A 59866-nucleotide genomic window follows, 5' to 3' on the forward strand; every position below is an offset into this window, starting at 1 on the left:
TTTTGTGTGAAGTTGTAGAAACCATGTACTGTTTTATAAGCCGTAACATTTGAGTGAAGTGGTAGATACCGTGTACTGGTTTTGTAAGCCATAACATTTGATTGAAGTGGTAGAAACCATGTACTGGTTTTACAAGCCGTTACATTTGAGTGAAGTGGTAGATACCATGTACTGGTTTTGTGTGAAGTGTTAGAAACCATGTACTGATCTTTATAAGTCGTAACATTTGAGTGAAGTGATAGAAACCATGTACTGGTTTTGTGTGAAGTGTTAGAAACCATGTACTGGTTTTGTGTGAAGTGTTAGAAAACATGTACTGGTTTTGTGTGAAGTGTTAGAAAACATGTACTGGTTTTTATAAGCCGTAACATTTGAGTGAAGTGGTAGAAACCATGTACTGGTTTTGTAAGCCGTAACATTTGAATAAAGTGGTAGAAACCATGTACTGGTTTTTATAAGCCGTAACATTTGAGTGAAGTGGTAGAAACCATGTACTGGTTTTTATAAGCCGTAACATTTGAGTGAAGTGGTAGAAACCATGAACTGGTTTTTATAAGCCGTAACATTTGAGTGAAGTGGTAGAAACCATGTACTGTTTTATAAGTTGTCACATTTGAATGAAGTGGTAGAAACCATGTACTGGTATTTATAAGTCGTAACATTTGAGTGAAGTTACAGAAAACATGTTCTATTTTTATAAGCCATCTTTTATCTAATGTTTTATTAAGATGGAAACACTAAATAAGTATGTAAACACGCCACCGAGATCTTTGACGTGCTGTTACCACCTGCTAACCTCTTTGATGATTAAGTCTTAAGCTTGACAGTGTTGACCAGTACGTATATTCCTAATCACGCTTGGTTCTACACACGCCTACAGATAGTGTGCTGAAGTAATGGACAATTGGCCACATCTCGGTGCCATATGGAGTTTTTCGATCCTAATCAATTCATAGAAGTGATTCCTAACACTAAAACGATCATACAACGAGCTACAAAGTGACAAAGAGGGACCCAGTTCGAAGTGATGCCTGAAATCTGAGGCACATTACGATCAGTCATCGATCTTTGAAACATCTAATGTTACACTGTCGGGTAACACACTTGGCGTTGCACTGATTACATGAATTAATGATCAATTACATAGATAAAACAGTGGGTATTGATTACGGGCCGCCTACATCACTACCGTGCCGTAACACGACACCAGCTCACTTGCCATATGCTGATTCAAGTACTATTTCTGCTTGACGTTGCTGTTTACGTCAAAATTTAAACCGTTGTTTACGAACAATCCACACTTCCCACTAAAACATTTGGCTGTGCTGTAACACGTTTGTTCATTGTACCATGATTCCTGTATTATCTCCCTTGTTTGTCCTTACCATTTATCATGATATACACATGTACCAAGACAAAGTAATAACTGAATGTATTACAGTCAATCATACCGACCCTATAGGACTAAGTAATAACTGAATGTATTACAGCCAATCATACCGACCCTATAGGACTAAGTAATAACTGAATGTATTACAGCCAATCATACCGACCCTATAGGACTAAGTAATAACTGGACTAAGTAATTACTGAATGTATTACAGCCAATCATACCGACCCTATAGGACTAAGTAATAACTGAATGTATTACAACTAATCATACCGACCCTATAGGACTAAGTAATAACTGAATGTATTACAACCAATCATACCAACTCTATAGGACTAAGTAATAACTGAATGTATTACAGCCAATCATACCGACCCTATAGGACTAAGTAATAACTGAATGTATTACAACTAATCATACCAACTCTATAGGACTAAGGGACACTAGAGATCTGTGTAGAAACGGTCTTAATTGTAACCAAGGACACCCAGATTTGATAGTCGACTTAATTTGAAAAAAAAAACGAACTTTGAAGAAAGAAAACCTTGAGAACGTTGTAACTTCCCGATCTGCTCGAGTACTTAAAAGTTGACTGAACTGGTCACGTGTCGTGGTGTTAACGTACTGGTCTGGTCAAGTGGCGCGTGATGTTAACGTACTTGCCTGGTCACATGGCGTGATGTAAACGTACTAATCTGGTCAAGTGGCGTGGTGTTAACGTACTTGCCTGGTCAAGTGGCGTTATGTTAACGTACTTGCCTGGTCAAGTGGCTTGATGTTAACGTACTTGCCTGGTCAAGTGGCGTGGTGTAAACGTACTTGCCTGGTCAAGTGGCGTTATGTTAACGTACTTGCCTGGTCAAGTGGCTTGATGTTAACGTACTTGCCTGGTCAAGTGGCGTGATGTTAACGTACTCGCCTTCCACTTAGACGCCCGCTGTTCGATTTGCTGAGTGGACGTGAAAAAGTGTCACCTGCCCGAACACCTTGGCTTACAAGAGAGATCCAAACAAGATAATGTCTTGTTTTACAATTGTCATAAAATAAATAACGGTTATATTAATGAGGAAAACGCCCCTTTTTATAAATAGTTCTTGAATATTATGAAATGGAGTTGATAAATGTATGTAAGTTTTACAATCTTTAGAATGTTTTGTAATTAAACAGCATTGTAAGACCTAACACCCAGCTGAAAAGTGATGCACTTCAATAAAGAAAACAGCAAAGCACAATGCTAAACCAAAGATAACACAGTTAGAACTAAAGACACACGTGAATAGCTCCTGTTAGTATTATTTAGAGTTAGACACTGTGGAGCCAAACAATGAACTTGTTGTTTCGTCCTTCAGAAACTCGTCAGTGATGTTACAGCCTAGAAGTTTTAAACAACATTCTAACCTAAAAGTATATGAAAATAATATATATTACAAAACCAGAAGTCTTGTGAACCGAAAGACACTGAAAAATGGACGAACCCGTAAGTTTGAATTCTTTAAACCCTTAACATAACTGAATCCGTCATGAAGCAGGTAAATTTACTGTTTGACTCTAAGATATCCTATCTTATTTTGTGTATAAAACGTGCTATTCACTTGTTTGTTGTTGAGAAATTATTTCTGAATTTAATATTGGCGATTGACAAGGATTATTTTTTTCTGAGGTTGATTTGAATTTGAATTTCACAAATAAAATAAATTCTAAAATTAAAATAAGATTAAATAAATTTCATAATTAAAATAATGCTATTTTAGTACGCTGTAGTTTTACGATAATTGAAATACATTTGCTGTTGCCATCATGTTTATCAATTCTCTTTTTCCTTTATATTACAATGCTATTCACATAAACGTATTGAACTGTTATCTATTTATAACAGAGACATGGCCATAATGCATTAGAATGTACATGATTCCATATCAAAGTCTTATCTGAGGTCACTGAACGTTTTACCACCCGTGATCACAGATGTTATATCTCATCATAGCATTTGTTACGATATTGCTTTTCTGTCGATAGTTCGCTCTATCATTTCTCTTTAATTGATATTAAATGATTGTCAATAGGCTTAATATAATTAACACTATTAACACGCACATTGAAGCGTTTTTCTGATTATTCAGTAAAATGTTTAAACACAGTTGGCGGATGTTTCATAAAGAAATAATGAAGAGACATTGCAGAGAAACACAAATATTTCACCATCCTGACAAAACATGGCTGATATCGTAGTGTCCATACTAAAGTGATGAATACTCGACCTTGCCAGCTAGTAGTAAATAACGTGCCATGCACGTGGTCGATAAAGTAAATATCTAACAGTGATCAATTTCACATTACCTTCGGGGACACATTTATAGATTTTGTTGTTCACGACTGATCAGTTGGGTATAAACACGATTTCTTAGAGCTATCAACTTGTTACTTAATTAACATGGCCTATAATCCTGTTTTCGAAGTTACGCCAACAGTCAATATTTCATAAAGATTTAACATTAAGGAAAAAATCCATATAATGCGGTAATGACAACTAACCCTTCTCATATCAGTTGCATTTGTCTAAAAACGAACAGGCATGAGTTAACGAAGAAAGGTATATGTTAAAGCTACATCTTTATCACACGTGGAGCATTATACTTATGAAAGTAAGTAATGACATACCCCAGCCACTGTGGTGGGTGACCCTCAGCCTGTTAGGTTTCTACCAATATTGATGTCTGCTTACGTTTGTACAAAAGACACACAAGTTAATTGTAAATTTTCAATCAATTTAGAGTTAGAATCAGCACCACTGACGAGTCCTTGAAGGACAGCTGTATGGTGCAGTTATTTGTTTCTAGTGTACATAATTGTACTTGTATGTTTTGTTTTTTGATTCTGAAAATCTTTAACATCTGACCTGTGATGGTCGTGATGTAACACATTAATAAGTCATATGTAAATTGACATTGTACATTTACAGAATTCTAATCTACCCAATAATATTTGAAAGTGTCAATAAACAAGTTGTCTTGTTGGTGACGACATGGTATACATTGACGTTGAAAAGAAGCTTGTGGAACCATACGGCCCTTCATTATAAACTTGTTATTATAATATATTAGGATATTTGATAAGATTTCCTCATGAAACTTTGTGTATATGAATTCCTCAGATATATTTAACTGTGTTTGACAATTTTTTAAAATTGTATTCTCGTAAAGGTCAGTACAAGCCAGGAGTTCAGGGCTTTATGGTTTCCAATGTGATCTCATTGAGAAATATTCTTTTTCTTTGTGCTTTATGTTGGTTCCTCTGTTGTATGCCTTGTTCTCGTTTGAGAACGTGACTTTGCGTTGACCAAAGTTTACATGGCGGTGTCATCAGAATACGCTCATTCTTCCGGAACACCTGGTCTTATTCTCCTTGTACTTTTTTGCAGGAGTCACCGTGTAAGTCTTTCTTTTGTACATATTTTGCCCTGGTTTTATGGAATTTGAGTTTGAATTGTGATGAGATTGACATGTTAGTATTTTCTTGATCTTTTCATTGATTCTTTATATGCCAATTACAGTCTAATTAAGATCGGAGTAGAACTTCATTCATTGAGATATATTTAGACCTTTCAGGATTAATGTCGATCAGCAAAAATATAAAGATTGCGTAATGTAGCAGAGGATATATTCGATAACACTGCGGATAATACGACGGTATGGGTACTGTATGGATTCCAGCAGAATTGTTCTTTTATGTTAGTCTATCCAAACATGAAATTGTGTGTTTTTTTTACATAGATAAGCTTGAAATTAACTAACCAAAAAAAGCTTTTAAACATTTTTTCTATGTAAAATGTTATTTTTAATTTTTCTGCTTTATTGCTGAGATACTTTCTATTACAGCGTTGATTTACCAAACTATATTTATATAATAAAATGTGTGGAGGAGTGAAGAAAACCGTACTGTAAGGAGTGTGTGATGAATTACCTGTTTGTATTCCCGAGGTTTGCCGTTACCTGCATGTCACGTTTTCATTCAATCAGTAGTGACAAAGTTCTGAATATACACTTGTATATGTTAAAAAATCAGATATATGGAAACGTGGAGATTGATTGAATCATGGGCCCGGTATACCTCTCCAATTAGTGTTTTTGTTTCTTTGGGTTTTTTTGTTTTGTTTTTTGTTTTTTGTTTTTTTTTTTTTTGTTTTTTTTTTTTTGTTTTTTTTTTTTTTTTTTGTTTTTTTTTTTTGTTTTTGTTTTTTTGTTTTGTTGTTGTTGTTTGTTTTGTTTTTACTTTTCTTTCGATCACTTTGATTTCATTAGCCTCTTACGTCTCAGAATTGAGGCCATTGTCATCACTGATGAGTCCTGGAAGAAGCGCTGTATGCAGTTCAATTCATTGTTTGTATCCACTGTGTTTAACCCTATCTCTAAAAAGTGTTATTCACATGTGTCTTTTGTACAAACTTTTGAAATAATTTGTTTTTAGTGAATTTTTTATCCATTTGTATTGATCCTATTTTTCTGGGCTGGAGAATTGTGTGGGATTAGTTTGACGTAATCGAATGATAAACATTAGGTGTGGGTTCAAGCATTATGCTAGTCGTACAAAGCTAAAAACAACAATAGCTTCTGTCACAATTTATCATCTGATAAGTCACTCCAAGTATTTGCGTTTTATTTACGTAGGATTAAGTCTATCTGGCTGGTGTGACCATGTGGAGTAGAAAGCGGTTGATTCATGAGCACGGGGACTCATTAAATCTTAACGTAAATGCATTACACGAGTTCGTCTGTCGATCGTTTTATGGAATGTCCATCGTGATAAATAAAGTGTTTTTTGTCGATTAAGCCGAGGTCGATGCAACGACAAAGAGATTTGTATTGATCAAGTTAAAAATTGTAAAACTGATATAATATTACTTCATATACTCATTTTGTTATTGAATACGCTATGAACTAAACCCCTCTTAATGAAAAACGTTAGTTTGCCTGTTGGTTCAGTTGTTGTATACCTTGTTCTTACTTGTGAAGGTGGCATTGTGTTCTTGAGTTGACCATTATGTACATGGTGGATGTCTTCGACGAAGCATAAGACGCTTACACTTAATTACGATTAAACCAGAGCAAAATATGAAAGATAGACTAACACCAGGTGTTCCGAAAGGGTAAACGTCTTCTGCTTATCGATCGACACTCGTCATTATAGAATTGTATTACAGGTATCTTACGTGTATGGTAAAATATTGCCGCTATACTTGATCTGATATTAACTAAACACTTAACGTAGAAAAGGAATGTCACGTTATATTGGTGATAAAAACCCGAAGATAATACCAACATGTCAACATAAACCAAGCTAGTGTTTCACTCATCATCATTAACCTTTTTCTATAACATTTCCAGTTACCAACCAGGCATTTCTATAATAAGAACACAGTTTATTTTACTTTCGTTCGTTTTTAATTAAAAGAGTAATTTACTAGAGAAATAATCACCAAAGTTATATGGTTAAGATACGTAATGAGTTGTTACGGAGGTTATAGAACTGTGAAAATATCCATAGAAACATGAGGCTGTTTATAGAAAGAGGAAGTCCAATTTAGTGGGCGGGTACTTTTATCTAAACTGAATGATAAGCACACCGTTGTACATGTTGTTGTAGAGCTAGAACCAGAAGTGTCTATTTACACTTGATTTTTCCATTTGTTCGCCTACATAACATATAACCATTAAACCATATATCAAAATTTAAGGTGTAGTTTAATATCGTACCTAGATCGTAGCTGTGATAAACCTGACTTTCGACATATACAGTTTTAATGGTTGTCCTGACTTCTGTAATAGACATGGACATCTGACCCGAACTGTCAAATCATGGTTAGGAAAACCAGTGATTAGTTATAACTTTCAAAAATGAATCAAGTAAACTCGGGAACATTTGATATGAATTAAGCTATGTCGGAAACATTATTTATCATTGCATAGCTGTAGCTTTGTTCACACAGGCGAAATGGATATTTTGGAGTTCAATTTTGCTGTTGAAAGTATTTGATTTTTTCCTTGGCAACAATCTGAGTATTTCATTTACCACTTGTTGTAACTAATTAAAGTTAGAGTAACTGGACTCTGAGGAAGAATCTTGGGTAACAGAAATACAATTTGTTAATGATTATTGGGACGTTTCTGGTCACCATCGTAATCTCACAGGGAATATTCTATGTCCGTCAGCGATATGGCATTAGACATGTTTGTTCAGGACTTATTATGCCTGGTTGTTGTATCGTTAAAAACATGATTCCCATTTGATGACGTGTAATTACTTTGACCTATATATTTCTACATTAAGTTTTATATGAAGAAGGAGACGCTCACTCTTCCGGATAGCCTGGTTTTATCTGAATGTAAATCGCTGTTTTGTTTATATTTTGACCTCGTCTTACCGAGTTTGAAATTGAACTATTATTATGATGTAGCTTCAGCATTATTGTCTGAGTAATATTTCAATATCATTGTGGTTGGTCTATGGCCATATTCCATATCACATCAAACACAACAGGTGAAAATACAACTATATAACCAAGGCTGAAATCCGACAAACCCTGAATTATTCATAATACACAAGGTAATCACGGGCTATCCTATAATCCTAACTCTAAAGCGGAAAATTAGTCATAAATATTACATCAAATCCCACTTCCGTTTTATTTATTTTTGTTTCATATTTATTCATGCATGATATTAACATAGAATGTATATTGCATGAGTATCCGGAGGATTTCCGTATCGTTTTTCTGCTTATTTCTAACATGTTATAGAACGATAAATAGGCTTTAAATACGGGTTTTTGTCAGCTTTAGTTAGTTATATTAATCCTGTAGGTCAGATATCTCTGTAAACAAGACTTATTATATGATTTAATAAACACTGAACGATAAGACAGCTCCTGTATTGAAGATATTGTCTGTATCGTACAGAGTGTCTCACTGCTTCTACTACAGTATACTGGAAATTTCTGGCCCCGTTTAATTTTGCCCTTTTCGTCCATGAACAGTGAGGGTGAATTGAAGATGGAGAAGTTCACTCTTATAACCCTTTTATACAGTGTTCAGAGAGCGGCATGAACAGGGGGCGAATTCGTGTACCACGGTACCAGGGTGAAAAAATCTGGGGGGAATTTATCTCGGATACAGTATGACAATATTGTAATGATTCTGAATTGTCCCTGAAAATGTATTTTATCGGTTTGTATGTATCAGTATATTCTACTTAGACAAATATAGAATTTTTAAATGATAGATTTTGATTCATGACAATTTTTATTTCCAAGCATTTTAGGGACTCGGATGTTATTGGACTATTCATCAATCAGTCAATCAATCAATACTATCCTATAATATATGAGAACACAGCGTAGAATGTATCAATAATACATATGTTCATTAAGGATTTTATTGTGTGACAATATCGCACATGAAGCAATATACCACTCATAATAAACCCGAGTAAAGTTGTTTTCCAAGACATGAATGGATTTGTCATGCATACACAATGAGAGTGAGATATTGAACCTAATGGGAATGACAGTACTCAGGACTGGTATTGACCATATATGGTAAGGGTGACATTAATTAGGTCTGATACTGACCAGTGTTAGGGTGATAAATATCAGGCCTGATACTGACCAGTGTTAGGGTGACAGTTATCAGGCCTGATACTGACCAGTGTTAGGGTGACAGATATCAGGCCTGATACTGACCAGTGTTAGGGTAAAAGAACTGATACTGAACAGTGTTAGGGTGATAGATATCAGGCCTGATACTGACCAGTGTAAGGGTGACAGTTATCAGGCCTGATACTGACCAGTATTAGGGTAACCGTTATCAGGCCTGATACTGACCAGTGATAGGATGACAGTTATCGGACCTGATACTGACCAGTGTTAGGGTGACAGTTATCGGACCTGATACTGACCAGTGTTAGGGTGACAGTTATCGCACCTGATACTGACCAGTGTTAGGATGACAGTTATCAGGCCTGATACTGACCAGTGTTAGGGTGACAGACCTGATACTGATCAGTGTTAGGATGTCAGTTATAGGACCTGATACTGACCAGTGTTAGGGTGACAGCTACCAGGCCTGATACTGACCAGTGTTAGGGTGACAGATATCAGGCCTGATACTGACCGGTGTTAGGGTGACAGCTATCAGGCCTGGTACCGACCGGTGTTAGGGTGACAGTTATCAGGCCTGATACTGACCAGTGTTAGGGTGACAGATATCAGGCCTGATACTGACCAGTGTTAGGGTGACAGATATCAGGCATGATACTGACCAGTGTTAGGATGATAGTTATCTGACCTGATACTGACCAGTGTTAGGATGATAGTTATCTGACCTGATACTGACCAGTGTTAGGATGACAGACCTGATACTGACCAGTGTTAGGTTGACAGACCTGATACTGACCAGTGTTAGGATGACAGCTATCGGACTTGATACTGACCAGTGTTAGAGTGACAGTTATCGGACCTGATACTAACCAGTGTTAGGGTGACAGACCTGATACTGACCAGTGTTAGGGTGACAGACCTGATACTGACCAGTGTTAGGATGACAGGTATCGGACCTGATACTGACCAGTGTTAGGGTGACAGATATCAGGTCTGATACTGACCAGTGTTAGGGTGACAGTTATCAGGCCTGATACTGACCAGTGTTAGGGTGACAGTTATCAGGCCTGATACTGACCAGTGTTAGGGTGACAGTTATCAGGCCTGATACTGACCAGTGTTAGGGTGACAGTTATCAGGCCTGATACTGACCAGTGTTAGGGTGACAGTTATCAGGCCTGATACTGACCAGTGTTAGGGTGACAGTTATCAGGCCTGATACTGACCAGTGTTAGGGTGACAGTTATCAGGCCTGATACTGACCAGTGTTAGGGTGACAGTTATCAGGCCTGATACTGACCAGTGTTAGGGTGACAGTTATCAGGCCTGATACTGACCAGTGTTAGGGTGACAGTTATCAGGCCTGATACTGACCAGTGTTAGGGTGACAGTTATCAGGCCTGATACTGACCAGTGTTAGGGTGACAGCTACCAGGCCTGATACTGACCAGTGTTAGGGTGACAGATATCAGGCCTGATACTGACCAGTTTTATGATGACAGATATCAGGCATGATACTGACCAGTGTTAGGGTAATAGTTATTAGGCCTGATACTGACAAGTGTTAGGGTGACAGTTATCAGGCCTGATACTGATACTGACCAGTGTTAGGATGACAGTTATACTTGATACTGACCAGTGTTACCTGATACTGACCAGTGTTAGGGTGACAGTTATCAGGCCTGATACTGACCAGTGTTAAGGTGACAGCTACCAGGCCTGATACTGACCAGTGTTAGGGTGACAGACCTGATACTGACCAGTGTTAGGATGACAGTTATCGGACCTGATACTGACCAGTGTTAGGGTGACAGATATCAGGCCTGATACTGACCAGTGTTAGGGTGACAGCTACCAGGCCTGATACTGACCAGTGTTAGGGTGACAGACCTGATACTGACCAGTGTTAGGGTAAGAGGCCTGATACTGACCAGTGTTAGGATGATAGTTATCTGACCTGATACTGACCAGTGTTAGGGTGACAGACCTGATACTGACCAGTGTTAGGTTGACAGACCTGATACTGACCAGTGTTAGGATGACAGTTATCAGGCCTGATACTGACCAGTGTTAGGGTGACAGTTATCAGGCCTGATACTGACCAGTGTTAGGGTGACAGTTATCAGGCCTGATACTGACCAGTGTTAGGGTGACAGTTATCGGACCTGATACTGACCAGTGTTAGGGTGACAGTTATCAGGCCTGATACTGACCAGTGTTAGGATGTCAGTTATCAGGCCTGATACTGACCAGTGTTAGGGTGACAGTTATCGCACCTAATACTGACCAGTGTTAGGATACTGACAGTGTTATCAGTTAGACCTGATACCTGATACTGACCGGTGTTAGGATGACAGCTATCGGACTTGATACTGTCCAGTGTTAGAGTGACAGTTATCGGAACTGATACTGACCAGTGTTAGGGTGACAGTTATCAGGCCTGATACTGACCGGTGTTAGGGTGACAGTTATCAGGCCTGTTACTGACCGGTGTTAGGGTGACAGTTATCAGGCCTGATACTGACCAGTGTTAGAGTGACAGTTATCAGGCCTGATACTGACCAGTGTTAGGGTGACAGTTATCAGGCCTGATACTGACCAGTGTTAGGGTGACAGTTATCAGGCCTGATACTGACCAGTGTTAGGGTGACAGATATCAGGCCTGATACTGACCAGTGTTAGGGTGACAGCTACCAGGCCTGATACTGACCAGTGTTAGGGTGACAGACCTGATACTGACCAGTGTTAGGGTGACAGTTATCGGACCTGATACTGACTAGTGTAAGGGTGACAGTTATCGCACCTGATACTGACCAGTGTTAGAGTGACAGTTATCGGACCTGATACTGACCAGTGTTAGGGTGACAGTTATCAGGCCTGATACTGACCAGTGTTAGGATGACAGTTATCGGACCTGATACTGACCAGTGTTAGGGTGACAGTTATCAGGCCTGATACTGACCAGTGTTAGGGTGACAGATATCGGACCTGATACTGACCAGTGTTAGGATGTCAGTTATCGGACCTGATACTGACCAGTGTTAGGATGACAGCTATCGGACTTGATACTGACCAGTGTTACTGACCAGTGTTAGGTGACAGTATCACCTGATGACAGATATCAGGCCTGATACTGACCGGTGGTAGAGTGCCAGTATCAGGCCTGATACTGACCAGTGTTAGGATGACAGTTATCCGACCTGATACTGACAAGTGTTAGGATGACAGTTATCAGGCCTGATACTGACCAGTGTTAGGATGACAGTTATCGGACCTGATACTGACCAGTGTTAGGGTGACAGTTATCGGACCTGATACTGACCAGTGTTAGGGTGACAGACCTGATACTGACCAGTGTTACCTGATACTGACCAGTGTTAGGGTGACAGTTATCAGGCCTGATACTGACCAGTGTTAGGATGACAGTTATCGGACCTGATACTGACCAGTGTTAGGGTGACAGTTATCAGGCCTGATACTGACCAGTGTTAGGGTGACAGCTACCAGGCCTGATACTGACCAGTGTTAGAGTGACAGTATCAGGCCTGATACTGATCAGTGTTAGGATGACAGATATCAGACCTGATACTGACCAGTGTTAGAGTGACAGTTATCAGGCCTGATACTGACCAGTGTTAGGATGACAGTTATCAGGCCTGATACTGACCAGTGTTAGGATTTCAGTTATCGGACCTGATACTGACCAGTGTTAGGGTGACAGTTATCAGGCCTGATACTGACCAGTGTTAGGATGACAGTTATCAGGCCTGATACTGACCAGTGTTAGGGTGATAGTTATCAGGCCTGATACTGACCAGTGTTAGGGTGACAGTTATCAGGCCTGATACTGACCAGTGTTAGGATTTCAGTTATCGGACCTGATACTGACCAGTGTTAGGATGACAGTTATCAGGCCTAATACTGAACCGTGTTAGGGTGACAGACCTGATACTGACCAGTGTTAGAGTGACAGTTATCAGGCCTGATACTGACCAGTGTTAGGGTGACAGTTATCGCACCTGATACTGACCAGTGTTAGGATGACAGTTATCGGACCTGATACTGACCAGTGTTAGGATGACAGTTATCAGGCCTGATACTGACCGTGTTAGGGTGACAGACCTTATACTGAGCAGTGTTATGATGACAGATATCAGGCATGATACTGACCAGTGTTAGGGTAATAGTTATTAGGCAAGATACTGACCAGTGTTAGGGTGACAGACCTGATACTGACCAGTGTTAGGGTGACAGTTATCAGGCCTGTTACTGACCAGTGTTAGGGTGACAGTTATCGGACCTGATACTGACCAGTGTTAGGGTGACAGTTATCGCACCTGATACTGACCAGTGTTAGAGTGCCAGTATCAGGCCTGATACTGACCAGTGTTAGGGTGACAGTTATCAGGCCTGATACTGACCAGTGTTAGGGTGACAGACCAGTGTTGACATCAGCCTGATACTGACCTGATACTGATACTGACCAGTGTTAGGGTGACAGTTATCGGACCTGATACTGACCAGTGTTAGGATGACAGTTATCAGGCCTGATACTGACCAGTGTTAGGGTGACAGTTATCAGGCCTGATACTGACCAGTGTTAGGGTGACAGACCTGACAGATTATCAGGCCTGATACTGACCAGTGTTAGTGTTAGGGATACTGACAGTGTTAGGGTGACGGACCTGATACTGACCAGTGTTAGGGCCTGACACCAGTGTTAGGATGACAGTTATCGGACCTGATATCAGGTGACAGTTATCAGGCCTGATACTGACCTGATACTGACCAGTGTTAGTGTTATCAGACCTGATACTGACCAGGGTGACAGTTATCGGATACTGATACTAGTGTTAGGGTGACAGTTATCAGGCCTGATACTGACCAGTGTTAGGGTGACAGTTATCGGACTTGATACTGACCAGTGTTAGGGTGACAGTTATCAGGCCTGATACTGACCGGTGTTAGGATGACAGCTATCGGACTTGATACTGTCCAGTGTTAGAGTGACAGTTATCAGGCCTGATACTGACCAGTGTTAGGGTGACAGTTATCAGGCCTGATACTGACCAGTGTTAAGGTGACAGCTACCAGGCCTGATACTGACCAGTGTTAGGGTGACAGACCTGATACTGACCAGTGTTAGGGTGACAGATATCAGGCCTGATACTGACCAGTGTTAGGGTAAAAGAACTGATACTGAACAGTGTTAGAGTGACAGTTATCAGGCCTGATACTGACCAGTGTTAGGGTGACAGCTATCAGGCCTGATACTGACCAGTGTTAGGGTGACAGTTATCAGGCCTAATACTGACCAGTGTTAGGATGACAGTTATCAGGCCTGATACTGACCAGTGTTAGGGTGACAGACCTGGTACTGACCAGTGTTAGGGTGACAGTTATCAGATCTGATACTGACCAGTGTTAGGGTGACAGCTACCAGGTCTGATACTGACCAGTGTTAGGGTGACAGCTACCAGGCCTGATACTGACCAGTGTTATGGTGACAGCTACAAGGCTTGGTATAGATCGTTTATAAGATGACACTTACCGATCTTAATTGACTTTGTCTGGTAGCGAGGTGTAAATTATTGATACATCGTTTAGTTTCTTTCCTATCATCTTCACATGTCTAATATTACAATACTGTGAAATAAACATAACTCACAGGACAAACTGATATTTAGGCGCGGTAATACACGCGACCTATTAGTCTGTAGTTTGCGTGTTTGTTGGACATTTATGTTAAGAGAGTTATTCTATGTTGCATGCATCAGACGACAACTCACTTCCCCTAGCAGTGTTTTTCATCATTACCGACAACACTATTAATGTGGACGTCCCTTACCACAAAGACTTCATCATCAAACATGTACGAGAAGTATTCACTTCTCCTAAGGTGGCATCAGTCATCATGATTTTCTGCCGAATCGTTTTAATCTCGATCTAAATCTATGCTATCCTAGAGGGACAATGTCTTCCCCATATCAACGTACCTCGAAAAACGGCGAATAAATCGAAAAACGGAGGATAGATACATCCTTCCTTACATAATATACGCTGTTAACACGGTATAAGCTGTTTACATGGTATACGTTGTTTACACGGTATACGTTGTTTACACGATATACGCTGTTTACGTGGTACATGCTGTTTACACGGTATATGTTGTTTACACGATATACGCTGTTTACGTGGTACATGCTGTTTACACGGTATATGTTGTTTACACGGTATATGTTGTTTACACTGTATACGCTGTTTACACGGTATATGTTGTTTACACGGTAAAAGCTGTTTACACGGTATACGTTGTTTACACGGTAAACGCTGTATACACGGTATACGCTGTTCACGCGGTATATGTTGTTTACACGGTAAACGCTGTTAACACGGTATACGCTGTTTACGCGGTACATGCTGTTTACACGGTATAAGCTGTTAAAACGGTATATGCTGTTAACACGGTATAAGCTGTTTACACGGTATATGTTGTTTATACGGTACATGCTGTTTACACGGTATAAGCTGTTAAAACGATATATGCTGTTTACACGGTATATGTGGTTTACACAATATACGCTGTTTACACGGTATATGTGGTTTACACAATATACGCTGTTTACACGGTACGTGCTGTTTACGCGGTATATGTTGTTTACACGGTAAACAGTGTTAACACGGTATACGCTGTTTACGCGGTACATGCTGTTTACACGGTATATGTTGTTTACACAATATACGCTGTTTACACGGTATATGTTGTTTACACGGTACATGCTGTTTACACGGTATATGTTGTTTACGCGGTACATGCTGTTTACACGGTATATGCTGTTTACACTGTATATGTTGTTTACGCGGTACATGCTGTTTACACGGTACATGCTGTTTACACGGTATATGTTGTTTACACGGTATATGTTGTTTACACGGTACATGCTGTTTACACTGTTGATTAGATAAGAGTTTTTTCTAGATATCATGACTTTGATGCAAAGTGACAGAGAAACTCACACAAGGTTTTGAGAGATGCTGGTTGATGATGGTTATGGTTATAATGTGCTTTTAAAGCCTCGTACATCGCTGTGTTGTATGAAGTGAGATGTGTGTGATGTCCGTTAGTTTGCCAGGTGATCCCGTTGTTGTTTACACGGTAAGTGTCATTTTGAGAACATGGCATCACTTACTTGAAATGACCAAGGTTTACCTGGCAGAGTCGTCGATGAAGCAGAGGACGCTTACTCTCCCAGAACATGTTTTCTCCTTGCAATTCTTTCAGGAGTCTCCATGGAAATAATTCTTTGTTCATAATTTGCCCAGTTTCATCGATTGAACTTGAGATTCTGTCGGCGTATCAAGATTCTAACATGTCTTTCGATCACTTAAGATTTTCCTAAGCCCTTTTCGAGGTTTCAAAAATTGTTTCGCTCAACTGAAATCCAAATTTTTATCAAAAGGTTCTATTCAAATGTCGTTTGTGCAACTTCTTAACTAATGTCAATAATAACATAATAAAAATCAAAGCAAAACGAGACACTTATTGCAGAAACAATTATACGTTAAAACAACATGAATATGATTAATTTTTATTTTGATGTTTGATAACGAATGTGATTTGATCGGGTATTTACATACGTGAGTCAGGTTCCTACCATTTAATCCTCACGAACAGGTAACATGAGAAAGCCTACAGGAGGAAGGATCGTAACGAGTCGGTTTTTAGTTCTTCCTCAACACGTCTGTAAATCGTAGATAGAAATGGTTTTATTTACAACATGTCATACCACGGGGAGATCATCTTTCAGAAATAAGCCATCGAAACTGAATCGGTTTTTCAGAGAGGCTCATTAATGGTATTTGTTCTTTCTCTTCCATTTAACTCACAATATTTTATCGAAAGATTTGGTTTTCTGTAGAAATCGAAATCGCTCTCCGGACATTGATACAGGAGATGTCGCCTTGTCAGAGTGCTCAGTACGTACAAAATTGTTTTTTCTCGTCTCGTGATACAACCAATACTTAATCACAGAAAACACTAAGAAAAAACTACATGTGGGAATTTAATCACCATCAAATTCCATAAACTGAGATAAACACGACGTGGATATTTGTCTGTGATGTGGTGTTGTTGATGACCTGGAACTTTCGAAATAGAACAGATGACACTATCAGGGTTTCAAATAGAGATATGTTTATAACAGCTGACATTATCAACCACGTCATTTGTCGTTGATTGACCACGTGATAGAAATAAAAAAAAAATAATATCGTCATGATGATATTGGTTGTTAGTAGTCTCCGGGAGTCTACTTGGTAAAACAGTATTTGTCGACATGCCTTTTATACATAGACCGCCAAACTGCTGCACAGTGACAAATTATTATTTGTTGAATTAAAACTGAACTAAACTGAAATTGAATAAATATAAGTTAAAAGATATTTCTAAACGTTACACTCACGGCAATCTTCTGGATTTACAATGGTGAATTCAGATTGATTTAAACATTATATTTATTGAAGCAACGCTATTTGGACATTAACTTTAGCATTTTTACATATCCAGTTTAGTGTAACAATATTTTAAACCTATGGTGTTTCCAAGTCACAGCTGATTCAAGATCGGGATCCCAATTTCACGATTTTCATACATGATGTCTGCAACTGACAAACTCACAAAACGGGTTTTTGAGAAATGTCCCCGAGTTAATATTTCCTATGTTCATATTTTGCCATAATTTCATTGAAGTTGTGTTTGAATTAATTCAATCAATTTTATCATGGGAAAGTTGTTGCCATTTTGTTTTCGAGTTTTTATTTTTTCCTTTCCATTTTCTAAGGTTTTGACTGATCCAAGATATACCTGAATAACTGCCCTGAATTAAGAAAACGGGATCTTTCTAGAGGGTTTCACGTCTGATCACTTGATAGGTAGCGTGATAATGCTGTAATTGTAGATTGACTCGGTTTTGTGTCGATTTTTAAAAACATTTTGCTTTGTTTTTGTTTTTTGTTTTGTTTTGTTTTTTTGTTTTTGTTTTTGTTTTTGTTTTTTTTTTTTGTCATTTTCCCGTCTATTTACGTTATTAACATTCGTATTGAAGAAAACAAAAACAAAAGGATATGATTTTCAGGTTTAGATTGCAAGCCTGTTTGACTGCAACTGGTATAATTTCACCGGCGTTAGGTTTCGACCGACACAAATTAGTAATACTGGTCCAACACCATTTAAAATTGCTATTTAAGAGAAAATTGAATGGCATATTGACAGTCTCATTGAACAGGAAACTCCAACTGCTGTATTGACCAGCCTACCGACTGATACAATCTATACAGGGAGCACATTGTTTTAACTTCCTTGTATCAAGGTCGTCTACAATTTGTGTTGTTGAATGATGTCCTGTAATGTATGTAATCTAGATTACGGGTACAAAGTTTTACAAAAATTCGGTTATTGTTCTTAGCACTATTCCGTTAAGTGGGGATTAACGTTATTGTGGTGAATGACTGTAGAGATTAGCTAAAACGTAGCCTAATTTTAAAATTGACCAGGTAATGTAATGAAGGTGAAAACAACACTCACATATGTATGTAGTTGTATTTACCCGATGACATTTTAACCATCCCCTATCTGCAGCCGCACCCCCACTCTGACGTCATACAATGTGGGACAAAGCCTAGATGATAGAATAGCCTGTAATTAGTAATAACGCTGTTTGACTTTACATCTCCCTCATTATCTATGCATCGTGATAACTATGTAACACTCCTTTAATCTATAATTCCTGACAGTTAGTATCTTGTTTGTCAGTATTGTTCTATCATTGTTCAGTAAGCTGATGACACTATATGTACTACTTTCCACGACATATTTTAATGCTCCACTGGTGATGACGTGTAACATTGTATCAATCATAGACTACAGGATGGACATGACTTGGCAGTGACGTAAAACACCAGAAACCGCTTGCTTAAAACTATCGTTAACGACCTCGTTAAACTGTGGATAACCAGCCTCTAATATTTTGCGCAATCATTAACTAGCAGATAATGAGAAGTTTGCGACTTAGAAAATTAACGATAGCGCTAATTTTTCAAACGTTTTGAGCCGGTTGTGATATCCAGGTATTCGGAACAACTGAGACAATCTAACCGTCTAAATATAAATACATGGTGCTGTAAATTAAACTAGAATCATACAACTTTAATCAGTGAAAATGCTGCTAGAGAATACCATCACTATCAACACTTGTTGTCTTTACTGAATCTAACAATCAGAAGCTTAGTTATAAATGTAACGAATGATAAACGTTACAAGTATATTACTCATATGCCCGAACTCTAAAACTGAACCTCATATTCACGTTTGTGTGATGGGCTATATGTTGATATTGTTCTTTATCTTATAACAAATAAAATATCTGTCGATAAGAAATCTATTTCATCCATCCCATTGAACTATTATAAGATAGACTGCTGTTGCTTCAAACATTTAAGAATAAATTAACAGTTCAACACTTCTTTGTATAAGAAGATGATTTAAAGTCCTATTCTAAGTGTACAAAAGTGTAAATTTATTTAGCTAGAAGTGAGTTTAATAGTTTTCTTGAAATCTCGTCATTATACATGTAGCTGTCATTATGTTTCTTGCTTCTCCACAGATATCAGTGAGCCATGGACCGGAAGTACTTTTTGCCTAAAGCTGCCGTCGTCGTTATGTTTTTGTCATGCGCACTGAGCTTTACGATACGAAAGCGGTCCTCACCAAGCCCATCAGACCTTAACAAGGCTTTCAAAATGTTGCAGCGTCAGAGGCGACGAGTAGATATGAGCGAATACCTTCGGAACAATCTCGATGATATGCAAGAAACATATGACCCTTACGAGGAGTATGGGGGATTAGATGGGCGGTACAGTCTAGAAGATATACTACCAGCTTATCAACAGTACCTTGATGAACTGGAAGAGGATGGGGAACAAGAAATGCCAAACAGAGCTCCATCGCTTGACGAATTAAAAAGCTTATTCGGGACGTCAGACAATGAGCATAATTCAGTTCTAGACGAGGCTATCAAAGTGAAAGGTGAAAGTCAATCCTCAAATAGGAAAATTACGAAATCACAAATGGAAAATCTCTTAAGCCAAGTAAAAGATGAAGAAACGCAAGACACACAGGAAATAGAAAAACCGGAAACATCTTCAATCATAGAAGAGACAGGCGACACAGATCAGGCAGAGGGTTCTTCAAAGCCGGAAGTTGTTACTAAAGAGGAACTGAAAGATATATTTGGGGGTGATGAATCATCAGAAGCAAAAGACGATACACCATCTGATAACAAAGATAGCGAGGAGGAGGACAGCAATTCAACAGGACAGGAAATGGTACCACAGATGAACTCATTCCCTAGTGAAAAGAAGAAAAAAGTTGCAAAGCGAGATAATGGGGAGACTTTGAGATCGGAGGAGGAGGATTTACATAATGAGATAGCTCTTCTTCATTTGATGGAAGGCATTGAGGATGAGGAAATCGATAACCTTGCCTCCGCCCTTAAAGAAGCAACCATGTCTCAAATGGAAGGAGCAGATTCTTATCTTCGACCTGAGTACAAGGACATTGAGAAGGCCATCAGGTAAGCACTTCTTATCTTATATCTATGTATCTATGTATAGTGATATCTGAATTGCTTGAAGGGATCAAACGTAAAAACAACACGATAAATGTGTATGTTCATTTCTGTTAGATTTAAACTCCCGAAATACATGCCATTAGATTTTGTCAACATATATTTGTTTGATGGGAGTCATCTTTTAGTTACAATTTACATCCAATGGTTACGAAAAACATTTGAAATATACACTAGACCATAAGTTAGGAACCACCCATATCTTGGACCATGCTCAATTTTGTTCGTTATATTTAAACAAACATTCAGTAGGATATATAGCATACTTTAGTCATCTTTAGAAACTTTACACAGTCGAAAGGAAAAGAAATTTACAGAACCGGAAGCGCTGCATCATTTTTAAAAGATCTGCTCAAAAGGCATTTCTAAAGTTTGGAAAAAAGTTTGACTTAAACTACCGTCTATTAAAAGAGAGACATCAGATCACAAAAACATGTTACTTGATTAAGAAGATTGACCAATCAATGAATTCGGTTTGAAAATATCAATATCGGGTTTAACCACCACACTTCTGTACAACTCTTGTACTCTTCGTCTATTACCATTGGCGAGACGTCGAAATTTGTTCTGCTGTAACCTCTGCCACTCATGAATCAATACAGCCCGTATTTCTCCAATTATTTTGCCTTTTGGATTCCATACGTTGACTTTTTGTCACAGAGAGTCCCACATGCTCAACTGGGTTCATGTCTGGTGACATGGCACTTGTTAAATATAATCTTGGCGGCCCCTGCGTGGAATGACTTTGTCATCCATTAGGATGGGTCGATCTATTAATGGATTGACATTGAAATGTCGCATAAAAAAGGTCGAAGGATCTGGTCATAGTACTTCTGCCATCAAGTTCCAATATCGTCATGCAAGTGAAGCGTTCAGTTTAGAGAAAAAAAACATTTAGTTTAGAGAGTAACACCGCCACCACCAAATTCATTGTGCCCAGAATGTTATTCCGATGGTATGCCATATTTATTGGTCTCCAAACGCGGACCCAGCAGTCTGTCTGATGAAGTAAAACGGCTTTCATCAGGCCACTGAGCTTTCCGTAAAGACCGAATATTCCCTGTGCGTTGCAAACTTGCTTGTTTGTGCCTTCAAACCAACAGAGGACTTTCTACTTGTCGGCGAGAACTGTCTTTCGAGCTTGTTGGCAGTAGTGAACGAGGCTCGCTCTCGTTGCCTCTCAGCACAGACGTCTGTCAGCATAGACGTCTATCTTGTCTATCTGTAGTCTTACCTGTTCTACCACACCTGAGATGATCATCAAACTCCCGGTTTGGTTCAGATGGTGTATTGACCAAAAAATAACAAAATGGAAGATATTAAAACGTGCAGCTACTTATCTGAATGCCATTCCACCTTGGACCATTCCAAATGCCTGCCAGCATGAACACGTGTATGATTTACTAGAAATACAGGCGGTGCACATGTTGCTTTAGGTCGCATTTCTGGTCGCCAACATAATATCGTCAGGAATGTCTATTTTCCTATAACATATGAAAAAATGCGTTTGTATAATTTATATGTATTTGTGGTCGGTTCTAATTTAGGTGCGATACCTGTTAGTCCGTATGGGCGCTCTTCATTTGCAGTTCCTTTTTAGTCTATGCCTTTTACAGGTATCAAGTTTATTTACAGTCCTCGGTCGCATAAGAAAAGTTTGTATTGGGCATATGCAAACGTTGCATATATGACCTGTTATTTTAGGTTTGTATTGGACTATAAACAAACAAATACCAACATAATCACAATCCCTACTCAAATTCTGAAACACTTTGGCAAAATATAAACAAAAGAAAAATTTACACGGAGACTCCTGAGAAGTACAAGGAGAATCAATCCAGGCGTCCCGGAATTGTACGTGTCTTCTGCTTCATCGACAATTGCCGCAATGAAAACTTTGTCAATCCAAGTAAGTAATGTCACATTCTCATATGACAAAAAGGTATACAACAACGGAACCAACAGGTAAACTAACGAACACCAAACAGGTCATCACACAAAGAAATATGATATTTACCAATAGAATCACTATGACAACCGTAAAATTTCCCTATAATTTCCCTCAGCCTACATGTGTTGAAACCCTATGCTATGTCCCAAGCAAAATATGAAGGTGATTTAAATGGAAATAATGAAAGGAACTGAACTAGTACGAACGAGACTGTTACTCAGTCTATCGCGGCACCAAGAACTACATCAATTACTACCCGACTTGATTGTACAGTTATAAACTTTCATGTTTGACCAGTACTTCGGGAATCATCATACTGTATGTTGTTTATGTGAAACTAGTCTTTGTAATTTAATGTCGTCTTCCAGAGATGAAGAAATTCTACAGGAGCTGAAATCAAACCCATCTATGGCACTACAAATGGCGTCCTTGGCGCATCTAGCTCGAGACAACGGGCTGAATGTAGAGGAGGAGGACGATGAAGAGGAGGACGATGACAGTGACGATATCATTGATAAAAGAGGCGATGTAAACGACGACGAGAAACCAACCTATGAGGACGGAATGGGAAGATGGTACGAAAATCCGCTACCAGATGACGATGAGGAAATTGATAATAAAGGTTTGTGCATGATTCTTTTGTGATATTTATTCAATATTTACCCTAATTTCGTGACTTGTAAAGCTTCGTGATGCTGATCATTTGGAAACTACTATCAGAAATGTACTTCTATCAATGTATTAGTTTTTATACAATGTGACCCATGACACTGGATAATAGACTAAGTATGTTACTCCTGAAAAAGGTCATGTTTGATCGACGTTACAGAATACCTGCTCGAAGAAGGTGAGAGGAAGAACGTTATTGGGTCAGAAGGTTTCTAGAAAACGTCTACAAACATGTATTTCGTATTTCTTGGTCATTTTGACTGAAAGTTTGTGTATGTTTATTGTTATCTTTGAAAAGTTAAATTCTGTTTTAGATGCTCAAGTTGTCCTAGAAAGATTCGTTAAACAGTATCTACAAAGTGGAGACGCAAATGAAAATGAAATCGGTGAGTTTTAACGAATGGTTGTATTTTACCAAACATCATGCAAAATTACAGTACAATATAGATAGCAAAACCACATCTAATTTAATCGCAGTAAAGAATCACTTGTCAACCACCGTTATATTCATTTTAAATTCCAACCAGACACGACTATTTCAGATGATGTTCCTGAATTACAAAGGACAAATGGTGACACGGCTAATGACGAGGCTGTGAGACTGGCACTTTCCGAGTACCTCGCATCACAAGGAGACCCCAATCAAGAGACGCCAATGGGTGTGACAGAAGGTTGGTCAATACAGCACGTCTTAATCCCATGGACCAATAGAAATTTGTTCCCTTCAACCCACTGAATAAAATACGTTCGTCACAAGGAGTTGTCCATAATTGTCGTCCTCAACTAGCAAGCAAAATACAAGATATAACGTCAAATTTTTCTGGTCATTTACAAAGCCATATCTAAACTAAAGGTAGACATTTGTTATGCATTTTTACGGAGATGTTAATAGTCCTGTCACATGCCGTCTTCCCATTAAGACAATATAACCTTTATCATATGTATGTATAGTAATGTTATGTACATAAGTAGTTGCGTGGAGCAGTGATTAACGCATTCGCCTAGCCGACCGGGGTTCGATTCCTGGAACGGACGTAAAAAGATAGGGGTCACCTCTCAGATCTTATGGGTTTCCCTCTGGTACTCCACTTTCCTCCTAACTAAGACTCTTCACGACCAGGTCAACAGGAGTTATCAAGTTGCTTTAACTTGTTTTCAAAGTGTTGTAAAATAAATAAAGTTTATATCTAAAACTAGGTGATGATCATAACGTATTAACATATTTAGGTCAAAATCAGCATCCTGTCATAGCTAGCATTCTGGTGAGAGATATAAAAATGTGACGTATTCAAAGCTCGTATGTTGGACTTAGATTTAACTCTTTTTGCAATTTGCTTGTCAACGAGTTTTATTGGTTGTTCAATACTGGTTACCATAGAGACACAATGTAGCAAGAATTTTGAATTACATAACCTGTCATCTCAGCAATTTTACTATGAATCCTAATGAGTTTAAAAAATCAAGTAAATTATACAGTGTTATATCCATTAAAATGTGCGTTATCTCTGATAACATAAATAAAACCTATGACAGATGCAATCAATTTCGTAAATTGAAGAACATGTCATGTTAATACTTGTCGATCGGAGAATTTGATTAATTAACGAAAAGATTCGTACCATAATATGTATCTTCAATCTTTCTGATAAGAACATATTAACAAATGGCGTTATTTCAATTATTCAATGTTTTATTACATCGCACTTCAAAGAAAATACTATAAACACTGTGAATTAATGTGTATAAGATAAAATTCGTCAATTACGCAATATGGAAATCAGGTGTGACTTGTTTAGGAGTAGCCTGTATATAATAACGTTGACTGTATCGTATTTGTATCATATCGCAGATGAAATACACTTTTAAAAATTGGATGAATCAGTGAAAGAAATAAAAGCTTCAAATCTCATGAAGACAAAAAATACCTAGATCCATATGTTATGGCCACATTTAACGATTTGCATAATAAATGTGTGATTGTGCAGCAGGTAAGGCATGTTTCCCCTCCTCGTTTGTATTGGATTCCAACATTTTATGAGAATTAATATCTATATTTCATATATGTTCAACTAAAACGTTATCCAAGACTCCTACTCCCATTCTAAGGACTGCCAAACCATAATACTGTGTACTCAAAAGTGGAACTTACAGAATGCGGATTTTAAAATAATCAACAAACTTTTATACCAAAATTGAACTTCAACAATTTATTTGTCGATTGTACACACTACCTCTTAACTGTATCAGAATTTCTGTTTAAATATACCTTTCTTGATTGTGGTAAGATCTACCAACTGATAACTCGACAAAGCTTACTCTTCAGGAACACATGGTCTTATTTTCGGAGTACTTTTCAAAATTCTCCGTAATCAATTCTTTTTATACAATTTTGTCCTAATTTTATGGAGTTGGAGTTATGATAATGATGGGGACATGTTGGTTTTTCTTCTTTTTTTTTGAGACCTCCATAGAAAAACTCTCCTGGCCCCTCTCTTGGCCCCTCTTTCGGCCCCTCTTTTGGCTTACTTCTTTTTTCATGTAAGACTGAATTTATCGAAGACCTGCATGTTTTGTCATTTATTGATCATGCCCAATGTAAATATCCACTTGAATTGGAAATTAAACGCTTGTCTCGATCCTTTCTACAACTAGACAAACAGCTTTCCAACATGTTCTAAGTTAATCGGGATGACTTCGATTTCCTTACGTGAATTTACTACTTCTAGACATAAGTAAATCTGGTTCCGGTACAAATGAGGTTTGCATGTCGCAGTTGATTCAATATTGATATTCTTTAGCTTGTTTCCAAGGTTTCCCTGGAACATATCGATAGTTGACAAACGTATTATATATGGTTATACAAGGTTATAGTTGATGGAGATTGTGGGGCAGTTTGATGGTCATCACTTTTATGTCATTGGTAAGGGTTATGTTTCATTGTGCTTTATGTTGTGAGACGGTTTTAATGATCGTTTCTATGATTCGTGTTTACATTTTACTAATATTAGAACATGACACTATTCACTCGGTTGACCGAAATGGATTTAGCGGGATGCGGTTGAGCAGAAGACTAATACCCCTCCGTAACCCATTGTTATAATATTTCTTCAAATTGCTTCTCGTAAATCTTTCTTTTGGTTAAGATTTGCCCCCATTTACTTGAACATGAGTTTGACTTTTGATTCTGTTGTTTATTCATGTTATTTCAGTGCAGTCGTTATAAAGTAAACAATTAGTCACTGACCTCTTACAGAAAAGAACGATCCCTGGAGCGTTTGACATCGTTTCTGTTTAATAAGAAATAAAGATGTCCATCTCACCGTGTTGTAATAACCCGGATGTAGAAAGAAGGTTCATTTCCGCATTTACAAATCAGATGACAAGCAATCACCGAATTATTCCAGCTAATACCCGAAAGGAAACTTGTTTTCTATTTGAATTAAGTTACCAATTAACGAGACTGATTTATTCTACTACATATAGGTGCTTTTAGGTTACAAGGATAACGTGATATCGGGAACTTTCTTTGCGAGTTGATTTAAGATTACATACTTACTATTGAAAAAATAGAACGTGAAAATGCAAATATAATAAAACAAAGAAAATACCGACATATCAACAGAAGTTTATTTGAAGTCAAATTCGATGAAACTAAGGCAAAATATAAACAACAGAAATATTTTCATGGAGAACCGTCAAAAGTTACAATTAGATTAAGACCAGAACCCACATGTATGAAACCATACTCATTGTCAAATGGACATTTTATGCACAAGCTTAAACACTTTCGGTTATAAATATGATATTTGAACAAAAATATATAAGTAATTTGAAGGAACTTCGAAAAGAAGTTTAGTTAAATATTGTTTTCACTGTTAAGCTTTTTTTCTTTTTAACTTAAATTTTATGATTTAAGTAAACTTAAAATTGGAATGAACACCGATTTTATGCTTTAGCATTTGAATGTCAAAGTGTTGTGGACATGTAATCGTCTTTATACGATGTAAATACATAACGAATCTGAACTGTTAGAATATTGAAATAATTGTACTTGTGGTAGCCATCTTGTCAGTTATAAAATCGATGAAACACGTGAAACAGGTGTCATTATATGATGGCCATGACAGCGCGGCAGTACGTGTGAGGGCAACCATTATTATCACTGTCTACCTGTCTGAGGTGTTCGCTCTTTATCGCTGGTTAATGGATTGCAGTACGTATATAGAAAGCCGATAATGATCCCTCTTGCAGCTAAATAGAGTGCGTTATGGAGGACATTACATGCAATTTGTTCTGTTAAATGCAGACACTATCTGTCTGCTTCTACAATAGAAACATATAGATTTACGGCTTGACCATTTGTTAAAAAGAGATCTTCTAGAAATTTTCAAACAAATTTCTATATATGGTTAAAGGTACATGGCCCAGCGGAAGTTTTAGTGTCGAATACATTTTTTTTTAGATATTCTTGGATTATCAGAGTGTGTGGACTACCAGACCCCAAGGAGCGTCTAATTTCCTGATTATTGGGATGGGCGGTGAGCTGGGAATTACGTATGAATTTGTAGATGACAAATGTAGGCTTTACCATCATCCATAACATAGCTTCAGTGTGACCAGGGGATTCCATTCCACTTCGAATTTGTCATTTCTCAGACTGAGGACAGAAACTACGTCTACTTGTTTTAAATCACTTGGCAGTTATATATTACTGATGAGCATAAATACTATAAATACTTATCAACACAATATGACATCCTTTTCAAACCTAACACTGCAACTAACACACTACCCGGTGAAAATCCGCGTGGTCGGCCAAGTGACCCCTTATCTTTTCAAGTCCATTCCGGTAATCGAACCGCGGGCGACTAGATGAAAGCCACCCGACCACTCTCATACAATTTGTCAATTCTGGAATGTGTGTTATTTGAATTCTTACAGAAATGTTGGTGTATCATGTGTTGTTTTTCACTGTTAGAGCATTATGGGTATATCGTGTGTTATTTTGTATTGTTACAGAATCATGCCTGGCCGTTGACCTGCTGAATACTGACTGTGAAATTGCTGATAAGATGGGTTTGCCTATTGATGATGAGGCTAGGGAGTTGTGTAACCGACACGAGATGTGTTACATCTGTGTATGTTGACCTACAAAATAACCCCATTTACCATTACATAAACATCGTCTATGATGATTAGAATCGATTTTCATTCTGATATACTTACGCTATTATATATACTTATTAAATATTTTTGTACCTTACTTAGACAAACATTCTCACCTTCTGATTACTTCCACGTTATTGATAATATTTAATGAATTTCATCATTACAAATATAATTCCAGTCACTTTCCAATTAATAAAAGATGTTTTTAAAGTTTTAGTATTTAAACTCCCTTAAAGTTCGTAACACTGCTTAAAGGTACAGATAGATAAACATTGAATTATGTTGCATTGCAGGGAAAGGGACACGGCATTACAAAAAGCCAATGTGATCAAGGTTTCGGGTCAGAGGTCATTGAAATATGTGGCCCTAACAAAAGCTGCATCCGAGACGGTGCCCAGTTTCTCTGGCTCATCAAGAGTGGACAACAGTACAGTGACCGCCCCCTGGATGAGTGTAGAGATCCATGTGTCCGTGATTATGTACTCGGGCTATAGGCGCTCAAATTCTAAAGACGGCGTCGTATGATAACTGATAAATCTGCCTGTGGAGAATGCGAACCTGTTTATTTGCACATTTGTGATTTTTGATCTATTTATGACAGTCATTGACCTCATATAAGATGCTTGAGCAGAGATGAATTATTAGGTGTAAAACAGAAGCAGAAATAGGTATGTCAGCATGCAAGCGCGCAATAACAACTATCGATGTAGGCTGCCTATGAATCGAAACCGGCTTTGTTCACAGAACAACCAGCTGTGCTTAAATTCATTCACAAGGTTATATTCAATGTACAAAGCGGCATATGACGTCATTGACTGTTAATTAGTGGTGTATCAAAAATTAATTAATATGATAATTGATGTTTCCCTTGGTTATCAATATGGTTAAGATCAGGATAACGTGACGTTGTAATATTAGTCTCTCCTAGTGCGGCATATACAGAGTCTCGCCTGATGTTACGTCGAAATACGTTTAGTCTCGTCCACCGTGATGCCGCATTGCATTTAACTTCATTTAGGGTGACGACGTAGAAGCAGCGTCTCACGTTGGGTGACGTCGTATATTACGGAACACAGACTAACTTTTAACAAAGATCGTCTTCAATTAGAAGTACACCAGCATTGTATGGATCAACTCTAATAATGATGTAGATAAACCTGATGCGGCTGAAAAAGCCATTAAGATTAGACACAGACATTCCACGACCAATACAAAGTGTCTCTCCAACACAGACGGTGAGCAGACACAGGCAGTAGCGCGTCGTTGTGGTAGAACTGAGTCGTGTGAGCAGCAGTTGTCCATTTAATATTTGTCTCACCTGAACTCAACATAATCCTTCTCGTCATTTTTATACTCTTTGTTTGATAACTTTGGCTATAAATTATTTTCTTTTAACTTCTGAAATACGAAAATATCATTTCTCAATGGAAATCAAAAAATGACCAAACAGTTCAATTCAGACAAATATTTTATGCAGAACTGATGAAAATAGAATTGGAATAATATATAGTATTTAATGTATTTATCATAGATACTTTTTGTACAAAAGACACAGTAAGGACATCTATTATCCTAGTTTGTCTACCTTATGTTTGATTTATTTCCCCCAGTCGCTATCATTTCTTGAAGAAGTCCAATCTTATACCGGGTCATTCAGAAGTCAAAGATAAATCCCAGACCAAACCCAGTTCCAAGGTCAACCCAATATATGTCGTTTTCATCATTTGGTATAGTTTGTTAATGTTGTAGAATCTTTCTCAATATACATTGTATAACTCCAGTAAATACTATTGTCTTTACCAATGAGCTAGTGAAAAACTAATTTCCTTGGATTGAGGAAAATTATAAATCTTCAAAATGTGGTAAAGTATCATAATTACACCGAAACATTTTAATTTACAGCAAATCGTGTATAACACTATAGATACGTGTTTATCGAGTGCAAAAAATTCTGCTTTTTTCCTTAAACAAAAAATTCCGCTCGAACACATAATACATACTATATATATATATATATATATATATACAAATGATTGTCAGCCTTAAATCAGAAATCAACAGACTGGAGCGACATCAATATCTCGATAATGTTTAAATCATTTTTGGAACGTGTTGTGATTTTTGTCAAGGATTACCATCGGTGTTCATGCACTTTCAATCAGCAGTTATATTGAATAACAAATAATCAAAAATACAAACGATTGCGGTATTTGGGTTAATTTTCAAAATGTCTAAATTTTGAGTCATCAATTTCAAAAATACGTTGATAATATAATAATTCTGTATCATTACATTCATACAGTACTAAAAGTTAAACATGGAACGAAGAGGATAGACATCTGGGACAAAACTACCCACTGATCCACAAGACTACCCACTGACTCACAAGACTACCCACTGACTCACAAGACTACCCACTGACTCACAAGACTACCCACTGATCCATAAGACTACCCACTGATCCATAAGACTACCCACTGATCCACAAAACTACCCACTGATCCATAAGACTACCCACTGATCCATAAGACTACCCACTGTTCCATAAGACTACCCACTGATCCACAAAACTACCCACTGATCCATAAGACTACCCACTGATCCATAAGACTACCCACTGATCCACAAAACTACCCACTGATTCATAAGACTACCCACTGATCCATAAGACTACCCACTGATCCACAAAACTACCCACTGATCCATAAGACTACCCACTGATCCATAAGACTACCCACTGATCCATAAGACTACCCACTGATCCACAAGACTACCCACTGATACACAAGACTACCCACTGATACACAAGACTACCCACTGATCCATAAGACTACCCACTGATCCACAAGACTACCCACTGATACACAAGACTACCCACTGATCCACAAGACTACCCACTAATCTACAATCTCTGTATTGTACATATTTTTCCGTTAAAGTTTGATAGAGTTTACTCTGCCTTAAATGTTTCACCCTGTAGAAGGAAAACAATTACAATTTCTCTCCGAAATTTTATTTAATAAAAGTTGTATCATACTACCAACGACTTTTGTCTTATATAAACAATCAATACAAGATCGATTTCAACCTTCACCTAATAACTTCTTTTTGTGGCGTCTCCTCGTTGAATATCAACAGTGTACAGATTCTCCTCCGAATCATCTCACAAGGTTAATACCACATTCCCCATTGATAACCTCTCCCTCTCTCTGTCTCTTTGTCTCTCTCTCTGTCTCTCTCTCTCTGTCTCGCTCTCTCTCTCTCTGTCTCTCTCTGTCTCTCTCTCTCTCTCTCTCTCTCTCTCTCTCTCTCTCTCTCTCTCTCTCTCTCTCTCTCTCTCTCTCTCTCTCTCTCTCTCTCTCTCTCTCTCTCTCTCTCTCTCTCTCTCTCTCTCTCTCTCTCTCTCTCTCTCTCTCTCTCTCTCTCTCTCTCTCTCTCTCTCTATCATTTACTGTAAATTATTTAAATTGATATATAATGATGTAATTGCAGACAGTTCTGAAAATCATTGAAAGATTTGATTGAATACGTTATTTACCAAAATTTGAGTTGCTTCCCAGTTAAACCTTGTAAACAACGAATCAGTCCATACATTTTGAAGTGTGTGGAAAAAAAACTTAGGTATTTGTCTCAAAACGTAGACATCTGTCAGAACCGATGATGTATTATTCCCGCTTGCTTTGCACCGACAACAAAAACTAACTGAAACTTACCATAAGCGGAAGGGAGATAAATCTAGTTACTTTTCCATTACCGAGCGGACATCGAGGTTATGTGTTGTGTGGCTGTATTGTCAGACATTGCAATACCAGTGACACCACTGATAACATACCAAAGAATTAAGCAACAATGATTTCTTTAAATCCTTGTAAATTTGATGGAAGACTTAATATAGATTCCGAGAAACACTTTTTCCACATGAACTTCCATAAATATAGTTTTAAAACGAAAGTATAAGGAATTTTGATTAATCAAGATTTACACTTATGGCAAATGCCTCAAAATTTACACAACACTCAAATGAATAGCGCTCATACAGATTTCGAGATATATGCTGTGATATATGGATCAATCCGGTACGTGTTACTGTAGGCTATTTAGTATAACCCTGAGCGTTAGCTCTTCTGTCGTGGAGGTTAATAAAAGTAGTTGTATCACCTGGACGCCATTTCTTATGAGTTGATTGTTCCACGTGGGTAGCAAACAAGATATTACAGTGGCGACGAGGCAAGGAACTTGTGGTAAGATCGACTCTGTGTTTTGAACGAAAGCACCATGGCGAAAATAGGCCGTATCGGCGAGTTCGCAGAGGGCAAAGAGGATTTCAGTTGTTACGTTGAGAGACTTGAACAGTTGATACAGTTGACGTTAAACGGGTCCCTGTGTTTCTAGCGGTAGTAGGTCCGCAAACATATGCTTTGCTTAGGAACATTCTCACCCCAGAACTGCCCAGTACCAAATCGTATAAGGAGTTGAAGGCAGCACTAACTAGACATTACTCCCCCAAACCACTCGTGATAGGAGAACGGTTTAAATTTCACAATCGTAAACAGAGGGAGGGGGAATCAGTTTCGGATTATGTAGTCAGCCTGAAGAAGTATTGTGAGTTCGGGGACTTCCTTAATCAGGCCTTGCGGGACAGACTAGTATGCGGATTACGGAGTGAGGTCATACAAAAGAAACTGTTGGCCGAGAAAGACTTGGACCTAGCCAGGGCTAATGAAATCGCGTTAGGCATGGAGATGGCGACAAAGAACACTGAGGTAATGTCGCAGCCGGCCATTGGTTCAGTCAATGTTGTGAACAAAGGTCAGAAGTACAAGCCTCGTAAATCAAAGTACTGGGGTAGTGAAAGATCACACTCGGACAAGGCAGAGGGAACAAACAGTGACTCAGGTAAAAGGTGTTTTCGCTGTGGTGAAAAACATACACCAGCAGACTGTAAGTTTCTGCATGCGCAGTATTATGTGTGTCAGAAAGAGGGACATATTGGGAAAAAAAATGTCCAACCAAAAGGTCAAAAGGGCCTGTAAGCGGTACTAACATTAGTAAGACTAAGTATCTGGAGGCGCAGGAACGTGGGTAGCAAACAAGATATTACATATACATTATAGCCTAACAATGATTTTAAACCGCATAATACAGCTGTTTCATCCCTCCAGGACTCGTTGGTGATGCAAGGGTTCTAAATTATGAAGAAGGAAAAGTCAGAGTCTATATGCGGAGGTGACTAGCTAAATGATACAGCACATTTCGTAATTTTCATGCATCTGAAAATTCTATAACAAAGTCAATTGCATGTGTACATTCTGAACCGTGCCACGAATTCATTAAACAGTGCCATGCAGGGATGTAGTTGACCCAACGCTTACATCAAAAACATAAATAGGACTTTCTTCTATTAAACCTTTAGTTTAATCCTAAAACAATACCTTCGTGTCTATTGTCTCCATCCTCCATATCATGATGGTTTAACGAACGAATATTAAGTGACACCCACAACAGAGAATTACGAAAATCACTTACATAGGACTCGTTACATGGACTGGTCATCATTTTACAGTGTGTGAAGGTCGTGATTAGTGTGAATTGCGTGCTAGACTACCATTCGGACTGGGGAATGAGATTATCTTAATCCTCTTTAAGACAAGATACAATCTGGAAGGCCAAGCATCAAGAACATGCAGTAATCCATGAATGTAAGTTTTTATAAATTTTAATTCTAAAATTTTAATTTATTACGCATTATCAGAGTATAAGTAATGAGAGTATTATAAGTTAAGTAACCCTACTCTCAGTGATAGATGTAATAAGCTTAAATGAGGTAGGGAACAGAACTGTAAGGTTGTACAAATAAGTTCATTTCAAGCAATTCTCATAATAGATACATAAATATCATCACAATCTATCTTAATTAGACATGATACCCTCAAGTTATCTATGTCTAATATTGTATGAGAGTTATCTCCCTTGCTTAATAAAAACAAGTTGGAAATGAACGAAGGCGTATCATTTTACTCTTGATGTCCGTTGATAGGTACGTGTATCATACAATATTTATTCACACAGAAAACAGTAACCTGAAGTCACGTTAATTATATATTGTCAATCAGACATAGGATGTTTAACATTTTGTACTCAGCGTCTCATCAAATAAGATCAGTGTTCCCAAAAACCAGCCTCATGGCGCTTTGGAAAATTCTTTGTTGCATCCACATACTTCATTATCAGCAGCTAATTGCAGTGGACTGATCACGTGATATTTCTAAACTCTGTCACGCCATGTTTTGTCCAGCCTCATATAGACATGGATACAAGACAAACGTTTAAACGGTCATGAATACCTGCTTTAGTTCGAGAGTAGACGGAAGTGGTGATTTTTTTAGTGTAGAGCTGCATGAATGATTGTTAATTGACATGGCATTGTTGATCCTGCTTACTCTGTTTGAGACTTACTCAAAAGTGCTAAAGTCAGGTTTTAGTAGGTTTCAATCGTCTTTCCTGCTATATTCTTGTAAAAAAATCGGGAAAGATTTTCAATTCTTAGAGAATTAATGTTTGCATCAACAGCAGCATAAACCACAGCATCAAAAGGTATTCTATCTAGGGACCTTTTGGAGTTGAGAATGGAGAGCTTACCACTGTGCTACCGTTACGATACATACGATGAAGTGAAAAAATCATAAAACCGTATTACATATGTATTCCCTCCAAATATGCAATGCAAATCTCGTACAAGCAATACCAAAGCTGATAATCATGTGGCCAGTATTTATGGAGGTTTTTCAGATGTACATTACTGAGTAATTACGCGAACATCGCAAACATTTTAATATCTCCATATCATCAAACCCTGAACTCAACTTCCTACACTTGACATTCATTTATTGAGAAACACAATCATTTGAACATTTAACTGCGTTGTGAAGATAAAAATTTTATTAGAAAGTGAAAAGGTAATTAGTAAATCTGAATATCTCGATATAACAATCACCCGGAAATTAAGCTTTCTTATCACTGTTGATTACTTTTACAATACCTAGTTCCTGATCAAGCAAAGAGAGAAAATACCAGGTGAGAACAAAGTTTCATATGTTGCCAAACCAGAACAGAGTGACGTTTGAATGTCTCCTTTTGAGGCAAATATACGCCCACCGTCCTCCCTTTGGTGTTTTTCTTATACGGGTTTCATGGAATCGCCTCTATGGGTGTAGACTCATTTGCATACATGGTGCTTTTCACTTAAAATTCAATGCAAATAATTAAAAACAGCCCATCGAGAGGTATTCATGTTTAAAATAACAAATTGTGTAGCAAAAATGTTGCGAAAAAAACCTTATCCTGGCTATGAAAGTGGCCGTAGTATGTCCGTTACGGTATGCTGAGTTTTTGTGGTTTTTTTGTACACTCTTGGGGCCCTTGTGACCTTGTTGACCTTGTGACCTTGTCTTTATTTTGTGGTATTGTCGGGAATTATGCTCTGGGTAGTGAGAGGGAATATACAAAAAAAACCATCCTATCCAACTATCTTCCTTTATTCTCTTCCTAACACATGAAAATTACAGTAAACAAGGGAGGCAATCATACAGTTATCGAAGTTACCTCCCCTTTGACCATCTGTGGATGGTTTACATACAGTTACCTATATGTGAATACATAATAGTGTTGATTAACAAATTTCCGTTGTTTTCTGTGCATGAAGCTAACCTATATGAGATATACGATTCCAACAGGGCAGTGTTTTAATACATTTAATTAACGTTTAATTAAGTGCTGTAAATTGAATTCTGCCGATATGCTGTATGATCTAGAGTCCGTCAGTATGAATGTCAGGGTTATGTCGGTCCAGCTGGTTGATGTAGACATATTTAATATAACCCCTAAGAAATTGGCGATCATGACAGGTATTGGTTTTCAGTTAACACGCGTTGGTTTCTCGGACAGTGGAAGAAAGTCGGGGTATAGAACCAAGTCAGAACGTAACGTTATAACGGATTAAAAACATCCATTTAATTTAAACCTCTTATATTGCAAATAAATATTCACAAAATAATTATGCGCATGTGTTCACAGCTTATTACTGTTTTTTTCTTTTAAATACACCATGGATACAAGCAATGACTTGATAAGGTAAATGGTATCTGATACAGAAATGAAGAGAGAAAGAGAGAGAGATAGATAGAGAGAGAGAGAGAGAGAGAGAGAGAGAGAGAGAGAGAGAGAGAGAGAGAGAGAGAGGGGGGGGGGGTTGTGTTTGGTGTGGTGGAAAAGGAATAAAATACATACAGATCTATATTTAGAAATAGTGTCACTCTTGATAAAATACATAAATACATAAAACATCAGGCCATTATTGGAATACGCTTGCGAAGTTTGGGATAATTGTGGTGTTATTATGTCATCTAATATCGAAAAAATCCCGAATTGTGACTGGTTTACCAATATATACTAGATCTGACTTACTATTAAGAGAAAAGGGTTGGGAAGAACTTAATTAAGACGTCAACATCGAAAGTTATCCATTTTTATACTATAATTAACGGGACTCAACCATCTTTCCTCACTGATTTTCTTCCTGAACATATTGGCAATCTCACTAGGTATAACTTAAGAAACGCAGATCAGTTACGAAAGCTAACTTACCGTCTTCAATCTATGTGTAACTCATTTTTCCCATTTACAACTGATCTCTGGAATATATTAGATGAGTTTCTAAAAACTGTTGATTCACTGAATTTGTTTAAAACCAAACTATGTACAAGGAGCACCAACACGCTTAAATCGTACTATTTATCATATGGCCCTCGTAAGCTAAATATTCTTCATTATCGTTTGAGAAATTGAGCAAGCTCACTCAATAATGACCTATTCAGAGCCAATCTCATGAACTCAGCATCTTGCTCCTGCGGACATCCCTCGGAAGACTCCTTTCACTACCTACTTCATTGTACCAGCTATATACAAATTCGTAACACCCTATTTACCAAACTGTCGTCGTATCCAGGTGATATTTCGATAAACGGAGACGTAAGGATAAGTTCAGCTGAAAACTCGCTTTTAGCAAGAGCTGTTCAAAAATTTGTTGATGCATCTGAGCGATTTGTCTAGTTATCTGCATTCCCCACCTTTCCTCCTTTGTACTATATACCTCCTTCTTCCCTCTTTACCTACCTCCTTCCTTCCCTTCAGTCCTTCCCTTATATTTCAATCAAACAATTATTATTATATGTATATTGTTACATTACTTGTTGTTTAAGTGGCCATTCATCAATTGAATAGCACCCTTTAATATCTAAGAGTTAGAAACAGTAGAGCCAAACAATTAAACTGCATCCTACTAGCCGTGAAATGAGAGTATGTAAAGCTTACTATAGATGTAAAGGAGGTTCGAGCTATTTCAACATTTATGAAGTCATGAAAATAGTCAGTTTCCGCATATATTTATTATGATCAAAAACTTAATATTGTCAGTACGTCCTTTAATGTTGAGAAACGAAACTGATTCCTTGATTATAAGATAATAGTAGCTATACTTAAAGACCTACTGACATAACACTTGAAGGATGGTCCCCTAGTTTCGGAGGTTTTTTCTGTCAGCGTTTGCGACAATATCCGTACATAAGGGCTTTGTTCAACGTTGAAGACATATAGATTATATATGTACAATGTATGCCTAGTAATAGTTAGATGATAAAGCTGATGAAAAGAATAAAAATGAAGAAATAACAAATATGCTGGCTTTGCACGTTTTCTTGCTCATGATTGCATATTCAATCAATACAGAGAATGGCGGTAGACACAAATGCAAGTGTCGATCATTGTTAGTTTGGAGCCGATATCTTTATGGTTTTTTTTCTCTCTCAGAAAGTATTGTAATTTTGTGAATAGTCTAACTTTAAGTATTACAAATCTTGCCCGAAACCAAACGCATGGAAAAATAACGAAATCTAACCATTTAGCTTTTTTAATTAATTTTATCTTTCACAATATTTTCAACATGTAATATTAACAAATAACGTGTACAATAAATGCATCCTTACAACCGCCATACAAACACTCGCTATGGTAATCCTTAGCTACGTACAACATCATCAACCTCACCATCATCATCATCATCATCATCATCATCATCATCATCATCATCATCATCATCATCAACATCATCATCATCATCATTGTCATTATTGTCATCCAACCTTACTATCATCATCACTATCGTCATCATCATCATCATCATCATCATCATCATCAACATCATCATTGTCATCATTGTCATCCAACCTTACTATCATCATCACTATCGTCATCATCATCATCATCATCATCATCATCATCATCATCATCATCATCGTCATCATTGTCATCCAACCTTACTATCATTATCACTATCGTCATCCTCCTATGATATTATTGCTTCTTGTGTGTAGATGAAGATTTTGTAGTTGTTAATGTTTCAGGCAATGACAATCCAAACTTCGTTGTAGAGTGTTGATGATGTTTTTATTAATGTAGTGTAGGGTGTATACTGTTGAGTAGACAACCCCAAGTATCGACTGAGACTGACCAAGCTCTCTGCTGTATTTATACCACGGTCCTATATTATTCAACATCTTGACAGATAAAGACAAGTGACCAGAAGAATTACTTAATGGTATTAAACTCTACATGACCGGTATTAAACTCTACATGACCGGTATTAAACTCTACATGACCGGTATTAAACTCTACATGACCAACACCCATATCTATCATGTCTGAATATATAAACACAGGTGTTGACGTTTGAGATATTAGGGTATTTTGACCACAGGGTTTATGTAACACTATGATGTAATATTTAAAGGCCCATGCAATACTCAAAGGTCAGCTGAACTCTATAATAATTTAAATGTCAGTTCAGTCATCATCATCATCATATCTGTATTATTGTTCATACATACACACCTCCACATCCACACAAAAAAAAAACAAATTAAAAAACACACATACAAACACAAGAGACAACTATGCATACAAAAGTCAAGAAAATTGAAGAACAAAATACGAGAAAGACAATTACAGAGTAAGAAGGCAAGATATACAAGATAAAAGGCCATATAGTAAAGGAAATCAGTTTCGTTTTCAAAATATAAAAATAGACCATACAGTCTATTTCATTTTGTGTAACCGAAACTGATTTATTTTCCTCTCCTTTCACTTTTCATCATTGTTGTTTGATAAAATCTCAAATTTAAAAAGGATTTTGTTTCTTAATCATAACGATAGCCTGCTTTCAATGTAGAATGCACATTGATATGCACACGTGTAATGTGACCTAGCAGTGCTGTGATTGGTTGAAAGTTACAAGTATACAAGAAATATTCTGACACTTGTTTTATCAATCTCTTAAGAATGGACTTTCATATAAGCTCCTCTGTTGCTCATAAAATTCTTACTTAAATAAATGTATCACATCAATCAGATCATTTGGTTACCAAAAAATGCAGGAGACAGAACTTGGGAAGGTCTGTTATCTTATGAAAGAAATAGGAAGTTAATGACCACAACCTCAGTGTCACTCAGGCGACAGTGCCACAACTTATGTACGCGCCACAACATCAGTGTCACTCAGGCGCTACAAAATCAGTGTCACTCATGCACGTGCTACAACATCAGTATCACTCAGGCGCTACAATATCAGTGTCAATTATGCACGCGCCACACCATCAGTGTCACTCAAGCGCTACAATATCAGTGTCACTCATGCAGGCGCAATAACATCAGTGTCACTCAGGCACTACAATATTAGTGTCACTGGTGCACGCACCACACCATCAGTGGCACTCAGGCACTACAATATCAGTGTCACTCATGCACGTGCTACAACATCAGTATCACTCATGCAGGCGCAATGACATCAGTGTCACTCAGGCACTACAATATTAGTGTCACTGGTGCACGCACCACACCATCAGTGGCACTCAGGCACTACAATATCAGTGTCACTCATGCAGGCGCCATAACATCAGTGTCATTCAAGCGCTACAATATCAGTGTCATTCATGCAGGCGCCACAACATCAGTGTCACTCAGGCACTACACTATCAGTGTCACCTATGCAGGCGCCATAATATCAGCGTTCCTCAGGCGTTACAATAACAGTGTCACCACTCATTCACGCGTCACATCATCAGTGTCACATAGGCGCTACAGTCATAGACACTTATATTTAAAGTCAACTGTAAGAAAACATATACAGAGAATGCAGTTGATCACATCAACAATATATGAATATTTCAGGAAATAAATGAGAGGTAAGCACATATTGACATACCAAGTGCTGTCATACGAGGTAATAAAGCGATCAAATCTGTTTCTACTTCAGTCGGCCATAGTTATGTACTTGTTTACAGCTTAAGCGCTGTGAAGTCAAAGATCGCTAACCTCTATATACTATGATAGAGCTTAACTCACGTGTCATTTCGTGCTCCGAACGGGACCGCCATTGAAACAGTATATTAACAATTATCAGGGCAATAACGTCGGAATCAGAGATTCCTAGAGTCGCCGATGGTATTTTCGCTGATATTAATGGAATTTATTATTCATAAAACGTATATATCGTACGTGCATTTACTGGTTTCTTTCTCTACAGTGTTATCACAATGGATTACTTACCTACGTGTTTTCTAGCAAACATGTTGTGCATTCATCACTATTTATATATAAATAGTAATCTTGATCATGTGCTTCAAAATGTTACGTGCCAGAGCGTTTTTAATTTACAGTACACTACTCATTGTTATTCAGACATGTTTAAAAGTGATATCAGTATATATTGGTAGATGTAATAACAAAAGATATAATATTATACAGCTGTTTCGTCTTTTGGCATTTAGTATTCTCACAATTCTCATCTTTATGAATGTCTTAAATGAAGATACAGTTGCCAGGTTGGTTTGTCTTTCTTAACTGGTGGTTGTAACTCATAAGTGAACCCTGGGTGATTCTTTATCTTATTTACTTCATGTATAAGCTTTCTGAAGCATGAGAATGGTGGAAAAGTAACATTGTGCTTGCTTTTGTATTTAACTGCATGAGATGTCCACTTCTGTTGTATATAAGCTGGCAGTTTGTTCACTATAGGAAGAATTCCCAGAGAAGTATTGAAGTATGAAAATAAGTCTCTATATCTTTCATTTTCCATCAAGCTTTCAACTTCCGGTAACAAGTCTGCTAATTCATATAGCGGCTTAACATCTTTGTATGTAAGTTTTGGGAATTTCTGTAGCATTTGCTTTATAGACAACTCTACTTTCACAGGGGCTCCAAACTGCTCATCTAACCTTTCCCATATTCTTTCTAACCAACGCTGGGAATTTGTAGCATTGGCTGCACGTATAATTTTTGCTGATTTATTCGAATCACGACCCAGGTACTTAACCAACAAGTTTAATTCTTCACGGGCATTCATTCCTAACTCTTGTGTCACATTCTTAAATGATGACTTCCATACCTGATAATTCTCTGCTCCGTCGTCAAAGTTCACTAAACCTGTGAGAAGTAAGTATCTTTTCAATAAAACCCTTGAGAGTTCTACGGTTAGATAAGAATTATTATTTGATGGACCAATAGCTGAAGTCATAGGCTGAAACAAAGTTCTGTTTGTAGGCATGAATGCTGGAGTTGCTACATTTAACCTAGGGGGGTGGTTACATCTTCTAATACACTGAGACTGGGTATTCTATTCCAATTTCGATCAGGCTGAGGTGTAGGGGTGGAGTATTACTTACTGCATCAGCAACAAACTGTTCAGTTCTTTCTTTTTGTTTGATGAAGCTCTGAAGTGGAACCTTCTACATCCCTACTTTCCTCTAATACTTCATTAATTACATTCATCTCCGCTTCTGCCTCCATGACATCACGTTGTAAAGCAAGTAGTTTTAAGTTTACTTCTGTTTCGGCATTTGAACGTAATAATTCAGACTCTTTTTCAGCAATTTTCATTCTAACCTTTGCCATTTCGTGTTTTGCCTTTGTCTTTACTGCTAGCGAACTTAGACTTGACCTACTAGAACGAGATGATCTACTCTTCTTTGAGTTTGATGATGCAACAGACACACTGGGTTAAAATTAATTCTCTAAAGCGGGTCAAAGTCAATTTAACTTTTAAGGTGAGGGTTTCATGTACAAGCCTTTGTACAGAAAGTTCATTGAGGCTTTCTTTAGTATTTGTGCTAACTAAATAATCTTGAAACTCATGGCTCAGTTTATCATAACCACTAATGTTTCTTAGCGTATCATCTTTTAATCTTTCAAGGCCCTCCTTATCACCCTGTCTGTGATCGATCTCTGTGAGGATGCTTTCTACTTCACTTTTAGCTTTGGACAATTAACTACTAAATTGTTGTACCCTGTGTGTGTATACCTCATACCCTTTGTTTGTCAAGGTGCGTACACGCTGGTGGGGCTGTTCTGTTGCTGTCGCCGTGACGTCGTCTTCTGGGTCTTTTGTAGCCATGATCAATAGTTGATGAGGCAACGTTTCCTTACTGTAACTATGCGTGTAAACAAATAAGACCACTCGGCTTTGCATTTACTGATAAACGTAAGGAATTGCAACAAAACAAAACAAACACTAAGTCGCGAATACACAAAATGATAAATAACGAAATCACAAACTGACTCAATCAATCAACGGGTTAACCTAGCGCTACGAATAAACTATAACGATAAATAAACGTTACTCAATTTACGTATACTATTAATAGCGATCGCAATGAGCGCTTTATGGTATTGTGTGTGTGGTTATTCAACTCCAACAAACTGTCCATATGATCAACTTTAAACGAAAGTGTGGCTGGAACATCATTACCCACAATACACTTACCGCAGCACGCAATGAAACCTGCCGACCCGTTGAATGGATTAAAATGATTTTGACCGAGAAAATAGTTTTTAAAGCTTTCATGTGGAAGTGAAATCATACTTAAAGTCTTAAATAATTCAAATGAATTTAACAAATATATACTTTAAAGGTTTTTAACTCATATAACGAATATCTCGTTGAAAAATTGCAATTTTAAACATTCAAGATATGAGCACGACTGTGCACCGTCGTACCTGATTTCCGGTTCAACCCTCGGGAACTTTCGTCACTTTCCGTAAGACATCGTCTCTTACACGGAAGCAGCCGAAAGGTCCCGATTTGGCGAAAAAACCTGCCCCCTCTCCTAACAATATCAATTCTGCAAAATGTGGATATTCTTTCGATAACTGTTTGAAATTAAGAATGATCAAGTATTTGAATGTTTAGAAATTTTCCAGCAGACACTTTTAAGGCACGATGATAAGATAACTATAAATGATGAGTTTTTTTGTGTGCGTGTTTTTTTTTAAGAAAAAATGCAATTTATGCAATATATTGTGACTTTTGAATTTCATTTAAACATATATATTTATATTGATTTTTTTTAAATACAATGTATAACAGAAACGTCTAAACAGTGTCTATAACCTTTTTGCTATCAAGACAGTCAACATTGCATAAAAAACTGAATAGAATAATAATAATAGAGTAGTCTCCACAGTGTTTATAATCTTACCCTCTTTTTGCTACCAAGACAAGTTAACATTGCTTAAAAACTGAAGGTTCTAAAGGATTTTATGATTTTCTAATTCATAGAACGAAAACTCTCAATAGCAAAAGGAAAAAAAAAACGGTGTTAATAATGAAAATTTTTGATCAATTTTTATAGTCTAGATGTATTGTCAAAGACTTTATTATTTACTTTTACCATTGAAACCGATGACCCTCAGCACAAATTTCAGTTTGTCTGTACCAATGCTCTGAAACCATTCAAGATAATTGCTCAAAACTATTTACACTTATTAGGCTAGTAGTATCTTTTGCTATGATGGACGTTCACTATTTTTATGTTGCCATGGAAACAGATAGGCCAAATTACAAAGCTCAGTTTTTTCATACCAGTTCTCTTAAACCATTCAAGGTAATTACCCGTTACTCAAAACAGGCATCAAACTAGTATTCTAGCAGAATTTGCAATTTCAATACTTTGTATGGAATAAATTGAAATAACAAATAGAAATCAAACATGTTATAATATTGACATATTTATATGTGATTGTCTGTCTTTCTTTTAAACAGCCAGGGGCAGGGGAAATGACCCGTTTTGCATTATTTTGTCGTCTTTCGTTTTGTTCTTCTTTGTCTACTTTCTTGGTGTATGATTAAATGTGCATGACTTACTTACAAATGGAAACTTTATTATTTCAACTTATAAAAATCACGCCTTTTGTAAGCACGCGAATGGTCTAACTGTGGGAGGACACCTGTATCCCTTCGGGGAATCGAACCCCGGACGGCTAGGTGAAAGACAAGTTTGTTACAACTGTGCCACCAAATCACCGCCTGATCATGATGATACACTGTTTTGTAGAAAAAGAAGAAGAGGTGCGAAATACATCATTTTAAAAACACACTTCAGTGCAGACATGGATCAGGCTGTTCAAAATGTGCATCTTGTTGACCAACTTGCGCTCGCTTTAAGACAGTGCCTATTTCATATTAGCATCATTATATATAAACAAAATCGCACATAATTTACTGTAATTACACTTTTTCTACGATTTCACAACATATAAAACAAGTTGTCTGCTGAGCGAAACTGCTTGAGCTCGAGTATGGAAAAATAACCACTTCATGCACTAAACTTACGATAATACAGCAACAAATAAACATGCTACAACCCAACGAAACTACACTTACACTTTGGTTCAACACAAACATTTTGGCGATTCAAGACAGTTTAATTAATCAACAAGTAAACGACTGCGATGCGCGACTACGATTTGTAACTAGCGCGGCGATTTTCCTAATAAACACAACGTTATACATTTAACTATCTTCTACACAGAAGAGTTCTAATAAAAAACAAGAACGATAATTCTATACTACAATTACAAACTACCTGGACCAAACTCTAGATGGACTAAGACCACAATCAATTTCACTATATGTTTCATTGTAACATTAAAAATCATAACTAAGTCCCAAAGTTTCATCTGCAAATTTCCATTTCACCTGGCCAAGATCAACATCTGAGAAGCAAAATGTAAAAGTTTCAACCCATCATGTTGGGCATTTTCTGGAGATATACCTCCATGTGTGTCACCAACGTCAATTATATACATCCGGGTCAGGGGTAAAGGTGAAAGCAGGACTTTTTAAACCGGATCCTGCAGCACAAATTACATGTTCAATATGAATGATTTACACACTGACAGTTAGATTATCATCTCTATAACACATCTACATCAAATTTATAGGCAAAAGTCCAGTTCAAAGAGGCATATTATTTTTTTCCCTTATATACATACATTTTTTAGGGACTTCAATTGTGGGTACTGAACACGGAAGTATTTAATTGTGGTCTTAGTCCAGATAGTGATCAAAGGGAGATAACTCTTACTAAGTTACTGAAAAAGCTTTCACTAAACAGTGATTCAGCGAAATACCACTGGAACTATCAACTCAGTTATTAAACATAAATTTGATAAATCTTACACTTAACAATCATAAATTTCGTAATTATGAATTAAATCTCTGTTAGTAATTATGTGGATAACATAACAATTTTTATGTATACTCCACATACAGAAAACTAAAAGATTAGTATGAATTGAAAATGGCTACCATAAGGTGACAAGTTTATTAGAAATTATAGGCAACATATGTAACTATTAACAAGATACATACAGGTATTATAAAATCTCACACTTAATATAAAGGTGTGGGTTCGGTAGAACAACGCCACAAAGTGGAAAAATTACTGTGTAAACAGTAATTTTTAAACTTCCCCACCAAAGTATATACTTTGTTTATACTAAAATTATATATGTACTAACTTCGAAAAATAGACTGTACAAACTAAGCAATTATCATATCATTGTAACTAAAAATGATAAAAATGATACACAGTAGGGTTCGGTGAACCATCCAACAGGATGAGAAAACATGATTAAGATACTATACATGTATACAACTTTACAAGAATAAAAAACCTGACCAGCCCAAGCAGGCCAGGAAATAGTTATGTCCATGTGTCAACTGATTTGATGGCACAAAAGAAAAAAATCACAGTAGTGCGGGTTTTCGCCATGGAAAACACATAACTCCAAGTTTGATGGATACTGTGTTAGTCCGTATCAATGTTGTTAAATTGGTGAAATGAAAGTTCAGACGACAAGGTAATGAGATAGGTGCCAACCCAAATTATGTGTTACGTGTTTAACAATTTAAAAATTAAAAAAAAAAAGTTAAATATGTCATGATAGTACACCAATCAATATTCAAACTTTCAATTTTTTTTTCATTTCGAAAGAATGCGACTTGATGGAGAAATAATCAAATGTTTGATATTCTTAATTCATAACAAAGACTTTAAACAACATTTCTGACTTCCTGATGATCTGATTTTAGTGAAACTAAAATAAATATCTACAGAATGTCCTACATCTTGACACTTGTCATTACTTTTTAAATCTGTGTCTTTATTTTTCATTAAATTCCATAAAAGACACGTATGTGAACTTGAATCTGTCAATTAATTTTTTCAATAACGAAAATGATATATTGTTATCATTGTCGTCCTTTTATTTTCCGTGTCCTTTTTCAGGAGTCTCTGTGTAAATTTGTCTTTTGTATATAGATTGTCCTAGTTTTATGGAATTTGAGTTTGGATTATGATTCTGTTGACATGTTGGTATTTTCTTCTTGTTGTCCTAGTTTTTTTCTTTGTTGCCTCCATGATACAATGGCATTGCAATCAGAATGTGTAAAACAAAGAGAAACACATACCATGATTCAGTTACAAGATTTCTGAGAGAACTTTGGAATATACAATTCATTCATAGAAAAGCAAAATCAGCTTCTAAAACATAAACAGTAAATGAATCGGAGTCAGTTATAAAAGAATGACTACATGTTAAAAATACAAATGTGACTTTGTAAAAGTAATCATCTTTTATTAAAACATAATGGTGCAAATTGTTCCAGAATAAAATTGCATATCTAAATCGCCCAAGAGATGTCGTTCAGACACGTAAGGAAGACGTGGTCATCAGTAGCGAACGACGATGTGAAGCAATTCACCTCTAGTAAACTATTTTGCCTATTACCACCAATACTAAACGCTATCAATTAAATATGTCTAAAGGTGAAATGCTATTATAACCTCATTGATGTTGAACAACTTCAATTTTTCATTCAAGATATTTTTATCGAAATCTCCTAATAAAAATAAGTTTTCATTAGAACACCTAGAACCAACTGGCAATCACTTATAAGCTTTAAATATATGTTCATATTTTGCACCTAGACGAACTAATGGGTATATAGCTGTAGACTTTTAGATAAATATGCCCTAGCTCTATACATTAGATAACTTATATACCTATTCTAAAATGTGTGATCTTTGTTAACCAATCATTCGTCGTGTTGATAGTTACGTCGGTGACTATTTAAGTGGATCAACAGATAGGCCATAGATATATCTACATTATTGCAGAGGCGTTTCTTCTGTGTGGCAAGTTTTTAGAAGCTCTGTGATCTACTACCAGATCAGGATATACGTCAACATCCAGGTCTAAGATTCAGAACTTGTACAACAGGTATTTTCATTGATGATATTGTGAGAAATCATATTGACAACGATATTTTGTTTGAGGCTCGCGTCGTGTAGTGAGCTCATGTCATTTTTAGTAAACAGATAAATAGGACCAGGAAACTAAAATGTCTACGGTATTCAGAATCATAGATTATCATTAATAAGTGTACATGTATGTATAACAACAATGTCTACAGTATTACGTAGGTACTACATTGTGAAGACTTTGTAGAACACACTAGTGACCACTTGATTTACACTCTTTAAATAACACACGATGCAATGTATTGGATTACGAGAAGGCAGACGAGGCTAAAATTAGATCGCTCCACCTTGAAATGCACATAAATAAACAACACAAATAAAAGAAATACATTTTCACTCGCTCATAGATACAAAAGTACAAAAACAAACTGTAACTCCGTGAAAACATTAATGAGATTTAGGTAAGTCCTACAATTTCACCTCGAGACCATCAATCCGTATCTATTGCAAATCTGAATTTCCTGGTTAAACTTAGCATCACTATAGTGAATATGTATAAATATGTGTATCTATTGTACTTATGCGGAGATATATATTCTTCAATCCTCGCCTGGTGAAATGAATCCGATATTCTGGATATTTTTACCTATCAGATTAAATGATGAGCGTTTGCATGAGTGACCGCCCCTGTTTCGCCTTTTATGCCATTGCACTCTTTGGACACAGATGGAAATCGACAAATACGATGAAATTATCATGGAAGACAGTCCGCTATCTCATATTACTTTTTCATGTCGATTCCTATATGCATTAACTGCCTTTTATATTATGAATTTATATTGTCTCGCTGAAAACAATGAAGTATTTTCATCATTGAAATCAATTAGTCTTGATCCCATCTCAAAGCAAAATAAGCGACTTCCACCGCGGACGGGCAAAATTGTGATATTAACAGACCAATGAGTTGACCAATCATCTATTACTTTTTGTATGACGTAGAGGATTTTCTCTGTATTTAAGCCAATCAGATTTCGGGATTTTGAAGTTAAAGATACATCAGTATTTTCAAGCTTTTCTACGTCAGGTGTTCCTCGGTGTGTCTCCCCAGAATCTTACCCAAAGAAAAGGTCCGGCAAGAAGAATACAGCTGTACATAAGATTTTTTTAGTAATCTTTCAATTAACATTTCTCCCTCTCATCTCCCTTGAAGTGTATATACAATGACTCTAAAAACCATTGTAATAGCTATAACAAATAGACAGGCCCCTGTGCACGTGTGTCCTATATAAACAGTACGAGTGATGTAGTTTTTTCACTTTTTATCTAATCTTATATAAGTATTGATGATTAATATTTTCTTGTTACGCAGAGAGAACCTCCAGGAGGCACTTGCCTGGAATCTGCATCACTGCTGCGCTTTAGTAGTACCATGGCAACATCCGCTGACCTTTCCAATCTAAAAGGTCAATTTCATGCCAGAGCTAAAGGTCATGACAAGTGTCCCAGTCACAGGAAAAACCAAGTGGTATTTTTGTGTCAGGTCTGTAACACCCTGATTTGTACTACCTGTTCTGTTACAACACATAAAACTCATAATGACAGTTTCATCGAAATTTCAGAATATACTCAACAGTGCAAAAATAAAGTTCGGGACTTTGTTTGTGAAAATGAGAACAAAAGAATTCCGAAATTTCATGCAGAAAAGAAATCAGCCGAGGCACGTCTTTCAACTTTAAAATCTAAATACAAAAACATTCGTGATAAGATGAAATTAGAACGAGATCAATGTAAAGATCTATTAGATAGAATAACAGAGGATTGCCTGATATTATGTGACAAGATGGAGGACACAGAAACAGAGCTACTTACGTCACACATCACTGACCTGGACGAGAGGATCGACACTTTGGTGAAACTTTCATCAGAGTGTAAGCAGACCCTCCAGACAGGAACTAATGTACTTGTGTATGACTCGGCAACAGAAGTCCGGGACATGGACATCAACATCCCACGGATACCTGACATAGGTGTAATAGATTTTACCCCAAGTAAGGACAGACTTAGTCACCTGAAGCTGGCCATGGGGGCGATAGAGACACCTACTGACCATTTCCGGGCAGTATCAGCAACTGGTGGTCACTATAACCGAGGTCCAGTAGTGAAACAAAACCAGTCTACAGAGTTGGGCCAAACGTCCACTGAAGAAGACAAGTATTTCACACTGTGTGAAAGTCCAATGATTAAATCCAAGTTCTCATACAGGGATCAGATCACATCAATCTGTCCTACACCTGATGGACGTGCCTGGCTGTGTGATTTTAACACCAGTACACTAAACCTCATCAACAACAAAGGTAAAGCCCGGCAACGGATACAACACAACAGTAACACCACAGACATCAGTCTAGACCCCACCACAGGTCGTCTGTGGTTCTGTTGTAAAGGGGAGAGGACTGTCAATGAGATATCTACATCATCTACCCCAGTCAGAAGGTTTAGTACAGAGAATTATCCACACAGGCTGTGTGTGACCAGGGAGGGACGGGTAGTGGTGGGTACAGGAGGTAGACAGGGGTACAAGGTATTGATATGCACAGCAGAGGGTCAGGTGTTACATACAGTCACTGTAGATAGGTCAGGGTTGGGTGGGGTAGATTCCATCACACAGTGTCCTGTTACAGGTAACATAGCTATAGTAAGTAGTAAACTAATCAGTGGAGACCCTCGTGATCCAGACAACTACAGAAGTCACGTCATTGTGTATAATTCAACACTCCAGCCTCTGGTCCACTACCGTGGGGAGGGGATACAGGCAAGAGAGGCGGTCACACCTGACAAGTTTGGTCCGATCACAGTGGTATACGACAGTAAGGGTAATATTGTTATTGCTGACACGAAAAGGAAAACAACAGAACTAATAAGTGGAGAAGGGAAGTACATAAAAACACTCCACACAAACAAAGGACGACAGGGAGTAGTCGGTTTACAGAGGGGTGATGTGTTGTGGTCCAGCTTAGTGTTAGATACTGGAGAGTGGGGACTCAAACTCCTGGAGTATTATAGTGACTGAGGGAGTAAATCTTAGATGATGAGTCAGGAGATATAGAATATTAGTTAATTGACATTATCATGGTCTGTTAGAGACATTACTACCGGTGAGACATTTTCATGTGATAAACATTCTTCATTTTATGTAAAAGAACACTTTTTGGTTAGCTGCTTAAGTGATTAAGATTCTGCAGCTGATCATACTTGTAGAAGCCTTCAGATAGTGTAACAATTTATCACAACCATATTTTGTTACATTTGAAAAACAAAGTTGAACAATTAATTTTTAATGTTATATAGATTTTGAAGAACTGAACGCATCAATTTTAATTCGTATGAGAATGAAAAAGGTCAGGTAAGCTAATCACTTTGCTGAGTTACATAATGGTGTCGGCTGAAGCTGAGGAGGAGAGAACATATTTAGAGAATATACCTCTACACCAACCAATTGAAATTAGCAACAATCCATGACGCTACTCAAGGAGACAACTACGGACAATTAAGTGTTGAAAATCACAGAAAGTTTAAAAAGGACGGAGGATACTTTCGACGTAATTAATCGAGAGTCGTACGAACATTCCATCCGGACGTTTGAAGTGGATTTTTATAAGGAGGAAGTTCTTAAAGTTCATTTTTCTGACGGGAAGTAGTAGTACGGGACAGGAAGTAGTTAACGCTATTTTCCAAACAATAAGAGACTAACATGTGTTGTTACACATGTACATGTACATTTACGTGTACCTCACAAGAGTACACATTATCGGAAATTGTTTTAATGAAACGGAAGAGGATCCGAAAACCCATTTCTCCGACCAGGAAGAAGAACTATAAACACTATCGTTTTGTTCAAATTAAAGACAATAAGCGCATAAAAATATGTAAATAACTTTAACGCGTATTCGATGGATAGTATGATCGTGGACAATATAACACATATAGGTAGTTCACAAACTTATGTAATTTCCCGTTCGTAGTAGTAGCAGAGTGATTATTAGGGTCTATTTCAAGTAACAAATTAGCAGGGGCAATATCAACTTAGGTAGCTATACTTCAACAATCGTATCATCTAGCAACAAGTGAAGGCCACGTTAGGGGATGGCCGGACAAGCAATGTCCAGAGTAAGATAAAGGGGGGGGAGAGATCTTTAGGTTGTAAAACACGGCCTTGGGGGAGCCCACCAGATAAACAGTTCTGATACGAGATATAACGCGAAGTACTAGTATGAGTATATCAACTCTGTATGGTGATGAGATGTTGTTATTCAACATGTGAATAAACGTGGCTATTACTAACAAGTACGTGTGTTTACGCCTACTGTGTTACAATAGTCATTAGCAAATGTTCCCTTTTAATGAAAGAATATGTGTAAACACGATTTAAAGTAAACAAACACTACCAAAACTTGTATAATTTCTGTTACCCCTGACATTTACCAGATTTCTTTTCATCGCAGTACTTTACTTCACACTAGAATTATCAAATATGTTTGGTAATATTTAAACAATAACGATTAAGGCTCGAATTTGAAATACCCATACCGTGCATTTTTCCGCGATCATCACAGCAGTGATTTTTTTTTCATTTGATGTCGGTTGCATAATTTTATTATCTTTCCGCTGGCATGAACATAACATCCGTGTAATTTAGCAAAGCATTTATGCAGCAAAATCCTGCGTATATTATTCCCAAAATATATGCCTGGACTCTCAAATAAATTACCCATGCGTCCCATGAGACGCACGTTTATACTGTCTTTTATAAATTGTCTTATTTACGGACAGATACATCACGGTTAGCGGTTTTGTTTGTGTTCATCGCCGACCAATAGAAGCCATTTGAGATATTGTCGCTAGAAAATCACCTGTTTGTAAATGTCCTTTTCTATTTATAGCAGCGCATGCGTATTTCGCAATTCAGCATGTGCCGATGTCAATTTGAGCCTCGAGGGCACACTAATATTAACTGAGTATTGTTCGGCAAACAAAAATGGATTTTTAAAAAAACTTCGTACGAAAAAAGAACGATAATGAGAATGAGGAAGAAAGTGAAGCTACATGTAGTCAGGGTGAAGCGTCAGCTTCCGCCGACAAGTCAAGCGAGAACGAAAACACATCGCACGATAGCTATAGGCATAGTGATAGGTCTAGTGAGACAACTTCGCCATTAAAAAAGCGAAAGTTAGGACGTTTCAGAACAATTGGTTGTCAATATATCAATGGTTGACACGTGTGTCCGGTGGGGGCATGCAGTGCAACATTTGTCTCTAAATAAAAGGCTTCGAAAACCCATTCACAGCAACTGAAGTCTGTACTAATTATCACACCTCTACACTCCTACGTCACCAAGATTCGAAAACGCACGCCGATAGTGTGCTAAAATTACAGACGAACTTCATTTGAAAAGAACTTAGAAAAAACGAGATCGAATGTTGAACAACAAAACATACATTCCAAAGTGAAGCAATAAATTCGCACATTGTACAACTACGCACTGTTTTTATAATGTGTAAAAGGGACATTGCAGCAGATGTGTTTTCTGATTTAATGGAACTTTAGGTGTTAAATGGAGTGAAATGTGACCATATTTACAGTAGACCACAGGTGATAACAGAAATCATATTTAATTGTAAATGACCTTTTATGGCTGTACTATTGCCATATAATAGTATGAATAAGTAAATTATGTGGACTCTTATTTTTCCTTCATTGACCCTCAAAATTTGAGGTTGGCAGTCCCAGGGACTCCCATTTTTGAACAGTGAGGTAAATCCCTGACTCAGTATGTAAAATATTCTTCTCCAGAACTGGGCTAGTTTGACCAATTTTAGATAGATTATTAGTAGTACATTTCAATCGGAATTTATTAAAGGTATGCAGCCCTGCACCAAGGGTCCTTTATGATAGGGGTAAATAGGTAGGGTCATTCAAATCTATTTTACTCTGTAATCAGTAGAAAGTGCGGTTTAAAGATTAAATTGTCTTCTTTTGAACTAATGGCCCTTGGGTCAATGGGTCAAGTGGTAAGGTATGGTCATTATTGCTTTATGCAAATACGTTATCAACCAATTTATTGAGATCCCCTCCCCATATCTATATAATATCATCGTCTTCGTCATCATCATTATCATGCTAACATCATCATCGTCATCGTCGTCGTCGTCATCATTATCACCATCGCCATGTTTTCTTCAATATCATATCATCAGGATCAATGAGAGAGAGAGAGAGAGAGAGAGAGAGAGAGGGAGAGGGAGAGGGAGAGAGAGAGAGAGAGAGAGAGAGAGAGAGAGAGAGAGAGAGAGAGGGGCACTTTCAATAAAACTGTTTTCTTTTGTTTTTATCATTATCAACGTATTTTTGCAAGTAATATATCATCAACTTCATTAAATATCGGATCACCATATATGGGGAATCTAATGTTAAAATATCACGGAAGGGTTGTAATAAGTAAGTTTCATTTACATAAAGCTGAAATCAGTTTTTGCTGAGGAGAATACCGTGAGCTCTACCACTGTCTTCAGCTCAACTTCGAACTGGGTGACAGCCATTTATAAAATTGCCATGGAGTGTGTTATGACCCCTTCTGATGAATCGAGAACTCAGAAAACAAGCAGTTATGTATCAGAATCGTTCCGCGGACAATCTTAGTCTTGTTCGAGAATTTCATACTCAGGCGGTGGAAGGTTAAAAACTAATTGCTTGCCATTTTGTAGCAGAGTACAATACTGTGTATTTGCAAGTATATCATCTTTCTTTACCAGTTCATATTCTGCAAATCTCGAGCAAATTTGGTTGCTATCAGTATGATAATTTTGACATATTACTATTTCAGCGGAAAGGGCATGTCCCTTCAAACCACCTATACTGAAGTATAGACACTTGATGATAAATAAGAAATACAGGGTCATTTTCATATTACTATTACTTTATCTACAAAATATCCTTGACCTTCAAAACATGTAGCTATTTTAATGATGCATTATAGACGCACAATTCGACCTTGTTGGGCACTAACCCTCTCCTCTCTAAACAATTTGTTGTATCTGCGTACAACACAGCAAATCATTTTGGAGTAAGTGTATCAACACATCAGCATTTATTGAATGCTAGATTTTGACATTTCTTTCGATCACTTTGGATTTTCCTAAGTCTACCCTAAGGTTTGAAGCCCATGCCAATAGCATCGTTGAGGAGTCTTACAAAGGCGAAACTACTGTATGATGCAGTTAAACTAATTGTTTCGTTAAAATGTATCTAACTGTAAATTTATACTAAAAAGTGCTATTCACTTGTGTGTCTTTTGTACAATGTTAACATTTGGAAATTTTAACATCACTGACCAGTATTAGAATGAGAAACAACAGTATAATTAAGTTTAATGTATTTTTGACTTTATCCTATATCTAATTGTGAGTTGGTATTGAAAGGTACAATTCAATTGTGTGCCTTTGATGCAATCCATACGAGTAAGCTGTAAACACTGTGTTTTTTATTTCAATTTTAAATAGAAATCACCCTATTTGGAAATGGTGGTAATTCTACAGTTTTCTTTTGACAAAATACTAGTTCATACAGAGTATCATGCTGCGATATATATTTTTTTGTTTTTGTTTTTTCCTTTTTTAATAATATCTATTAATGTTACGGCTACGGAACTGACTCATTTCTGATTTCACACATCTCATTATGTACAACATTTTTACAGAGTCATCTTCCAGCTAAATCAAATCGTTATCCAAACTCCATACTGTCTTTCGTGATGTTAAATCGGGTATACCGTCGATTCATGCTATTTGATAAATAAACGTAATGGTTATTTCGAAAAACTCAAGAGATCTCTTTATCAATCTTAAATATCTTTGTCTGCAGATGTTTCCACTTTGCAAACTAAACATGTCCAAACAGTTCTGACTAAACGTTTCTCTCCAGAGGATCTTACTCACTGGTTGGATGTAGCCTAACTCTAGCTAGTCAGGGTCTTATTTTGTTGTTCTTGAGGACTGATGTGTAAATCTGCTGACAATTTTTTAATTTATTTTTTCTTTCAATTTTCAAAGAAAAGGAAGCAAGAATGAATCATGACGAGTCATTGGAATAAATTGAATGATAGTAACTTACCAGTTTGACCTCACTCATAATACACTTGCCACAACAAGTCGATCGCCAAAAAGACGAGCTCGGTTTGTTTATTTGCTTACGAAACTTTGTACTGACATTTGGTGTGGAATGTTTGCGAGTTACTTCCCTTTACACAAGGGATATGTTTCATGTCCAGTAAATAATGAAAAAGACGATCGATGTTCCATAGGATATCACAGTAGTGGTACCCACACATCATCAAAATCAAATACAAACTACTTCTGTATTTTATAAAGTATTAAGCTTTTCTACAATCTATACAAAAATGGGGTTTCTTCTTCTGTTTGATTCAATCTACTTCTGTATTTCTGTATACTCTTAAACATTTCTATCCTGTTCTAGTTAATTGATGTTCCAAATGAAGCGGTGTAACCAAGTTTTTGGTGATTGGTGTTTTGAATTTGCAATAACAGAGTGACAACTGATGCCTGTTTAAATGTCACTCTAGATCCGTTCCAGCCGATAGAGATTATTGAAATTTTTGATTGGTAGGTATAAGTCTAAGTACTTAGAATCAAAGTCAGATATATTTGTATCAGAAATACTACAAAGGAATTTATGTTATCACTTTGGAATATCACTTTCATACTAATTCAGTTCAATGTCTTTTAAGGTTACTACAACTCGTTCATAAAAATGTGATAATTGTATTTAAAGGGAGGGGCCTTGGTACCGAGGTGGTTAAGGCTGCTGACCGTCATTAGTCCTCGACCCCTTAGTCGCGGCACCTACGTGGGGCAGTCGCCAGGTACTGTACCCTTGTCGTCGTTCTTTCTCCGGTAACTCTGGTTTTCTTCCACAAACCAACCTTGGCCTATCCTTAAATGACCATGGCTGTTAATGTAGGACGTAAGCAAACTGTAATCAAAGAGACAGAAGTCCGATACCCATGCTCTTGTCACATGGAATTCATTAAATGAGATGAAGTTTTTGATGTGGCACAAGTATTTAGAAGATGTCTTACAGAATCATGAAATCAATATCCCCACAATAATATGAATCATTTCCGTTAGAAAATAAGCAAAATCCTCCAATCATCTTGTGTTTACCTACAAATGCCTGACGTCATATATTGATGACTTCACATGATCATACACTGATGTCCTGTGATAAGAGTGACATGAATCTTTATCATGCCAGAACAAGGTAGATTAAATGTCACACACATGTTAGCAATACAATCATTTCTCATGTATGTGGCTGTTAAATGGTCCTTTAGTGGTTATGTTTTTGGTACTTGTTTAATAGTATTTGAGACTGAGTGAAGATTATGTTGTAATTTTATAAGGAGTATCAATTTTAATATAGTGAACTGGTAATATTGTTATCAAACATTATCTCCAGTTGTCGACGTCTTAAATGAAAAGTGTGATATTGGGAAAAATGAATTGCGACATGTAAACACACCATAGTTAGGGGAAAGCGGAATGTTACTGTTTAGAAATGGAATTATCATAATAGAGAAATTTTTCATACAGCTTTGTGAAACGCTATCCCTGTAGGTTTCGTTGTTGGAAAACGTCGCGATAAGCATTTAATGTAAAGGATTCTGTTTTGTGATTTAACTGTTTACTATTTCGTCCTCAATCTTCTTTAGACGGAATTTTCACTAAATACGCCTAGTTCACAACCGTATATTTGTACCGTAGTACGTGCTTCTTGCAAAGTATTCATAACAAAAGAAAGAAGGAAAGTGAAGTGGTACCCCAAATTTATTACAGAAGAAATATTGTGAGAAGAGGGCATTCAAAATTAGTCCAAGGCTCTTTGGATTTCTATAAAAATTAACAACATGTACCATTCATTCCAGTTCCCAAGGGTAAATATAACCATCCTATATGTAATATTGTAACCCTGTTTGTATAGTAATAGGAATGGTATTTAGAAACTTTGATAAAGGTTTGTTTATACAAGACGAGCAACCAATAATGCAATATATATATGGATTGTTGTGAAATGTACGAATCCATTGTAAACGACGCAGGTCCTTATATTTATCATTATAATAATTGGTAATTAAATTGAGTTATGACTAGCTAGCATTTCTTCTTTGGAATATTGTGTTATTTGTAGGTCTGCTTCCCTTTAATGTCGAGCAAGCGTTGTTTGTTTTCTTGGCAGGTAATGTAACTGTCGGCAGACAAGTAAGTCTTATCTACAGACACAATGACATAATTATCATGTAAATCGTGAAGTGAGTTTCAGGATCAAGGAGTACGTTTTCTTATTTGTTTTCATTTCTCGATCTTTTAACTTAAAATTTTGGATACTGCTTATATTACCAGTTTCTATTTGCCCAGCTGGGCTATCGTAATAAGGCAGGTTACATTAATGTTCTGTAACAATTAATGTATATTACCACCTCCATCATTTCTTCATGGTTGTTCATAGTTGTTCTTCTTACATTTAATATAATATTTTTGATGACGTTGGCAAGTTAACCATTATGTTTATTTTGTGTATATTGCTTTTTCATTGCTACCATATTTGTTATACTGGACTTCGTAACTCCAATCCTTGTATATTGTTAAAAAGACACACGGGTGTTAAAAAGACACACAGGCATTAAAAGACACACATGTGTTATAAAGACACACAGCAGTTAAAAAGACACACAGGAGTTAAAAAGACACACAGGTGTGAGAGGAAACAGACACACATCTCATTATAACAATAACGGAATTGGATTATTTAACAGGAATAAATCAGATATTAAAGTTGAGTTGCCTCCCCTATATCACGTCTGTTTAATGTTCTGATTAACTACGAGACTGAAGACACCACTATATGAAAATTGTCTGTATGATATCGCAGTTGATTAGTTACTCAAAGGCAGTTACAAAAATGTACCAATATCGCGATTTTCGTGCAAAATGTTATTTTACACATAGAGTCATAAGTGTTTCAAAAGATGAAGAGTGATGAAAATTATGAGGAGGTTTTACGGCCATCATAGTGATCTTATTGAGAAAGATTCTGTTTCTTTGTACGATATGAAGCTTGACGTGTTTGATGCTCGTTAGTTTATCTGTTGGTTCCGTTGTTGTATACCTTGTTCTCTTTTGATACTGTGACATTACTTACTTGGATTGACAAAGATTTACACGGAGACGTCGTCGATGAAGCAGAGACGGCTAACTCTTCTGGAACACCTGGAACTCCTTGTGTTTTTCAGAAGTCTCCGTGTACATATTTTTATTGTTTATATGTTACCCAGTATTATTGAGTTCTTCCTTTTTTTTAGTTTGAATTATGATTTTGTTCACATGTTGGTATTTTTTCAGTCTTCTGTATGACTTTATTGAAATTGATGTCAATAGAATGTGTGAAATAAACAAAACACACAAAAGGAGCAATAGTTTAAACGTCAGTTACAGCTAGCTTTCTGGACACAATGGAGTTGGAATACTGTGGTGAATGCCAGGAATACCATTGCTTCCGGGAGAAGTTTTAGCTCGGTCCACTTGAAATTATCGCCACACAAAGGAAGTGAATACAGCATTGATCGAATAAA

At 37.1% G+C, this 59866-nt stretch overlaps 2 protein-coding genes across 2 annotated transcripts; both read left to right on the plus strand.

Annotated features, from left to right (window-relative positions):
• The first annotated feature begins 19714 nt into the window (after positions 1 to 19714).
• Positions 19715 to 29007, plus strand: LOC132558103 (coiled-coil domain-containing protein 1-like). The gene is made up of 6 exons (XM_060222630.1): positions 19715 to 20670; positions 23044 to 23297; positions 23659 to 23730; positions 23887 to 24015; positions 28364 to 28482; positions 28807 to 29007. The coding sequence occupies exons 1-6, from the start codon at positions 19715 to 19717 to the stop codon at positions 29005 to 29007; spliced, it is 1731 nt and encodes a 576-aa protein (XP_060078613.1).
• Positions 29008 to 49594: 20587 nt separating this feature from the next.
• On the plus strand, positions 49595 to 51235 carry LOC132558119 (tripartite motif-containing protein 2-like). Its single transcript, XM_060222649.1, has 2 exons — positions 49595 to 50864; positions 50901 to 51235. The coding sequence occupies exons 1-2, from the start codon at positions 49595 to 49597 to the stop codon at positions 51233 to 51235; spliced, it is 1605 nt and encodes a 534-aa protein (XP_060078632.1).
• The last annotated feature ends 8631 nt before the right edge of the window (positions 51236 to 59866 follow it).

Source organism: Ylistrum balloti, unplaced genomic scaffold (assembly GCF_031769215.1).
Source record: "Ylistrum balloti isolate Yb309-2 unplaced genomic scaffold, AGI_CSIRO_Ybal_v1 Utg370758, whole genome shotgun sequence".
Taxonomy (NCBI): Eukaryota; Metazoa; Mollusca; class Bivalvia; order Pectinida; family Pectinidae; genus Ylistrum; species Ylistrum balloti.

What these genes read in the sequence shown, in the direction of transcription:
- LOC132558103 (XM_060222630.1), top strand. Translation starts at nt 19,715, where the DNA reads ATGGACCGGAAGTACTTTTTGCCTAAAGCTGCCGTCGTCGTTATGTTT. An exon ending in GACATTGAGAAGGCCATCAG is followed by an intron (nt 20,671 to 23,043) that starts GTAAGCACTTCT and finishes GTCGTCTTCCAG; the next exon opens with AGATGAAGAAATTCTACAGG. An exon ending in ACGAGATGTGTTACATCTGT is followed by an intron (nt 28,483 to 28,806) that starts GTATGTTGACCT and finishes GTTGCATTGCAG; the next exon opens with GGAAAGGGACACGGCATTAC.
- LOC132558119 (XM_060222649.1), top strand. Translation starts at nt 49,595, where the DNA reads ATGGCAACATCCGCTGACCTTTCCAATCTAAAAGGTCAATTTCATGCC. An exon ending in AGGTAACATAGCTATAGTAA is followed by an intron (nt 50,865 to 50,900) that starts GTAGTAAACTAA and finishes CTCGTGATCCAG; the next exon opens with ACAACTACAGAAGTCACGTC.